Below are 72,089 nucleotides of genomic sequence, written 5' to 3' on the forward strand. Positions count from 1 at the left end.
CCGTCATCGCCATCGCCAATTCCCGCGTGGGCAGCCGGATCATCTTCGGGTCCGATCTATACCCAGGCACGGGCACTGCAGCAACCGCCCGGACGGGGCGGCCGCCAGCTCAGTCGACCCGTGCCGACCCTTCCAGCACCGGGCCGGCCTCCGTCAGCCGCAACGGCCGCACCTCCGGCCGCCACACGGACCTTCCGCAGGTTGTCCCTGGCCGAGCAGCAGGAGCATCGACGTCAGGGTCTTTGCTTTAACTGCGATGAGCCCTACACGCCGACACATGTCTGCCCCCGCCTCTTCTACTTGGAGACGGTCGACTACACCGAGGGGGACGAGACGAACGACGCACCAGACCCGGCCGCAGATTCTACGGCGACGGCCTGCGTCGTCTCTCTCCACGCCCTCGCCGGCATCCGCCATGAGCGGACCATGTTGCTGCCCGTGACGATCCATGGCGAGCAGCTGGTCGCCCTGCTGGATACGGGCTCCACTCTTCTTATTCTTTTCTTATTTTCCTTTTGCCTTTTCCTTTTATTCCTTCTTATTTTCCTTCTTCTTCTTCTTCTTTTTATTCTTCTTCTTCTCCTCCTCCTCCACTAGCTCTTCTTCTTCTTCTTCTTCTCCTTTTTTCTTCTTCTACTTATTCTTCTTCTTCTACTTTTTCTTATTTTCTTCTACTAAACAGGAAACTACCTACTAAATCTACTAATTCACTAACAGAAACTACCTACTAAATCTACTAATTTATTCTTCTTCTTCTTCTTATTTTATTTTTTCTTTTTTCCTCTTATTCTTCTTCTCCTTCTTCTTGTTTTCTTCTTCTCTTCTTCTTCTTCTTCTTGTTCTTCTTCTTGTTCTTCTTATTTTCTTTTTTCCTCTTATTCTTCTCTTCCTCTCCTATTTTTCTTCTTCTTCTTCTTCTTGGTTCTTCTCCTTCCCTTCCTTTTCCTTCTTCTTCTTTTCCTTCTTCTTCTTATTTTTTTCTTCTCCTTTCTCCTTCTTCTTCATCTCCTTTCTCCTTCTTCTTCTTCTTCTAAACCTAAACTAACTAAACCTAAACTAAAACTAAAACTAAAACTAAAACTAAACTAAAACTGAAACTAACCTAACTAAATCTGAAACTAACCTAACTAAAACTGAAACTAACTAAACTAAAACTGAAACTAACCTAACTAAACCTAAACTAAAACTAAAACTAAAAGTAAGAACTAATTAAACAAAAACTATTAGAAAAAAGAAGAAACTTACGAGGGGGAGGAGGGCCGCAGGGGGAGGAGGCCGGCGGTGGAGGAGGGCGCAGGGCGGCGGTGGGGTGGGGTGGGGAGGTGGGGTGGGGGTGGCGGCGGCGGCGGGGGCGCAGGGAGGAGGAGGAGGGCCGCAGGGGGGGGCACAGGGCGGCGGTGGGGTGGGGAGGTGGGGTGGGGGTGGCGGCGGCGCTAGGGGCGCAGGGAGGAGGAGGAGGGCCGCAGGGGGGGCGCACGGCGGCGGTGGGGTGGGAGAGAGAGAGTGCGTGGGAGAGAGGAGAGAGGTGGGGCGCGCGGCGACCGTTAACTTTTGGGGGGTCCATCCCCTTTGCCGTCTGCCACTGATCCCCTTTGCCGTCTGCCACGGACGGCAAAGCTACTCAGGCAGACGGAAAAGGGGTGGGTGGGGCCGGGGTGGGATGGGGAGAGAGGGGGGGTGGGGTGGGATAGCTTTGCCGTCTGCCATCCCTACCTTTGCCGTCTGTTGACAGACGCCAAAGAGGTGGCTGATGGCAAATATTTATTTTGCCATCAGCCACCTCTTTGCCGTCTGTTTTTTGCCAACACACGGTAAAGAGGTTCTTCGCCGTCCGCTGGCTGATGGCAAAGATTTGGCAGACGGCAAATAAAGGAATTCCAGTAGTGTATCCTGTTCATGAATCTTCAACTGATGATACCCGGATCGAAGATCGATCTTTGAGAATATGCGAGCTCCAACTAACTGATCAAACAGATCATTGATCATCGGCAAGGGGTACTTGTTCTTGATGGTCACATCGTTCAATGCACGATAATCGACAACCATTCTCAAGGACTTGTCCTTCTTTTCAACCAAGAGCACTGGGGCTCCCCAAGGTGAAGAACTTGGGTGAATATACCCTTTGTCCAATAACTCCTTAATTTGCTTCTTGCTTTCTATCAAGTCATTTGCGGGCATCCGATAAGGTCTCTTGGATATCGGGGCTGTTCCGGGTAATAGCTCAATCAAGAACTCAATCTCTCTATCGGGTGGCATGCCCGGCAATTCCTTCGGAAATACATCTGGGTACTCCTGTACAATCGGTACTTCCTCCTGGACTACTCCCGTGAGAGAGTTTACTCGCTTACTCCGTGTCGGGCGCTGAGACACGTACTTAATCCGCTTCTGCTCGGGGGTGGTGAGCAAAATAGACTTAAGGGCACAATCGATATTCCCTTCATACTTGGCCAACCAATCCATGCCTAGGATTACATCTAATCCCTGGGACTCTAATACAATGAGGTCGGTGGGAAAATTATGGTTCCCGATGTTGAGACTCAAAGCATGGCATCCTATCTCGGCTGTCATCATGCCTCCTGGAGAACTGACATTAATAGGCTGGCCGAGGGTTCTAGTTGGCAAACTATACTTTTCCACAACTACCCTTGATATGAATGAATGTGTTGCACCAGAATCAAAAAGTACCAATACTGGACGTGAATTTAGCAAAAACTTACCAACCACAGTATCGGGATGATCATAGACCTCTTCAACATCAAGGTGGTTCACCTGTGCTCGAGGAAAAGGATCGGGCTTCTTTGCTGCAGAGTTGCCGTTAACGTTTCCATTTCCCTGCTTGTTCTGGGGACAATCAGTGGCATAGTGTCCCGTCTTCTGACACTTGAAGCAAGTGATGTGGGTCAGATCCTTCTGAGCTGGAGCTGAATGCTGCTGAGTGCCAGTACCGCCATTCTTGAAGTTGATGTTGTTGCGGTGGTTCCCATTTCCACCATGGTTGTGGCCTGTTGTGCACCGGGTGGTTATGCTGAACGTGTCCTCCAAACTTACCGGATCCAGTCCCGGTATTCCCTGAATAGGGGGTGTAGCGAGGCTTCTGCTGAGTGCCGGAGTTGAACTTTCCAACCCCATACTTTCGCTTGCGGTTCTCCATCTACTCGTGTTTCCCTTCCAAGATGAGAGCCTTATCAACCAGCTCCTGGTAGTTGTTGAAGGTGGCTACCGTCAACTGAATGCTTAGCTCATCATTGACTCCTTCCAAGAACTTTTCCTGCTTGGCCGCATCATCGACCACATCTCCAGGTGCATAACGGGCGAGCATGCTGAATTCATCAACGTACTGGGCCACCGAGCGATTCCCCTAGCGTAAGTTGCGAAACTCACGCTTCTTCAGACTCACTGCACCAGCTGAGACATGCGCGGTGCGGAAGGCTTGCTTGAATTGCTCCCAAGTGACTCCAGCAATGGGATAAGTGGTGGTGTAGTTCTCCCACCAAGCAGTTGCAGGGCCTTCAAGTTAATGCGCGACAAAACGCACCTTCTCAGCTTCAGTACAACCAGCAGTGATAAGCTCACGCTCTATCTTGCGGAGCCAATCATCTGCCACAATGGGCTGAATGCTGCTGGAGAAAGTTGGAGGGTTCAACCTCAGAAAACGGGTGAGATTGTCAGCCTGGGGTGGGTGACGGTTGTTGTTATTGTTCTGGTTCTGGATGATCAGCTGCATCAGGGTGTTCTGTTGCTGGATCAACTGGGTGAGTTCCGGCGGAAAGTTGGACACAGGGGCGCATCTCGGAGGCATCTGATGTTTGTGGAGGGGTGAGATTAGCATAGAACAATGGTCTAAGAGGAATTACACTACCCATATGAATGCAACACACAAGTATCACACCACACATTTTATTCAATACCATCACAAAGGTTCACACGGGGATACAAAATTCAATAATCCTAAACATCGGCCTAAACGTATAACGATAAAGTAAATTTGGTGGTCCAGTCTAAGTGTCCTCCTCAGAAAAGCATGGTGACGGGTCCTTCGCTGGAGCTTTCTTCATAGTCCTCGTCGTTGCTGATCAAGGGGGCTACGTCTCCTTCGGGATGAAGGTTCTCGCCCATGTCCAGTTCCTCCTCCAGGTATGCAACTCGAGTCTTCAGCTTCTCGATCCGCTCCAGAAAGTCCTTCACCTCCAGTTCATGTTCATAGTGGGCTTCCCGGGCTGCTTCTTCTAGTTCAAGCTCGCGGATGACAGCCGCTTGATCTTCCTGGCGTCCTTGATCACGTGATGCTCCAGCGTCCCGCTGTACTTCTCCAAGGTCTGAGCATAAGACAAGAGAGCGTCCTTGGTCTTGCTTGAGATGATTTCTCCGTCTTCGTTTCTCCGGGATACGGTGAATAGGTCTGGAGAAATAGGGCAGCCTTTGTATTCTTCCTTGATACGTTCGAGGGCACAATGGATCGACATGTCCCTTCCGAGAATCCAGTTGGGTGCGATGAACTTGAAATCCATCGGCTCAGTGCGTGGCTGGAATGTCCTTCCGGGAATGTGCACCTCGATCCTGTAGCGTGAATCCTCCGGGTAAGACGAAGTTGGCTTCCCTGTGATAGTCGGCAGAGCAATCCTCAAATCCTTGGTGATCTGCACCAGCTCCTTTCCGAACAGCATAGTGGCGTCGGGCTGGCAAAACTCCGTGAACTTAACAGGGATGAAGGTGGCCATCTAAACATTGGAAAATCGGAGAGAAGTCAGAAATGATCAGAAGAGGAAATAGAAGATTTATAGACATGAGAGAAAAATAGTTTTCTTCCTAAGGCTTTTCCATTCCTAGAGGTTACGTCCTAAGTTCAGCGTGTGCTCTGAATACCATTTCTATAGCGACCCGACTCAAGACGAGTCAAGCCTCTGGTGTTTCCATACCATCCCAAGATCATGGTGGTACACACACAATACATAATGTATATATTCCAGAGTTCAATCACACAGCTTTATTAATCGAAATCTCATAAAGAGTACTTTATTACAATAAAGGATTACAATAAAGTGGCTGAAGGCCAACTCATGAGATTATCTAACGAAGACTAAGCGGAAGCATCAGGTAGACGAGTCCATCCAACACCAAGGGCATGTCGCTGAGCGTAGATCGTAGCCTCACTCCTGGTCGGAAAAGTACTCTGCAACATGATACGTTGCAGCCGTGTAGGTCAGGATATTGAATATGCCGGCAAGTCATCAAAGAGAGGGGTAAAATAATAATCAACTATCTCTACATGCATATTTGGTCGGTGGGGCTAAGTTTTGCATAAAGCCAGTTTTATCCTACAACAAGAGGGGTTGAAAGCAAAATATTACTATAATGTTTGTTGTTAACGAGATGGTTCCGCCAACCAATTCTCGTACCCGAGTAGTTGTTAACACCCACATCATTATTAAGTTGTGTCGAGAGTTCAGGGGAAATTCAATGCCTTCGGCTCAAGTTGTCCATGACCGTGGACACGGCTAATCGATTAGGTTGGGCACTCTGCAGAGTTTGGCGCATGTTCCCCACAAGATTTGATCGCCTCCGGGTTTTGTCCTCGCACTTTAGGGTGTTTGAAGACCGGATGATCAAAACATGGTCTTTCAACAGGTCCCTCTGAATCCCTGTCGGTGCCCATCCATTCCTACCGTTCATCTACATCTGCTAGCACCGCCTGTCCAGAGTCACCGCGTTGTCCAACCAAGCCAGAGCCCATAATGACTTGTGGCTGTGCAGGTAAGCCTTGAGTCTTGAAGTCTCCGTCCGTCTCTTCGAGCCTGGGTGAAGCTTTCCGCAGGATGACATGGCCTCTCCAGCATCCCGGGCATCCACTGGGTTCTCCAGGGAGCCGATCAACCGTCCTTCACCCAGAGTTGCATTGCGTCCGAGGTCTTGAAAATCTTGTCTTAGTCCGGTCTTGGTTATTATATCAACCTCGCATCACTCGTGGTAAACACTCAACCGATAACCCGTCTACTCAAGCATAGCATTAAGAAATTGTCGTCCCGGGGCCAAGTATCGGGGTGTTGTGTTCCTACCACATGATACTACAACTTATGCTAAAGTTTCCAAGTACCTAGGCAGCATGCAAATGGGCAAAGAAAGGTGATCTACCATGCATCGAAAACATAGGTAAAATAGCATGATCAAAATGACTTTCCTGGACGATAGTTGTCTTGCTCGAGCGCTTCTAAGTAACACGCTTCGCAATCAGGATGATCTACCGATACAAACACAAAGCACACCATAAGCACTTCAATCATGCCACAAGTAAAAATAACATCACATGCAAGGATTTGCTAAAGACTACGCAAAAGAATTCAACGCCCGCCGGTATGGCAGAAACTTGTTTCTGTTGAAAACACCAGTAAAAATACTTTCAAAATTCTGAAACTTCTACCACAGTAAGATTTTATCACTAGGAAGCAGTAGCAAAAAGAATCAACTCAAAATCATTTTTCAAACTCCTGGAAAAGGCAGAACAAGGTTTGAACTAAATTTGATCTAACTTATATTTGAACATTTCAAACATTGACAAATTATATGTTTTTAAAACCTACAGGAAATTTGTGAGCTACTGGAAAAAGAATCAATGCCATTGGACTTAGGGATAAAAAGTTGTGGCTAAAACAAAACAGAAAGTTTCTGTATTTGAAATCAGGCAGAAAATTATAAAACTACTAGTGCTAAAAAGAGGGGTACACGTGGCCTGAGGCTATTTGCTACGGAGGCTGTTTGTTGGAACGCTACGGGCAAACGGCCTAAGGCTAGCAAAAACTACTGGTTAAAACTTAAGTGGGAATAAAAACCGTGGGTTTTCTAAGATAAACCGAACAGGTACTGGTGATCTAATCTAGACCATCCTCTTAGATCCAACGGTTAACAAAAGGGGACATGAAATATCAGAGAGGAGAGGGACTACCTTGGCTGGCCGTGGGTTGCTCCGGCAAGAAGGGGCTGGCCGGCGAGGGACGGGGGGCTCCGGGGGCGGTGGAGATGGGCGGCGGCGGTGGGGAAGTCCTCCTCCTCGGGGGAGGCGGCGCTGGACCGAAGGGGCGCTGGGGTGGCTCCTCCAGGGGCGGCCGAGGGTGGCAGTAGCTCCGGCGGCCGGTGAGAGGTGGTGCAGCGGAAAGGGGATGGGGCGGCGGCGGCTCGGGGTAGGAACGGGGTCGGCTCGGGTGGGGGCTTTATATAGGCCATGGGGGCGGGGTAGCTAAGGAAGGGAGAGGGAGAGTTAAGGAAGAAAATCGCGAGCTGGGAGAGGCTCGGTCTCGGGTGGAGTAGAGAAGGAAGGAGAGGAGGAAGAAGGGTGACGGGGAGGGGCTCGGCCAGGGTGGGGTCCACGGGCAGTGGGAGGGTGGCAGGGAAAAAGGAGCATGTGGCCGGCTCGTAGGGGATTTCAGATCCCGTGGCTGGGGGGGGGGGGTGGGGGGGTCTCCGGCCCATTGGCTAAGATGCGCTCGGCGGTGGAGGTTTGTAAAGAAAAAAAATAACCCTTTCCTATTTTAAACCTTTTCCGAAACAGAAATGTAAAAGCTAATAAATCAAAATATTTATATATCGTATTATATACCAAAAAAATCAGAAAAAAAATCTCTACCCGAATAACATTTTTTTAAAGCCAAAATAAAAACTTTAAAAAAATGTATTTTTTCAGAAATTCCCAAATTTTCTTTATTTATTTTTGCAATTATTTTTTTGCAAAAGAACTTTGGGTTTTCTTGGCTCCAACATTTCAAAAATTCCCGTACCTTTGAGGGTCATTTTCCTCCGCTCTCTCTCTTGCGTGCAAGTGAGTTTTCTCCGGGCTTTGCTCGTGCGAGGAAAAATAGAAATGCAAATCAAAGACGAAAGAAAATTCACGTGCTAAAATTTAATTCAATCACTTATGCATAGATGCTTAGCGACAATGTAAAACATTCCTAATTAGGAAATTTTGGATGTTACAAGAAGAATAAGAAGAAGAAGAAGGAGGAGGAGGAGAAGGAGAAGGAGGACGAGGAGAAGAAGAATAAACGAAGAAGAGAATAAGAAGGAGAAGAAGAAGGAGAAGAAGAAGGAGAAGAAGGAGGAGAGAACAAGAAGGAGAAGAAGAAGGAGAAGGAGAAGAAGGAGGGCTCCTTCTCCTTCTTCTCCTCCTTCTCCTTCTTCTTCTTCTATTCTTCTTCTCTTCTTCTTCTTACTTCTTTTCATTTTTTCGCTTTCTTCACCTCTTGTCCTCTTCTTGGAGCTAAATTAGCTAAGTATGTCTTTTTGGAGCTAAATGGGCTAATTATGTCATTGTTGGGGGAAATAAGGTAAGGATAATATGAAAGAGTAGAAGAAATATGAGGAGAAGAAGAAGAATAAAAGAAGAAGAAGGAGAAGAAGAAGGAGAAAAAGGAGAAGGAGAAGGAGAAGAAGGAGGGCTCCTTCTTCTCCTCCTTCTCCTTCTTATTCTCCTTTTTCTTCTTCTTCTTCCTTCTTTTCATTTTTCCTATTTCTTCTCCTCTTCTCCTATTCTTGGAGCTAATTTAGCTAAGTATGTCTTTTTGGAGCTAAATGGGCTAATTATGTCATTTAGAGGAAAACAAGCTAAGTATATAATATTCATGAGCTAACCAAGGTTCTTATGCCATTTTGAGCTTATTATGTCATTTTGGAGCTAAATTAGCTAAGTTATGAGCTAACCAAGGTTCTTATGATGTTTTGACCGAACTAATCTAATTATGTCATTTTGGAGGATAATTAGCTAAGTATGTCTTTGTTGGGGAAAATAAGCTACGTAGAAGAAGAAAGAGAAGAAGAAACAATAGAAGAAGAAGGAGAAGAAAAAGAAAACGGAGAAGTAGGAGGAGGAGGAGGAGAAGGAGAAGGAGAAGGAGGAGGCGGAGAAGAAGAAGAAAAGAAGAAGAGAAGAAGAAGGAGAAGAAGTACCTCCTTCTCCTTGTTCTTCTTCTCTTATTCTTCTTCTTCTTCCTTGTTTTCATTTTTCCTCTTTCTTCTCCTCTTGTCCTCTTCTTGGAGCTAAATTAAGTATGTCTTTTTGGTGCTAAATGGGCTAATTATGTCATTGTTGGAGGAAATAAGTTAAGGATAATATGAAAGAGGAGAAGAAAGAGGAGGATAAGAAGCAGAAGAAAAGAAGAAGAAGGAGAAGAAGGATCCTTCTCCTTCTTCTTCTCCTTCTTCTTCTCTTCTTATTCTATTCTTCTTCTTCTTCCTTCTTTTCATTTTCCCTATTTCTTCTCCTCTTCTCCACTTCTTGGAGCTCAATTAGCTAAGTATGTCTTTTTGGAGCTAAATGGGCTAATTATGTAATTTTAGAGGAAAACAAGCTAAGTATATAATATTCATGAGGTAACCATGGTTCTTATGCCATTTTGAGCTTATTATGTCATTTTGGAACTAAATTAGCTAAGTTATGAGCTAACCAAGGTTCTTATGATGTTTTTACCTAATTAAGCTAATTATGTCATTTTGGAGGCTAATTAGCAAAGTATGTCTTTGTTGGGGGAAATAAGATACGTAGAAGAAGACAGAGAAGAAGAAAGAAGAGAAGAAGAAGGAGAATAAAAAAAGAAGAAGAAGAAGGAAGAAGAGGAGGAGGAAGAGGAGGAGAAGGAGGAGGAGGAGGAGAAGAAGAAGATAAGAATACGGAGAAGAAGAAGGATACGAAGGAGGAGAGAAGAACAAGGAGCAGAAGGAGAAGGAGAAGAAGGAGGGCTTCGTCTCCTTCTTCTCCTCCTTCTGCTTCTTCTTTTCTTCTACTTCTCTTATTCTTCCTCTTCCTTCTTTTCATTTTTCCTCTTTCTTCTCCTCTTGTCCTATTCTTGGAGCTAAATTAGCTAAGTATGTATTTTTGGTGCTAAATGGGCTAATTATGTCATTGTTGGGGAAAATAAGGTAAGGAGAATATGAAAGAGGAGAATAAAGAGGAGTAGAAGAAGAATAAGAAAAGAAGAAGAAGGAGAAGAAGAAGGAGAAGAAGGAGGAGGAGAAGAAGTAGGACTCCTTCTCCTTCTTCTCCTCCTTATCCTTCTTCTTCTCCTTCTTCTTCTCTTCTTATTCTCTTCTTCTTCTTCTTCTTCTTCCTTCTTTTAATTTTTCCTATTTATTCGCCTCTTCTCCTCTTCTTGGAGCTAAATTAGCTAAGTATGTCTTTTTGGAGCTAAATGGGCTAATTCTGTCATTTTGGAAATTAGCTAAGTATGCCTTTTTGGAGCTAAACTAGCTAAGTATGTCATTTTGGAGCTAAATTAGCTAAGTATGTCTTTTTTGAGCTAAACTAGCAAATTATGTCATAAATGAACTAGAGAAAACTTACCGTCGTGGTCATTAAGGAGGAGAAGCACCACAGTTGCTCGCAGCGGCTTCTTTCGGAGACAGTTGTCGTGGAGAAGGGTCGTGCGATGCCGCTTGGGAGTTATTGTGGAGAAAAGATATTTTGCAATGTCTTAGTTAGCATGATGACACTCAATTGTTAAAACTAGTTTATAATGAACATTGAAATGAAACTCACCGTGGCAATCACAGAGAAGGCGGGCATCAGCGGAGGGCTTGACCGGTCTTCTCGCACATAGAATGCACATTTGGTTGTGAGGAGTCAGTCGTATTAGTTAGTAATGAAACAAACATTACACACATGATTTGGCTAATGTGAAAAAGAAACTTACCACAATAAGATCGTACATGGCTAGGTGACCCGCCTCATTTCGGGCGCTCTCCTCCTCAATCAACCGAGCCGTGGTCCGGTCCCTCTCCTCAAGAGCAGCCTCAAGAGCAGCCTGGCTTGCCAATCTCTTTTTCTCAAGAGAAGCCTGGTTTGCCGCTCTCTCTTTCTGAAGAGCAACCTGCAACACCATTCCTCGTTACCACAGTAATGATCGATGGCCACACACACAATGAAATGGATGAAAGTTTTCTGAGTCCATACAACTAACCTCGATGGCAAGATTGACTCGCTGTGGACGAGGCTTATCTCAGGACAGGAGCTCGACTGGCGCGCCTTGATCTCCGAGAGAGTGAGTGGAGAATGTATTATCCCATCTCCAATGGCTATCGAGCGATGGGGCCTCCCGCCACCAGATATCATCACCAGCTCTGGATCCAAAGGTTCCTGGCTCGGGTTAAAGTCCTCCCCTTTCCAAGCCTTCCCCATGTCCCTGTATTTCATGAGCTTGTGGTGGGATGAGATGCTAGTGAAGTTCTTTGGATCATCGAGGTCAGACTCAGAGAATGCCTTCGCCTTCTTGTAGGAGGCAGTATGGGCCATGCCATAAAGGTCGTATAACTTTGGAATCTCCGTCTTATTGTGCTGCGCCTAAAAGAGAGGAACAAAGTATTGGTAAGGGGCTCAAGCTACAATGAAGAATGAATTGAATGAATCATGAAGCAAACACATACCCAGTTTCATCCGAACTGAAGTAAGTTGGCGCTGCCTTGATGGTGTGGCACACCAACCATTTGGCTACGCTGATCCTTCGCATTGTCGTGGATGGCTCGCCAGTTGCCTGTGCACCACTCGTCCACCAACGCCTCCCAACAATCCATCTTACCCGCACACCATCTCGGGGGCACCTGTAAGTTATTAGAAAGAATTTTGAGCACTACACCTATGAATCAAGTCAAGAAAACTACATACAAGGCTTTAAGAATAGGTAATTACCTTCAAGTACTGCTCCTTCTTCAGATACTTTCCATTGCACTCCATCTTCTGCTTCTTAATACCACGCGTGGCGTAGTAGTCTCGAATAGCCTGCGGCCAAGCCTCGTGGCATAGGTTTTGTAATAAGAGCCTACACTCGGCCTCGAGAACCTTGGCCGCCTCCTCGTCATATCCCTCCTCACACCTATAGAAGGTCTGCAATCAAACGAGACAACACCGATTAGTACAATAATTAGCTATATTGTTAATTATAGATTGTGTAAAAGGATAATTTACCCAAAAGATGTTGATCACCATCCCAGCCCTCGTGTGGCACAAGACACCATCTATAATCTCCTCCGCCGGGGCCTGCGCAGCCTGGTAGTGTTCCCACGTAAATCCTAGTGTAGGAACGAGACCCTCACCTGGCAACATGACAAACCCCGAGAAATTTGTCCGGCAAAGCACACCAAGGACGGTGTTCGACTCGCGGACTCCAACAGGGTGTTTCCATCCCTGATGACCCACAAGTATAGGGGATCAATCATAGTCCTTTGCATAAGTAAGAGTGTCGAACCCAACGAGGAGCAGAAGGCTCTCATAAAAGGTTTTCAGCAAGGTAATAACTGCAAGCACTGAAAGTAGCGGTAACAAGTGATGGTGTAGTGAGGTGAAACGTAGCAAGCGAAACGTAACAAGTAACAAGTAGTAGCAATGGTGCAGCAAGTGGCCCAATCCCTTTTGTAGAAAGGGACAAGCCTGAACAAAGTCTTATAGGAGGAAAAACGCTCCCGAGGACACACGGGAATTTCTCTCATGCTAGTTTCATCATGTTCGTATGATTCACGTTCGTTACTTTGATAGTTTGATATGTGGGTGGACCGGCGCTTGGGTACTGCCCTTGCTTAGAAAAGCATCCCACTTATGATTAAACCCTCTCGCAAGCATCCGCAACTACGAAAGAAGAACTAAGACAACGTCTAACCATAGCATTAAACTAGTGGATCCAAATCAGCCCCTTAGGAAGCAACGCATAGACTGGGGTTTAAGCTTCTGTCACTCCAGCAACCCATCATCCACTTACTACTCCCCAATGCCTTCCTCTAGGCCCAAATATGGTGAAGTGTTATGTATTCGACGTTCACATAACACCACTAGAGGAAAAACAACATACAACATATCAAAATACCGAACGAATATCAAATTCACATGACTATTATCAGCATGACTTATCCCATGTCCTCAGGAACAAAAGTAACTAATCACAAAGAATAATCATAATCATGATCAGAGGTGTAATGAATAGCATCAAGGATCTGAACATAAACTCTTCCACCAAGTAATCCAACTAGCATCAACTACAAAGAGTAATCAACACTACTAGTAACCTTACAAGTACCAATCGGAGTCGTGAGACGGAGATTGGTTACAAGAGATGAACTAGGGGTTGGAGAGGAGATGGTGCTAATGAAGATGTTGATGAAGATGCCTCCCCTCCGAGAGAGGAGTGTTGGTGATGATGATGTCGACGATTTCGCCCTCCGGGAGGGAAGTTTCCCCGGCAGGATCGTCCTGTCGGAGCTCTAGATTGGATCTGCTCAAGTTCCGCCTCGTGGCAGCGGCGAAACCACGAAAAAGCTCCCGATTGATTTTTTCTGGAACGAAACCCTTCATATAGAAAAAGAGGGGGGCTAGTGGGCCGTCAGGGAGCCCACAAGCTTGCCCTCCGCCACCAGGGGGTGGCAGTGGCAGGGCTTGTGGTGCCCTGGTAGCCCCCTATGGTACTTCTTTCGCCCAGTATTTTTTATATAATCCCAAAAAATTCCACGTAACTTTTCAGGGCATTTGGAGATGTGCAGAATAGTGGACTAAGATTTTCTCCTTTTCCAATCCAGAATTCCAACTGCCTGAATTCTCCCTCTTCAAATAAACCTTGGAAAATAAGAGAGAAAAGGCATAAATATGGTACCACAAAGTAATATAACAACTCATAAAGCAATAAATATCAACATGAAAGCATGATGCAAAATGGGCGTATCAACTCCCCCAAGCTTAGACCTCGCTTGTCCTCAAGCGAAAACCAAGTTCCATAAACATGACCACATGTTCAGGGATGAAGGTGTCGATAAAACATAATTCGAACATGAGGGCATCATGATCACACATAGGACAGCAATACATCATAAATATTCTTATGGGAAAGTAACAATTCCTTCACAAAGCAAAGCATGAAGCAAAAACCTTACCGAGAAGTAACCAAGAACAGTCCAAAGTCATTGAAGCAATTGTAATTTATCACAACATCAGAAATATTCAAGTAAGAGCTTGTAAGGCAAATCCACATACTCAATCATCTCTTTTGTTTTCCACAATTTTTACAACTCACGAGGTACTCATGGTGTCAAAGTTTCAGCTAGACACTGAGGAAGATAGGGGCTTATAGTTTTGCCTCCCAACGATTTACCTCAAGGGTAAAGTCAACAATAATAAAGAATAAGTACTCAACTCCAAGTTGATATATGAATATAGATCTTTCCCAAGCATGTGACGGTAGCCAAGACAAAGGCTAAAATAGGGAATTGGTGAAGATCACCATGACTCTTACAAGGGCAAAAAGTAAAGGTACAAGATAGGCCCTTCGCAGAGGGAAGCAGAGGTTGTCATGCACTTTTGAGGTTTAACTGCGTGTCCTCTTAGTGCAGAGGAACGTCACTTTATATTGCCTCCTGTGATAAAGAACTTTATTATGCAGTCTGTCGCTTTTATGTCTTCCTCATCACAGGTTCGTACAAAGCTTATTTTCCACACACTAATAGATCATACATATTAGAGAGCAATTTTTTATTGCTTGCACCGATGACAACTTACTTGAAGGATCTTATTCAATCCATAGGTAGGTATGGTGGACTCTCATGGAAAAACTAGGTTGGAGGTTTATGGATGCACAAGTAGTATCTCTACTTGGTGCGGGAGTTTTGGCTAATATGAGGTGGAAGCAATCGTCACATGCTAAGGGATCTCTAATCATATAACATTGTTTGGAACCAAGTAAACACAATTCATTATGTTGTCTTCCTTGTCCAACATCTACTCCTAGGCATGTAATAGTTTGGTGAGTACTCACAATTGTACAAAGTGTCTAAGATGATATATTTATATGTGAACCTCTCTTTCCTTATTACTTCTTATTAATTGCAACAATGACTGAGGTCTATGTTGATTTATTCTCAACAAGTTCCAATCACCATACGTGTCATATGTGAACTTATCACTTTCCATAAGATCGTCTCATGATCTTTCATGCTATCGTTCTTTTCATACTTTTGATCACGACACAAAGCAAAGCCCTTGACTAAGATACTCTTTATTATATAGCTTGTAAGCTCGAATACATCGGGGGAGAGACAAAAGCAAAAGACTCAAACTAAACACTAAAGACTTATTCCTCTAAGAGAAGAAATAAAAACTGAAAAAGAATGAACTAAAACAAAGGTAAAAGCAAAAGATATAAAGGTGATACGATACTAGGGAAACTCCCCCAAGCTTGGCAGAAGCCAAGGGGATTGCCCATACCAATGCTTAGTTGTCTTCCTTTGGTGGTGATGGTGGTGGAGTTGTTTCCTTTGATTCCAAGAGAGCTATCAATCTTTGATTTATACCTTTGAGATCCGTGACATGGTTTTCCAGCAAAAGAACTTCGTGAGAAAGGGAAATATTGCGAGCACGAGTTGTTTCGCAAAACCTCAAGAGTTCAATCAAGGATGGAGACAACACGTGGAGGAAGGGTTGGAGAAAATCTACTCCTTCAACGTCTTCAATGTTAAACGTAGGTTGAACTTCCTCCCTAGCTTGGGTTTTCTCCTTAGCTTGGTCCCTGGCTTCCGTGACTTCTACTCTTTTCAGATCAGCATCTACTTCTTCATGAACTTGGTGAAGATCATTATCCCCGACAGATTCCCGAGACATCTTTGCTCTAAATCTGTGGTAGACAACAAGCTCGAAACGAAAACACAGGAAAACTGTGCGATACGGAGATCAAAACCTTCGGGCGAATATAAATTGATTTTTTCTGGACCAGAAGAAGTGCTCCGCAAGAAAAGGAGTCCGAGAGGCACACGAGGTGCCCACAAGCCCTCTCTCCGCCACCAGGGGGTGGAGGTGGCCAAGCTTGTGGCCGCCTCGTGCGCTCTCTAGACTGCTTTTTATTTTTCTAATTTTCGAAAAAATCCAAAACGGAGGAAATTTCCTATTGGAAAAGCATCGGAGTCCAATTTCTTACCGAAACAGATACCTCTTCGTTTCCAGGGTCTGAAACAGGCTGATAAACATCCCTTATGTACTCCTCTAGAGTTATGACATTGATGATATTGGTCTCAACATTTAAGGGAGTACCGAAGATGTAATGCTTGATTCTTTGCCCATTTACCACTCTAGGAAAATTTCCTTCCATGTTATTGATTTTGATGGCACCGGAATGCTATACTTCCTCGATAACATAAGGACCTTCCCATTTAGAGAGAAGCTTGCCTACAAAGAATCTCAAACGAGAATTGTATAGCAGGACATAATCACCTACATTGAACTCTCGTTTCTCTATTCGTTTGTCGTGCCATCTATTAACCTTTTCCTTGAACAACTTGGCATTCTCATATGCCTGGGCCCTCCATTCATCTAACAATCTGATATCAAACAACCGCTTCTCACCGGCAAGTTTGAAATCAAAGTTGAGCTCTTTGATTGCCCAATAAGCTTTGTGTTCCAGCTCAAGAGGTAAATGACAGGACTTACCGTAAACCATTTTATACGGCGACATGCCCATGGGATTCTTATAAGCAGTCCTATAAGCCCATAGTGCATCGTCAAGTTTGTTAGACCAATTCTTTCGAGATCTATTGATGATCTTTTGTAGGATCAATTTGATCTCCCTATTACTCAACTCCACTTGACCACTATACTGAGGATGATAAGGACATGCAACTCTATGGTTGACATCATACTTAGCGAGCATCTTGCGGAAAACACCATGAATGAAGTGTGAACCGCCATCCGTCATCAAATATCTAGGGACTCCAAATCTTGGGAAAATGACTTCTTTAAGCATCTTAATAGAGGTGTGGTGATAAGCATTTTTAGTGGGGATAGCTTCTACCCACTTAGTGACGTAATCCACAGCAACTAAGATGTGAGTGTACCCAATGGAACTCGGGAAGGGTCCCATATAATCAAAGCCCCAGACATCAAATGGTTCAATGACAAGTGAATAGTTCATATGCATTTCCAGACGCTTACTGATATTCCCTATTCTTTGGCATTCGTCAAAAGACAAGACAAACTTACGGGCATCCTTGAAGAGAGTGGGCCAATAGAAACCTGATTGCAATACCTTATGGCAGTTCTATCTCCAGCGTGGTGTCCTCCATAGGCTTCGGAATGACACTTCTGCAAGATCTGTCCTTGTTCATGTTCAGGCACACAACGTCTAATAACACCATCTACTCCTTCCTTATAAAGCTGAGGATCATCCCAAAAGTAGTGTCTCAAATCAAAGAAGAATTTCTTCTTTTGCTGATAGGTGAAACTGGGTGGTATGTATTTGGCTACGATATAATTTGCATAATCGGCATACCACAGTGCACTATGTGAAGTGCAGATGACATTCAATTGCTCATCAGGAAAGCTGTCATCAATAGGAAGTGGGTCATCAAGGACAATCTCTAGCCTAGACAAGTTATCTGCTATAGGGTTATCAGCACCCTTTCGGTCAACGACGTGCAAATCAAATTCCTGTAGCAGGAGAACCCATTTGATCAGCTTAGGCTTAGCGTCCTTCTTATCCATAAGGTACTTAATAGCAGCATGATCAATGTGAATAGTGACTTTGGAATCAACTATGTAAGACCTGAACTTTTCACATGCAAACACGACTGCTAAAAATTCCTTCTCCGTAGTGGCATAGTTTCTTTGGGCACTGTCTAGAGTTTTACTAGCGTAGTGACTAACATTCAACTTCTTGTCAACTCTTTGTCCTAGAACAACACCAACAACATAATCACTAGCATCACACATGATTTCAAAGGGCAAGTTCCAGTCAGGTGGTTGAACAATAGGTCCAGTTATCAATGCCTTCTTAAGTATTTCAAAAGCTTCCTCACAATCCTCATCAAAAAAAAGGAACATCCTTCTGCAAGAGCTAGGTAAGAGGCTTAGAAATCTTAGAGAAGTATTTAATGAACCTTCTATAGAAACCAGCATGACCTAGAAAACTTTGTATACCTCTGATATCTGTGGGGCAAGGCATTTTCTCAATTGCATCAACCTTAGCATTATCAACTTCAATGCCTCTTTCAGAGATTTTGTGTCCTAAGACGATGCCTTCATTAACCATAAAGTGACACTTCTCCCAATTCAAGACGAGGTTGGTATCTTCGCATGTCTGTAAGACTCGATCAAGGTTGCTGAGGCAATCATCAAAAGAAGACCCGTAAATGGAGAAGTCATCCATGAAAACCTCGACAATCTTTTCACAAAAGTCAGAGAATATAGCTATCGTACATCTTTGAAAGGTGGCAGGTGCATTGCATAAGCCAAAAGGCATACGTCTATAAGCAAAGGTACCGAAGGGGCAGGTGAAAGTGGTTTTCTCCTGATCAGATTGTGCAACAGGTATTTGCGAGAAACCTGAATAACCGTCTAGAAAGCAGAAGTGTGTGTGTTTTGATAGCCTTTCTAGCATTTGGACGATAAACGGCAAAGGATAATGATCTTTCCTGGTTGCCTTGTTCAGTTTCCGGAAGTCTATCACCATCCTATAGCCAGTAATAATCCTTTGTGAGATTAGTTCATCCTTATCATTAGGAACGACGGTGATACCTCCCTTCTTAGGTACGCAATGTACTAGACTTACCCAATCACTATGAGCAACAGGATAAATGATTCCTGCTTCCAGAAGCTTTAATATTTCTTTTCTAAGGACCTCTTTCATCTTAGGATTTAATCTCCTTTGATGATCAGCAACTGGTTTAAAGTCAGGATCGGTTTTAATCTTGTGCTGAGATATAGTGGGACTAATACCCTTAAGATCATCAAGAGTATATCCAATAGCAGCACGGTGCTTCCTCAGAGTTCTTAGTAACTTCTTCTCTTCGTGCTCTGAGAGGAGAGCACTAATAATAACGGGATATATCTCCTTCTCATCAAGATAGGCATACTTAAGTGTATCAGGCAATTAAGCTCGAACACAGGATCACCCTTTGGTGGGGGAGGATCCCGAAGCAGTTCAACAGGCAGATTATTCTTGAGAATAGGATATTGTTCTAAGACAATTTTATCTATCTCATCTCTCTCCTCCATATGCATATCATTTTCATGCTCGATCAGATATTGCTCTAAAGGATCCGTAGGAGGTACGGCAATAGAGGAAAGAGCAATAATTTCATCCCTTCCAGACGACTCTTTTTCATGGGGTTGTCTTCCAAACTTGGAGAAGATAAATTCATGAGACACACCCTCGAAACTAACTGTGACAGTCTTCTTAATGCAATCAATGTGAGCATTGACAGTGTTGAGAAAGGGTCTACCAAATATGATGGGACAAAAGTTATCTTGTGCAGTACCAAGGACTAGGAAATCAGTAGGATACTTCGTCTTTCCACATAGGACTTCTACGTCTCTCACAATTCCCAAAGGGCAGATAATGTCTCTATTAGCTAGCGTAATAGTGACATCAATGGGTTCTAACTCAGCTGGTGCAGTCTCATCTTTGATTTCATCATATAGAGAACGGGGTATTGCACTAACACTAGCTCCCATATCACATAAACCATGGTAACAGTGATCTCCTATCTTGACAGAAACAACGGGAAGGCCAATTACAGGTCCGTGTTTGTCTTTCGCGTGAGGTTTAGCAATTCTAGCGGAGTCCTCACAGAATTTGATAACATGCCCATCTATGTCTTCGGCTAAGAGATCTTTGATAATAGCAACCCTAGGTTCAACTCTAATCTCCTCAGGGGGTGCAAGTGGTCTAATGTAACCCTTACGTATCACAGTTAGAGCTTTAGAATAATCCTTTATCCTAGCAGAGTATGGTGGTTTCTCAGTGTAAGCACAAGGAACAAGAGGATCACTAAAAGCAATGACTTTCTCCTCAACTAGATTGGTTTTGACTATGTTGCTTTGTACACGGGGATGATACTTAAACTACTTCTCTTTGGGAAGATCAACATGAGCAGCAAAAGATTCACATAGAGAAGCTACTATCTCAGAGTCAAGTCCATACTTAGCGCTAAAATCTCTAAAAGTGTTTGTCTCAACAAAAGATTTAACGCAATCAAACTGGAAATTCATACCTGACTCCTTACCTTCCTCCAGCACCCAATCCTCGGAGTTACGTTTGATTCTCTCCAATAAATTCCACTTGTGATCAATATCCTTCTTCATAAAATAACCGGTACAAGAAGTGTCAAGCATGGTACGATCTTCATGAGAAAGCCGAGCATAAAAGTTTTGAGTGATTATTTCTCTCGAGAGCTCATGATTGGGGCACGAATATAGCATTGATTTAAGCCTCCCCCAAGCTTGAGCTATGCTTTCCCTGTCACAAGGCCAAAAGTTATAAATAAAGTTCCGACCGTGATGTACTAAATGCATAGGATAGAACTTTTGATGAAATTCCAATTTCAACCGATTGTAGCCCCATGATCCAGTATCATCACATAGCCTATACCATGTCAACGCCTTATCCTTCAAAGATAATGGAAAGACTTTCTTCTTTACCTCATCCTCGGGAAAACCTGCAAGATTAAATAAAACACAAACTTCATCTACATAGATTAGATGCAAGTCTGGATGTGAAGATCAATCTCCTGTAAAAGGATTAGCCAGCAGTTTCTCAAGCATACCCGAAGGAATTTCATAAAAGATATTTTTAGTAGGTACCTCAGGTCGAGGAACAACTCCTCGTGCTTCCGTTCGTGGTGAAGATACCCCGAACAAACTCATCAAAGGAACGGTTTCCATAGTGACAAGTGACAATAAATTTCAGCACAGTATAAAAATGTTTCCTTACCAATTTCCACTTACCAAAGGCGCTTCACTGCCCGGCAACGGCGCCAGAAAAGAGTCGTGATGACCCAAAAGTATAGGGTATCAATCATAGTCCTTTCGATAAGTAAGAGTGTCGAACCCAACAAGGAGCTGAAGGCTCTGATAAACGGTTTTCAGCAAGGTAATAACTGCAAGCACTGAAAGTAGCGGTAACAAGTGATAGTGTAGTGAGGTGAAACATAGCAAGCGAAAAGTAACAAGTAACAAGTAGTAGCAATGGTGCAACAAGTGGCCCAATCTCTTTTTTAGCAAGGGAAAAGCATGAACAAAGTCTTATAGAAGGAAAAACGCTCCCGAGGACACAAGGGAATTTCTCTCGTGCTAGTTTCATCATGTTCGTATGATTCACGTTCGTCACTTTGATAGTTTGATATGTTGGTGGACCGGCGCTTTGGTACTGCCCTTACTTGGAAAAGCATCCCACTTACGATTAACCCCTCTCGCAAGCATCCGCAACTACGAAAGAAGAATTAAGACAACGTCTAACCATAACATTAAACTAGTGGATCCAAATCAGCCCCTTACGAAGCAACGCATAGACTCGGGTTTAAGCTTCTGTCACTCTAGCAACCCATCATCTACTTACTACTCCCCAATGCCTTCCTCTAGGCCCAAATATGGTGAAGTGTTATGTAGTCGACGTTCACATAACACCACTAGAGGAAAAACAACATACAGCATATCAAAATACCGAACGAATATCAAATTCACATGACTATTATCAGCATGACTTATCCCATGTCCTCAGGAACAAAAGTAACTACTCACAAAGCATAATCATAATCATGATCAGAGGAGTAATGAATAGCATCAAGGATCTGAACATAAACTCTTCCACCAAGTAATCCAACTAGCATCAACTACAAAGAGTAATCAACACTACTAGTAACCTTACAAGTAACAATCGGAGTCGTGAGACGGAGATTGGTTACAAGAGATGAACTAGGGGTTGGAGAGGAGATGGTGCTGATGAAGATGTTGATGAAGATGCCTACCCTCCGACGAGAGGAGTGTTGGTGATGACGATGGCGACGATTTCCCCCTCTGGGAGGGAAGTTTCCCCGGCAGGATCGTCCTGCCGGAGCTCTAGATTGGATCTGCTCAAATTCCACCTCGTGGCAGTGGCAAAACCACGAAAAGGCTCCTGATTGATTTTTTCTGGAACGAAACCCTTCATATAGCAAAAGAGGGGGCCTAGTGGGCCGTCAGGGATTCCACAAGCTTGCCTTCCCCCACCAGGGGGGTGGCGGTGGCAGGGCTTGTGGTGCCCTGGTAGCCCCCCTCTGGTACTTCTTTCGCCCAGTATTTTTTATATAATCCCAAAAATTCCACGTAACTTTTCAGGGCATTTGGAGATGTGCATAATAGTGGACTAAGATTTGCTCCTTTTCCAGTCCTGAATTCCAGCTGCCTGAATTCTCCCTCTTCAAATAAACCTTGCAAAATAAGAGAGAAAAGGCATAAATACGGTACCACAAAGTAATATAACAGCCCATAAAGCAATAAATATCAACATGAAAGCATGATGCAAAATGGACGTATCAATCCCCTGCAGTATGATAAGGTCAACGCATTAGATATTTGAAGAAACTTGAAGACAAAAGCTAAAAAAAGAGTAAATGTAATTACCTATCCCATTCAATCTTAATCACCGGCCTGTGCTCTCGGGTAGCCGGCACGACCGGGAGACGTGTACTACCACACTTGTACACGGTGGCCCCGTCCCCCTGCACGCCGCCCTCACTATCCGTAGACTCATCCCCGCCATCAACAGAATAGCCACCCGGACCCTCGGTCCAATCCGGCACCTCGGTCTGATCCGGCCAAGCACCGCATCCGGACGTATCCACGTCGGCCGAAGCCTGTGTGGCAGGAGTGTCGTGGGATGTAGCCTTAGGAACCGAAGTCTCGTGTGCCGAATGCATCTCGACCCGAGGCTGATCCTAGACCGGAGTCTCATGCGCCGAATGCCCGTCCACCCGAGGCTCATAGACCGGAGTCGCCGTAGCCTCCTCCACAAACGGGTGCACCATAGTAGTCCTGTGCTCGGGTGAATGAGATAGTGGTGGTGGCGAGGATGACGCAACAGTCCGCCTACATCTTCCACAACCACCACCTCTCCTTGTACCCTTCCCCTTCTTCCCTACCCGACCAGCACCTCTTCTAGTGGGAAATGCCGCCGACGAAGAAGCACCTGCGGGTTGTGTTGTCAGACTGTCTGCCAAGGCTCTACGGAGAGATAGAAGTGGAATGGAAGTACCACCCCTCGTGTGGGCCGCCGAAGAAGAACCCGTCGAGCGATCTGGACGTGTTCCCACCATCTTTCAACACCTGCTGACCTGTCATGATAAAGATTAATAGAAATTAGTACAACATAAAAAAATTGAATAACTGACATGAATAATAATATGTACATATATAATTTAAGTTGGGAATCTTAGAAACTAATAATCATCATCAATAAATGCATCATCATCATCACTATCACGCATGTCTTCATGAATGACGTGCTCATCGGGTTCAATGTGGAAGGCCTTTCTGTAATCGGTCAAGCATTGACAGGTCATCTGCATCAGTAACCTCTTCTAGTTCCAGCTCTGCTGGTTCCGGCATAGGGGTGAAGTCGGGTTCATTGTCATTGTCTACTTCCATGTTTTGGGCTGAAGCACGGCGGTTCTTGAAATGGTTCTTGGAAAGACGTGTTTCTTAGAAGAATTCTCCATCATATGTGTCTGGGTTAATGTGAGGTTCATAATCCTGTTCATTTGGGGGAGGTGGTCTAACACGTGTCGGCACTTCATAAACAACATACCAACCTTCCAGATTCTTATTAGTTTGGCATGCCCACGGTAGATAGAAAGCTTGGGTTGCCTGTTGAGCCGTAATATGGACATCGGGAACATCTAAATGGGTGTTTGGATTGATTTCGACTAGTCCTATATGTTCATGAGTCCTTCTAGTCTCCTTCGGTTGGAACCAATAACATTTGAAGAGTACGACGTTCGGCGGGTTTTCACCATAGAACTGAAGTTCATAAATTGCTTCAACTCTTCCATAATACTCGATACCACCTTCGACGATAGTAGAGACACAACAATTTGTAGATTTCTGGTCGGGCATAGATAGCTATTTGCCAAAGGTACGAAAGAGATACCCGTTGATGTTGTATTTCTCAAATGAACGAACCTTATAGTCAAAACAATTAGCGGCTTGTCTCAATTCAGCGTCCATAGACTCTGAATTAGCCTACAAGTTTAATACGAAACGATTGTTGCATTAGCCGCAAGTTAGACCAAGAAATGAAATGGTCCATTGTTGTTAATTACCGTTTGTTTGACCCAAGAGATGAAACCGAGATAGCCGCCTCCATGCTTTGCCAGAAGCTCATACTCTTCGACGAAATCATTTTGGATCACCGCTCCATCCGAGAATTTGGCGACGTATTGATACGTCCATTTTGCATCATGCTTTTATGTTGATATTTATTGCTTCTTGGGCTGTTATTTCACTTCGCGGTACAATACTTATGCCTTTTCTCTCTTATTTTGCAAGGTTTACATGAAGAGGAAGAATGCCGGCAGCTGGAATTCTGGCCTGAAAAAGGAGCAAGTTTGAGATACCTATTCTGCGCAACTCCAAACACCGTAAAAATCAACGAGGATTTTTTGGGGAATTATAAAAAATACTAGGCCGAAGAAGTGCAAGAGGGGCGCCAGCAGGTGGCCACAAGCCTGCTAGGCGCGGCCACCCCCCTGGCCGCGCCTAGGGGGCTTGTGGGCACACAGCTGGCCCTCTGCCCCCCCTATTATGCTATATGAAGGGTTTCGTCAGGAAAAAAATCAAGAGGAGGCGTTTTCGTGGATTCGCCACCGCCATGAGGCGGAACTTGAGCAGAACCAATCTAGAGCTCGAGCAGGACGATCCTGCCGGGGAAACTTCCCTCCCGGAGGGGGAAATCATCGCCATCGTGATCACCAACACTCCTCTCATCGGAGGGGACTCATCACCATCAACATCTTCATCAGCACCATCTCATCTCCAAACCTAGTTCATCACTTGTAACCAATCTCCGTCTCGCGACTCCGATTGGTACTTGTAAGGTTGCTAGTAGTGTTAATTACTCTTTGTAGTTGATGCTAGTTGGATTACTTGGTGGAAGAGTTTATGTTCAGATCCTCGATGCTACTCATTACCTCTCTGGTCATGAATATGATTATGCGTTGTGAGTAGTTACTTTTGTTCCTGAGGACATGGGATAAGTCATGCTAATAGTAGTCATGTGAATTTGGTATTCGTTCGATATTTTGATGTGTTGTATGTTGTTTTTCCTCTAGTGGTGTTATGTGAACGTCGACTACATAACACTTCACCATTATTTGGGCCTAGAGGAAGGCATTGAGAAGTAGTAAGTAGATGATGGGTTGCTAGAGTGATAGAAGCTTAAACCCTAGTTTATGCGTTATTTCGTAAGGGGCTGATTTGGATCCACTAGTTTAATGATATGGTTAGACTTTGTCTTAATTCGTCTTTCGTAGTGGCGGATGCTTGCGAGAGGGGTTAATCATAAGTGGGATGCTTGTCCAAGTAAGGGAAGTACCCAAGCACCGGTCCACCCACATATCAAACTATCAAAGTAACGAACGTGAATCATATGAACATGATGAAAACTAGCATGACAGAAATTCCCGTGTGTCCTCGGGAGCGTTTTTCCTCCTATAAGACTTTGTGCAGGCTTGTCCCTTGCTACAAAAGCGATTGGGCCACTTTGCTGCACCGTTGCTACTTTTGTTACCTGTTGGTTGCTACGAATCATCTCAGCACACAATCACTTGTTACCGATAATTTCAGTGCTTGCAGATTTTACCTTGCTGAAAACCACTTGTCAGATCCTTCTGCTCCTCGTTGGGTTCAACACTCTTACTTATCTAAAGGACTACAATTGATCCCCTATACTTGTGGGTCATCAAGACTCTTTTCTGGCGCCGTTGCCGAGGAGTGAAGCGCCTTTGGTAAGTGGAACTTGGTAAGGAAACATGCATATAGTGTGCTGAAATTTATTGTCACTTGTCACTATGGATACTAAACTTTTGAGGGGCTTGTTCTGGGTATATTCACCTCGAACGGAAGCACAAAGAGTTGCTCCTCAACTTGCTGCACCTACTGAAAATATTTGCTTTGAATTTCCTTCGGGTATGCTGGAGAAACTGCTGGCTAATCCTTTTACACGAGATGGAACATCACATCCAGACTTGCATCTAATATAGGTAGATGAAGTTTGTGGTTTATTTAAGCTTGCAGGTTTGCCCGAGGATGAGGTCAAGAAGAAGGTCTTTCCTTCATATTTGAAGGAAAAGGCATTGACATGGTATAGGCTATGTGATGATACTCGATCATGGGACTACAATCGGTTGAAATTGGAATTTCATCAAAAGTTTTATCCTATGCATTTAGTACATCGTGATCGGAATTATATTTATAATTTTTGGCCTCGTGACAGAGAAAGCATCGCTCAAGCTTGGGGAGGCTTAAATCAATGTTATATTCATGCCCCAACAATGAGTTCTCGAGAGAAATTATCATTCAAAACTTCTATGCTCGGCTTTCTCATGATGATCGCACCATGCTTGACACTTCTTGTACCGATTCTTTTATGAAGAGAGATATTGACTTCAAATGGAATTTATTGGATAGAATTAAATGCAACTCTGAAGATTGGGAACTTGAAGAAGGTAAGGAGTCAGGTATGAATTTCAAGTTTGATTGTGTTAAATCCTTTGTTGAAACAAATACTTTTTGTGACTTTAGCGCTAAGTATGGACTTGGCTCTGAGATAGTAGCTTCATTGTGTGAATCATTTCCTGCTCATATTGATCTCCCCAAAGAGAAGAGGTTTAAATATCATCCTCCTTTAGAAGTCAATGTATTTAAACCCACTCCAATTGAAGAGAAAGTCATTGCCTATAATGATCCTGTTGTTCCCAGTGCTTACATTGAGAAACCACCTTTCCCTCTTAGGATGAAGGATCATTCTAAAACTTCAAATGTGATACGTAGAGGCTACATTAGAACACCTACACCCCCTGAGCAAATTAGAGTTGAACCTAGCATTGCTATTATCAAATATCTTCTGTGTGACGATGTTGAGGGACATAATATTCACTTCTATGAAGATGCTGCTAGAATTCCTAAACCTCAGGCTATAGACAAACATAGGCCTGTTGTTGGCACGCCTGTTGTTTCTGTTAAGATAGGAGATCATTGTTATCATGGTTTATGTGACGTGGGTGCTAGTGTTAGTGCAATACCTCAATCCTTATAGGATGAAATCAAAGATGAGATTGCACCTATTGAGATAGAGCCTATTGATGTCACTATTCTGCTTGCCAATAGAGATACTATCTGACCTGTGGGAATTGTTAGGGATGTTGAAGTCTTGTGTGGTAAAATGAAGTATCCTGCTGATTTCCTTGTTCTTGCTACCACTCAAGATAACTTTTGTCCCATCATATTTGACAAACCTTTGCTCAATACCGTCAATGCTCATATTGACTGTGAGAAGCAAACTGTCACTGTTGGCTTTGAAGGAGTGTCACATGAGTTCAGTTTCTCCAAGTTTGGTAGACAACCTCATGAAAAGGAGTTGCCTAGTAAGGATGAGACTATTGCCTTAGCTTCTATTGTCATGCCTCCTACTGATCCCTTAGAGCAATAGTTGCTTGAGCATGAAAATGATATGCATATGGATGAAAGGGATGAAAGAGATAGAGTTGTCTTAGAACAATATCCTATCCTTAAGAATAATCTGCCTGTTGAACTGCTTGGGGATCCACCCCCACCAAAGGGTGATCCTGTGTTCGAGCTTAAACAGTTGCCTGATACTCTTAAGTATGCTAATATTTATGAGAAAGAGATATATCCTGTTATTATTAGTGCTAGCCTCTCAGAGTAGGAAGAAAAGAAGTTATTAAAAACTCTGAGGAAGCGTCGTGCTGCTATTGGATATACTCTTGATTATCTTAAGGGCATTAGTCCCACTCTATGCCAGCACAAGATCAAAACTGATCCTGACTCCAAGCCTGTTGCTGATCATCAACGGAGATTAAATCCTAAGATGAAAGAGGTAGTAAGAAAAGAAATACTAAAGCTCTTGGAAGCAGGTATTATCTATCATGTTGCTCATAGTGATTGGGTGAGTCCGGTGCATTGCGTCCCTAAGAAGGGAGGCATTACCGTTGTCCCTAATAATAAGGATGAATTGATCCCACAGAGGATTATTACTGGCTATAGGATGGTGATCGATTTTAGGAAATTGAATAAAGCCACTAGGAAAGATCATTACCCTTTGCCTTTTATCGACCAAATGCTAGAAAGACTGTCTAAACACACACACTTCTGCTTTCTAGACGGTTATTCTTATTTCTCCGAAATACCAGTTGCACAAGATGCTCAGGATAAAACCACTTTCACCTACCCTTTCGGTACCTTTGCTTATAGACGCATGCCTTTTGGCTTATGTAATGCACCTGCCACCTTTCCAAGATGTATGATGGCTATATTATCTGACTTTTGTGAAAAGATTGTCGAGGTTTTCATGGATGACTTCTCCGTTTACGGGTCTTCCTTTGATGATTGCCTCAACAACCTTGATCGAGTCTTTCAGAGATGTAAAGACACCAATCTTGTCTTGAATTGGGAGAAGTGTCACTTTATGGTTAATGAAGGCATCATCTTGGGACATAAAACTTCTGAAAGAGGTATTGAAGTCGATAAGGCTAAGGTTGATGCAATCGTGAAAATGCCATACCCCATAGATATCAAAGGTATAAGAAGTTTCCTTGGTCATGTTGGTTTCTATAGAAGGTTCATTAAAGACTTCTCTAAGATTTCTAGGCCTCTTACCAATCTCTTGCAAAAGGATATTCCTTTTGTTTTTGACGATGATTGTGAGGAATCCTTCGAAATACTTAAGAAGGCTTTGATAACTGCACCTATTGTTCAACCACCCGATTGGAACCTACCTTTTGAGATCATGTGCGATGCTAGCGATTATGTTGTTGGTGCTGTCCTAGGACAAAGAGTTGACAAGAAGTTGAATGTTATTCACTATGCTAGTAAAACTCTAGACAGAGCCCAAAGAAACTATGCCACTACAGAAAAGGAATTTTTAGCAGTCGTGTTTGCATGTGAAAAGTTCAGGTCTTACATAGTTGATTCCAAAGTCACTATTCACACTGATCATGCTGCTATTAAGTACCTCATGGAGAAGAAAAACACTAAACCTAGACTTATCAGATGGGTTCTCTTGCTACAAGAATTTGATTTGCACGTTGTTGACAGGAAGGGTGCTCATAACCCAGTAGCAGATAACTTGTCTAGGTTGGAAAACGTTCTTGATGACCCACAACCTATTGATGATAGCTTTCCCTATGAGCAATTGAATGCCATCAATGCTTCACGTAGTGCACCGTGGTATGCTGATTATGCAAACTATATCGTTGCCAAATATATACCACCTAGTTTCACATACCAGCAAAAGAAGAAATTCTTCTTTGACTTGAGACACTACTTTTGGGATGATCCTCACCTTTATAAGGAAGGAGTAGATAGTGTTATTAGACGTTGTGGACCTGAACATGAATAGGGATAGATCCTACAGAAGTGTCACTCCGAGGCCTACGGAGGACACCATGCGGGAGATAGAACTGCACACAAGGTATTGCAATCAGGTTTCTATTGGCCCACTCTCTTCAAGGATGCCCGTAAGTTTGTCTTTTCGTGTGACGAATGTCAAAGAGCAGGTAATATTAGTAAACGTCAGGAAATGCCTATGAACTATTCACTTGGCATTGAACCATTTGATGTTGGGGCTTTGATTATATGGGACCTTTTCCAAAATCCAATGGGTATACTCATATCCTAGTTGCTGTTGATTACGTCACTAAGTGGGTAGAAGCTATCCGCACTAGTAGTGCTGATCACAACACCTCTATGAGGATGCTTAAAGAAGTTATTTTCCCTAGATTTGGAGTCCCTAGATATCTAATGACCGACAGTGGTTCACATTTCATTCATGGTGCTTTCCATAAAACGCTTGCTAAGTACTATGTCAACCATAGAATTGCGTCTCCCTATCACCCTCAGTCCAGTGGTCAAGTAGAGCTAATAAATAGAGAGATAAAACTAATTCTGCAAAAGACTGTCAACATGTCTAGAAAGAATTGGTCTAAGAAGCTCGACGATGCACTGTGGGCTTATAAAAGTGCCTATAAGAATCCCATGGGCATGTCTCCGTACAAAATGGTGTACGGTAAAGCATGTTATTTACCTCTTGAGCTAGACCATAAAGCTTATTTGGCAATCAAAGAGCTCAACTTTGATTTCAAACTTGCTGGTGAGAAGAGGTTATTTGACATTAGCTCGCTTGATGAATGGAGAACTCAGGCATATGAGAATGCCAAGTTATACAAAGAAAAGGTTAAGAGGTGGCATGATAAGAGGATACAAAAGCGTGAGTTCAGTGTAGTTGATTATGTCTTGCTATATAATTATCATTTAAGATTCTTTGCACGCAACCTTCTCTCTAAATGGGAAGGTCCCAATATTGTTGAGGAAGTATATCGTTCCGGTGCTATCAAGATCAACAACACGAAAGGTAATTGTCCGAGAGTTGTAAATGGGTAGAGAATCAAGCATTATATCTCAGGTACTCCCATAAATGTTGAAAGCAATATTATCAATACCATAACTCCGGAAGAATACCTAAGGGACATTTATCAGCCTGTTTCAGACTCCGAAAATGAAGAGGTATGTGATTCGGTAAGAAAACAGACTCCAAAACTTTTCCAGTAGGAATTTTTCTTTGTTTTGGAATATTTGAAAAAATACAAAAATTCGAAGTAGTCCGGAAAGCGCGCGAGGAGGCGACAAGCCTGCCAGGCGCACGCCCACCCCCTGGCCGTGCCTGGGGGCTTGTGGCCACCTCGTGTGCCTCCCGGACTCCGTTTTCGTGCGGAGTACTCCTTCTAGTCTGGAAAAATCATTATATATTCCCCCGAAAGGTCTGACCCTTGTATGACGCAGATTTCCTTTGTTTTCGTTTCGAGCCTGTTTCTGTTGCAGATCTAGATCGCTATGACGTCCCCGAAAGCTCCGAAGGACAAGACCTTCAAGAAGGTCATCAATCCCTACCTCACGGGAGTGCTGCAACACCCTCAATCTATCGAGATGTGTGAGGGGATGTTGCACATCCATGATGTTGAGGGGCCCAAGAAGACCGGAAGCGTGGTGACGAGGCTCGAAGCAATGGAGCAACAGGTCTTCAAGTGCCAAGGGATGGTGGAGCGTGGACTCAACGCCAACCACATGATGATCACGGAGTTCACAAGCAAGCACAGGATGGATGCCAATGACATTGGGAAGCACCTCTCGAGGCTCTATGATAGGATTTATCACCTCCTGGCCCAGATCTATGACCTGCAGAACCAAAACTGTGAGTATGAGTATAGATTTAAATCAATACGGTTGGCTGCAGATTTGAGGATTCCGGAGACTCATTCATCTTTCCATGATGGAGCACCTATGCCTTGGAAGACGGAGGATCAAACCCATGTTGCAACAACTCCACCACCATCACCACCAAAGGAAGACAACTAAGCATGGGTATGGGCAATCCCCTTGGCTTGTGCCAAGCTTGGGGGAGTTGCCCCGGTATCGTATCACCATCACATCTTTTGCCTTTACCTTTGTTTTAGTTTGTTCCTTTTCAATTTTCTCTTTCTCTAGTAGAATAAAGGTCTTAGTGTTTTAGTCTTGAGTTTTGCCTTGTGTCTCCCCCAATGTATTCGAGCTCGTGAGCCATATAATAAAGAGTGTCTTAGTTGAGGGCTTTGCCTCTTGACTTGATCAAAAGAATGAGAATAGAACAAAAGCATGAAAGATCATGTAATGATCTTATGGGAAGTGATGGCTTCACATATAAAAAGAATGATGATTGAAACTTGTAGAGGGTAGACAAACGTAGACCTTGGTCATTGTTGCAATTAATATGAAGTAATAAAGAAGGAGAGGTTCACATATAAATATATCATCTTTGACACCATCTATGATTGTGAACACTCACTGAACTATTACATGCCTAGGAGTAGATGTTGGACAAGGAAGACAACATAATGAATTGTGTTTGCTTGGTTCCGAACAATGTTATATGATTAGAGATTCCTTAGCATGTGACGATTGCTTCCACATCACATTAGCCAAAACTCCCGCACCAAGTAGAGATACTACTTGTGCATCCATAAACCTTCAACCCAGTTTTGCCATGAGTGTCCACCATACCTACCTATGGATTGAATAAGATCCCTCAAGTAAGTTGTCTTTGGTGCAAGCAATAAAAATTGCTCCCTAAGATGTATGATCTATTAGTGTGTGGAAAATAAGCTTTGTACGAACCTGTGATGAGTATGACATAAAAGCGACAGACTGCATAATAAAGTTCTTTATCACAGGAGGCAATATAAAGTGACGTTCCTCCGCACTAAGAAGACACGCATCCAAACCTCAAAAGTGCATGACAACCTCTGCTTCCCTCTGCGAAGGCCTATATTATACCTTTACTTTTTTCTTGAAAGAGTCATGGTGATCTTCACCAATTCCTTATCTCGCCTTTATCTTGGCTAACGTCATATGCTCGGGAAAGATCTATATTCATATGTCAACTTGGAAGTAAGTATTCATGAATTATTATTGTTGACATTACCCTTGAGGTAAATGGTTGGGAGGCGAAACTATAAGCCCCTATCTTTCTCTGTGTCTAGCTAAAACTTTGATCTCATGAGTACCACGTGAGTTGTAGCAATTGTAGACAATGAAAAGATGATTGAGTATGTGGATTTGCTTTACAAGCTCTTATTTGACTCTTTCTGATGTTGTGATAAATTGCAATTGCTCCAATGACTAAAGGCTATTGGTTGTTACTTCTCGGTAAGGTTCTTGATCCATGCTTTATTTTGTGAAGGAATTATCACTTTAGCATGAGAGCTTATATGTTGGTACTGTTGTTCTGATCATGATCATGATACCTGCATGTTCGTATCTTGTTTTGTCGACACCTCTCTCCCTTAACATGTGGACATATTTATTGAGCTATGCTTTCGTTTGAGGACAAGCGAGGTCTATGCTTGGGGGAGTTGATACGTCCATTTTTCATCATGCTTTTATGTTGATATTTATCGCTTCTTGGGCTGTTATTTCACTTCACGGTACAATACTTATGCCTTTTCTCTCTTATTTTGCAAGGTTTACATGAAGAGGGAGAATGCCGGCAGCTGGAATACTGGCCTAAAAAAGGAGCAAGTTTGAGATACCTATTCTGCGCAACTCCAAACGCCCTAAAAATCAACGAGGATTTTTTCGGGAATTATAAAAAATACTGGGCCGAAGAAGTGCCAGAGGGGCGCCAGCAGGTGGCCACAAGCCTGCTAGGCGCGGCCACCCCCCTCGCCGCGCCTAGGGGGCTTGTGGGCACCCAGTTGGCCCTCTGGCCCCCCCTCTTCTGCTATATCAAGGGTTTCATCCGCAAAAATCAAGAGGAGGCTTTTTAGTGGATTCGCCACCGCCACGAGGCGGAACTTGAGCAGAACCAATCTAGAGCTCCAGTTGGACGATCCTGCCACGGAAACTTCCCTCCCGGAGGGGGAAATCATCGTCATCGTCATCACGAACACTCCTCTCATCGGAGTGGACTCATCACCATCAACATCTTCATCAGCACCATCTCATCTCCAAACCCTAGCTAATCACTTGTAACCAATCTCCGTCTCACGACTCCGATTGGTACTTGTAAGGTTGCTAGTAGTGTTAATTACTCTTTGTAGTTGATGCTAGTTGGATTACTTGGTGGAAGAGTTTATGTTCAGATCCTTGATGCTAGTCATTACCTCTCTGTTCATGAATTTGATTATGCTTTGTGAGTAGTTACTTTTGTTCCTGAGGACATGGGATAAGTCATGCTAATAGTAGTCATGTGAATTTGGTATTTGTTAGATATTTTGATGTGGTGTATGTTGTTTTTCCTCTAGTGATGTTATGTGAACGTCGACTACATAACACTTCACCATTATTTGGGCCTAGAGGAAGGCAATGGGAAGTAGTAAGTAGATGATGGGTTGCTAGAGTGACACAAGCTTAAACACTATTTTATGCGTTATTTCGTAAGGGGCTGATTTGGATCCACTAGTTTAATGCTATGGTTAGACTTTGTCTTAATTCTTCTTTCGTAGTTGCGGATGCTTGCGAGAGGGGTTAATCATAAATGGGATGCTTGTCCAAGTAAGGGAAGTACCTAAGCGCCGGTCCACCCACATATCAAACTATCAAAGTAACGAACGCGAATCATATGAACATGATGAAAACTAGCATGATAGAAATTCCCGTGTGTCCTCGGGAGCGCTTTTCCTGCTATAAGACTTTGTCCAGGCGTGTCCCTTGCTACAAAATGGATTGGGCCACATTGTTGCACCGTTGCTACTTGTGTTACTTGTTGCTTGCTACGAATCATCTCACCACACAATCGCTTGTTACCAATAATTTCAGTGCTTGCAGATTTTACCTTGCTGAAAACCACTTGTCAGATCCTTCTGCTCCTCGTTGGGTTCAACACTCTTACTTATCGAAAGGACTACGATTGATCCCCTATACTTGTGGGTCATCATGTATCGGCTATATGAACTATCCAGGAATAAGAGCAGTTCAAAGGAATTAGAAGTTACAGAAAAATGTGCCGAGAACTTACTCGATGTACGGCCGCACTTCTGTTAGGTTGTTGAAGATATACTACAAAATGTTCCACCATTCTTTGACATCCAACATTATTGGTTTCGAAGCACCGGCTGGTGCGAGCTTCCCTTTAAATAGGATGAGGTTGGATCCACCTTTTTTAGGGTCTGCATCATTGTACCGAGGCTTTGGATTATGCAAATGATGATTTTTGGCTTCGTAGTTTGCTGTAACAAAGTGTGCCACCTCCTGAGTAATGAATGCCTCAGCCATCGATGCTTCAATTCTACACTTATTTTTAAATTTAGCTCGAAGCATCTTCTGCATCCTCTCAGTTGCATAGCACCAACAATTTTGCACGGGCCCACCCAATTTTGCCTCGGTCGGTAGACGTAAAATCAAATGTTGCATTGGATTAAAGAAGCCCGGCGGAAAGATCTTCTCTAATTTTCACAGCAACTCCGGTGCAAACTCCTTCATGTCATCTACCAAGCCAGGCGACAATTCTTTCGCAGAAAGAACACGGAAGAAATAGCTCAGCTCCGCCAGTACTAGCCATTCATCCTCAGGAATAAAGCCACGTAACATCACGGGCATTACCCGCTCAAGCCATATGTGCCAATCATGACTCTTGAGACCAAAGATTCGCTGCATACCCATTGGGGAACATCAAGTCCATTTTGACCCACAAGATAATTTCCCTCATAGCTGGCCTTCCAATATTGAACCAGGCCTTTGGCTTCGACCACTTCTGATTTCCTTTGCCTTCTCGCATGTATTGTAACGGTCTATGACATAGTGTCTCTTGATCGACTCTAGCCTTAGTATTATCCTTTGTATTCCCATCTATGTCAAACAATGTACCAAAAATAGCCTCTCCGATATTCTTTTCAGTGTGCATCATGTCGATATTGTGTGGAAGAAGGAGGTCTTTGAAGTAAGGAAGATCCCACAAGCATGGCGTGTGAGTCCAGGCGTGTTTTGAATTATACCCCTTGAAATACCCTGGATGCTCTGGATCAGGCTCGAGGGTGTTTAACTGATCCAGGATCTGTTGGCCTGTCAACGCAGGTGGTGCCAAGGTTTTGAAAACTTTACCTTTGGTAAAGTTCCTCTTGTCTTTTCTCAACTGATGGTCAGGATCCAGGAACTGTCTATGCAAGTCAAAGCAATAATACTTCCGACCCTCCTGCAACCAATGAAACTAAAGAGCTGCCTTGCATGTGGGGCACGGGAACCTTCCATGCACACACCATCCAGAGAATAGCGCATGCGTCGGCAAGTCATGCATAGAGTACATGTACCACACATGCATTTTGAAGTTTTCTTTTCTAGCGGCATCGTATGTCTTGACCCCATTATCCCAAGCTTCTTGCAATTCATCCTTAAGCGGCTGCATGTACACATTCATATTGTTCCCCGAATAATTGGGCCCTGGAATTATCAACGTCAGAAATATGTTCTTTCTTTGCATAATCTGTCGGGGGGGGGATTGAGTGGGCTAAAAAATACAGGCCAACAACTGTATTGGGTTGTCGCCATGCTGAAGGGATTAAAACCATCCGTGGTGACGTAGACTCGAGGATTCCTTGGATCTGCCGCTCTATCCTGGTGCATTCTCTCGAACTATTTCCGCGCTTCCCCATCTGATGTGTGTACCGCCATCTTATTCCCATCCGCATCTAGTTAGGTTCTTTTGCCCAATTTGTGCCATGTCATTTGTCTCGCTGTCTCTTCGACCATGAAAAGACGTTGAAGCCTTGGTACGATTGGCATATACCGAAGAACATTAGCTGCAATTTTTGTCTGCCTCTTCTCACCCATACCGTTGTCTACCACAAGATTCCTGCAAGACATGCAAATGGGACAATAGTCCAAGTGTGCATACTCCTTCGTAAATAAGGCACATCCATTCTCACAGACATCTATCTTCTCATAGGGCATCTTAAGTACACGAAATATTTTGTCCGACTGGTACAGGTTTGCAGGCATGACATGGCCTTTGGGTAGAAAGCGTCCAAATAGTGTCCTCATCGCGTTGTAGCATTCTCTTCTCAAGTTGAACTGAGCCTTCAGAGCCATTACTTGTGCAATGGCATCCAGCTGACAAAGCTTAGTGTGCTCGTGGAGAGGATGTTTTGAAGACTCCAACATTTCATAGAAGGCCATTGCAGATTCCTCCATCTCATCTTCTGAACCCCGAGCATCATCAAAGTCTTGCACCATGTCTTGAATACCGGTACCATGCTCGTCGGTGTGACGATGAACCACCTCACCTCTAGTGCGTTGTATAGACTCATCATGAAATGTCCACACCGTATAGTTGGGCTTAAAACCCCTCCTGTGCAGGTGTTTAATCATTACAGCCTTTGTCCTCTTTTTATAGTTGTCGCATCCAGGACAAGGGCACCAGTTTGTTTCCTGGCCATTTGCAAATGCGGCTTTCACAAACTCCTTGGTTTTTAGAAACCATTCTTTTGTCATCTCTTTCTGACTAGGGTGACTGGTGTACATCCATGCACGATCACTCATCTTGCCTAGCTACTAAACACACAAGAAATATAATTATATATAATTCAGCATATATATTCATCAGTTAATCAAGTTCGCCAGTTTTATTACGTCCATGCAACCTACACGCTAATAGGTAAAGATAGGTCCTAATCCCACCCGAGTATATGTAGATTGGGTTTGTTTTCCCATGCGCTGCTCCGGATCCAACGCAAAATTTCGGCAGCACCTCCCCGTTGTTCTCCTGATACACGTCTCCGCAATAAACAGAGAGGATGTGTATCTGGAGAACAATAGGGAAGCACTAACAAAATTATGCATCGGATCCAGAACAAAGCATATGGGAAAACGAACCCAATCTACACATACTCGGACTGTCCATGGATAACGTTGGACAATTCGGAAGAATCGCGGTTATAAATATATGCAAATGCATGCATATTTATAACTGTAACCCTTTCGAACGGGAGACGCATACTGGTCACGCATACTGATAAATTATTTTAATTCCCTATATCTAGCAAGTTTCATCCAAAGACCAACCCATAGCAAATGAAGGGGCGAGGAGGAGACGACATTTGTACTCACCCACGAATGGAGGGGCAGAGCTCGTAGAACGCACGAGGAGGTCTTTGCACAACACACCTCACAGTGACGAGACAACTGTCCCATGTAAATCCACCCAATCAACACAAATTTTTTGTGTTCATTAATAAAATCGAAAAATATATGACCTAACACAAATATATGACCTATATAGATGTCATCTAGGGTTCCATAAAAAATATATTTCGTACCGGGGTGTCATCGAGATGTCGTGTCGGGGCGTCGTGTCGGGGTTTCGAGGCATCATGTCGGGTGTCGTGGTGTCAGGGTTTCATTTTCTTCTTCATCATCTTCTTTTTTTCCTCTTCTTCCTTTTGTTGTTCTTCTTCTTCTTCCTTCCTTTTCTTCTTCTTCTACTTATTCTTATTCTTCTTCTTCTTCTTCTTCCTTCTTTTCCTTTTTCCTCTTCTTCTTCTTCTTCTTCTTCTTCCTTCTTTTCCCTTTTCCTCTTCTTTATTCTTCTCCTGTCTCCTCTTTTTCTTCTTCTTCTTCTTTTTCTCCAATGATACGTCTCCAACGTATCTATAATTTTTGATGGTTCCATGCTATTATCTTGTCAACTTTGGATGTTTTGTATGCATTTTTATATCTTTTCTGGGACAAACTTATTAACTCAGTGCCAAGTGCCAGTTCCTGTTTTTTCCATGTTTTTGACCTTTTTCAGTGTAGAATATCAAACGGAGTCCAAACGGAATAAAACCCCCAAAAAGATTTTTTTTCTGGAACAGAACATACGTAGGGAGCTTGAGAACCAAGGCAAAGGGTCCCGGGGAAGGCCACAAGCCCCCTAGCCGCGGCCTGGGGGGCGCGCCTAGCAGGCTTGTGGGCCTCCCGTGGCTCCTTTGCCCTACTTCTTCCGCCTATAAATCCCTGAAAAATCTGAAACCACGGGAGAGAGCCACGAAATTACTTTTCCGCCGCCGCAAGCTTCTGTCTCCGCAAGATCCCATCTGCGGCACGTTCAGGTGCCCTGCCGGAGGGGGGATTCGGACACGGAGGGCTTCTTCATCAACACCATTGCCTCTCCGATGATGCGTGAGTAGTTCACCACAGACCTTCGGGTCCATAGCTAGTAGCTAGATGGCTTCTTCTCTCTCTTGGATCTTCAATACAAAGTTCTCCATGATCTTCATGGAGATCTATCCGATGTAATCCTCTTTTGCGGTGTGTTTGTGGAGATCCGATAAATTGTGGATTTATGATCAGATTACCTATGAATCTTATTTGAGTTTCTTCTGATCTCTTATATGCATGATTTCATATCCTTGTAATTCTCTTCGAGTTGTGGGTTTCGTTTGGCCAACTTGATCTACAGTTCTTGCAATGGGAGAAGTGCTTGGTTTTGGGTTCATACCGTGCGGTGACCTCACCCAGTGACATAAGGCGCGCATCGTGTTGTTGCCATCAAGGGTAAAAAGATGGGGTTTATATCTATTGCATGAATTTATCCATGTCCATCATGCCATCTTGCTTAAGCCATTACTCTGTTTGTTATGAACTCAATACACTAGATGCATGCTGGATAGCGGTCGATGTGTGGAGTAATAGTAGTAGATGCAGAAAGTATCGGCCTACTTGTCTCGGACGTGATGCCTATATGTATGATCATTGCCTTAGATATCGTCATGACTTTGCGCGGTTCTATCAATTGCTCGACAGTAATTCGTTCACCCACCGTAATATTTGCTATCATGAGAGAAGCCTCTAGTGAACACTATGGCCCCCGGGTCTACTTCACACCATATTTTCAGCCCTATACTTTTAGTTTGTTTCACTTTCCACCTTCAGATCTCACCTTGCAATCAATCATGAAGGGATTGACAACCCCTTTGTAGCGTTGGGTGCAAGTTTTCTGTTTTTGCGCAGGTACTTTGGAGACTTGGCTTGATACTCCTACTGGATTGATACCTTGGTTCTCAAACTGAGGGAAATACTTATTGCTACTGTGCTGCATCACCCTTTCCTCTTCAAGGGAAAAACCAACGCAAGCTCAGGAGGTAGCATCCTCCTCCGCCTACTCCTCCTCCTCTTCTTCTTCTTATTCTTCTTCCCTTATCTACTAACCTAATTAACAGTAGGTAATTAACAAGTAAGCTAACTAACCTAATTAACAGTATTTAATTACCACTAAACACTAACCTAATTACCACTAACAAATAACAACTAACCTAATTAACAGTAGGTAACCACTAACAACTAACCTAACTAACCTAATTAACATTAGGTAATTAACAACTAACCCAACTAACCTAATTAACAAATTAAAATAAAAAGGAAAAAATAGTGACTCACCGGAGGGGGCGGCCAGGCGATGAGGACGGCGCAGGGAGGACGGCCGTAGAGGAGGAGAGCGTGCAAGGAGGAGGCGGTGCGCTGGGAGGAAGGGGTAGTAGTGGAGGAGGGGCGGCGCGGTGGTGAAGGAGGGGGTCGTGGGGAGGAGGAGGGTGCGGTGGTGGAGGAGGGGCGATGGTGGAGAAGGGGCGAGCTCCGGCGGCGGTAGTGGAGGAGGAGGTCCCGGGAAGGAGGAGAGCGCGGTGGTGGAGGAGGGGGAGTTGGTGGAGGAGGGGCGTAGGGAGGAGGAGGGCGCAGTGGTGGAGAAGGGGCGATCTTTGGCAGCGGTTTGCGCGTGGGGAGGAGGGGAGGGCAGCGAGCTCTGACAGAGGTGGGGGTTTCGAGGGTGAGAGAGAGAGAACCGGTAGGTGAGAGAGGTGGTTTGCGGGGTGGGGGTGACGACCGTTAGGGGGGAGAGAGGGGTGGGGGTGGGGGCGACGGCCGTTAGGGCGCCATCTTCTTTGCCATCTGCCCCCCGACGGCAAAGAGGTACAAGGCAGACGACAAAGAGAGAGGACGTTATGTGGAGAGAGAGGGTGCAGGGTGGGCCACCCCGTGATCTTTGCCGTCTGCGTGAAGGTTCTCTGCCATCAGCTGGCACATGACAAAGAGGAGACTGATGGCAAAGAGTATCTTTGCCATCAGTCTTCTCTCTGTCGTCTGGTTTTTGGTAGTTGATGGCAAAGAGGGTATTTGCCATCAGCCAGCAGATGGCAAAGAGGATCTTTGCCATCAGCCAGCAGACGGCAAAGAAGCAGCAGATGGCAAATTCTCATATTCCAGTAGTGATAACCTGCGAAAACAAGTTAGACATCCTCTAATTTGTTGTTGCTTGTTTTATGTGGCTGCTATGGGTATCTAGTATGATCGAATCTTACTTACGCAAAAATACAACGGTGATATACAAGTTGCTATTTAACCTTCTCCAAGGACCGCCTTTGTCAAATCCGATTCAACTAAAATTGGAGAAACACACACCCGCTAGTCATCTTTATGCAACAAGTTGCATGCTAGTCGATGAAACCGGTCTCTCGTAAGCATACGAGTAATGTTGGTCTGGACCGCTTAATCTAACAATACCACCGAATCAAGAAAGGAATAAGGAGGGCAGCAATCTGAATATCAACACCCACAAACTCCTTTGTGTTCTACTCGACATGTCATCTACGCATAGACCTAGCTCTGATACCACTGTTGAGGAATGTTGCATTGGAAACAAAAAGAATTCTACGCACACACAAGATCTATCCATGGTGATGACCATCTACGAGAGGAGAGATTGTATCTACATACCCTTGTAGATTGCTAAGGGGAAGCATTACATAATGTGGTTGATGTAGTGGTATGTCTTCGCGATCCAATCATGATCTGTCCCACAAACTCCCGATCGAGTGCCGAATGGACGACACCTCCGCGTTCAGCATACGTACAACTCGATGACGTCTCCGCCTCCTTGATCCAGCCAGCAAGGGTGGATTAGGAGATGAGTTCTCTGGCAAGACGACGGTGTGGTGGCGGCGGTGGTGGTGCTATCCCGGCTGGGCTACGCCTAGCGCTACCGAAACCGCGAACGGAGGAGAAAACGATCTAGGGAGAGAGAGGAGTGCCAAGGGCTTCATGTGTGCTCTTGGGGTGCCCCTCCTCTCTATATATAGGTGGAGGGGCATGGGGAACATCCCCTCCAAGCCCTAGGGCACAGCCAAGGGGGGAGGAGGTGGAATTCTAGTCCCCTTCCCTTTCATACAAAGGTGGACTTTCCACCTTTCCCAACTAAATGGGCCTTGAGGGACATCTGCGCTTGGCTCAATAAGGCCACGACATCTCCCCTCAGCCAATGCAAACCATTGGGACGTGATTGAATCCTTGGTGGACTTTCGGACTCCTCCGGAAGTTTCCAGAACCTTCTAGAAGCTTCCCTATACAATACCGAAAAAACACGAAACTTTTCCGATAGCCAAAATATGACTTCCCATATATAAATCTTTTCCTCCGAACCATTCCAGGGCTCCTTCTTATGTCCAGGATCTCATCCGGGACTCGGAACAACTTTTGGTTACTACCACAATAACTCATTAATACCAAATCGTCACCAAACCTTAAGTGTGCAGACCTTGCGGGTTGGAGAACTATGCAGACATGACTGGGACACTCTCCGACCAATAACCAATAGCACGACCTGGATGTCCATATTGGCTCCTACATATTCTACAAAGATATTTATCGGTCGAACCACGATGTCAAGGGTTCAATCAATCCCATATAGTATTCCCTTTGTCTATCGGTATATTACTTGCCCGTGATTCGATCATTGGTATCTCTATACCTAGTTCAATCTCGTTACCGGCAAGTCGCTTTACTCGTTCCGTAATACATGATCTCATGACTAACTCCTTAGTCACATTGCTTGCAAGCTTCTTGTGATGTCGTATTACCGAGTGGGGCCTAGAGATACCTCTCCGTTATATGGAGTGACAAATCTCCGTCTCGATTCACGACAACCCAACAGACACCCTCAAAGATACCTGTAGAGCACATTTATAGTCGCCCAGTTACGTTGTGACGTTTGATACACACAAGGCATTCCTCCGGTGTGCGGGAGTTGCATGATCTCATTGTCATAGGAACAGATACTTGACATCCAGAAAACAATAGCAATAAACTGACACGATCATATGCTACGTTCATAGTTTGGGTCTTGTCCATCACATCATTCTCCTAATGATGTGATCCCATCATAAAATGACATCTCATGTATATGGCGAGGAAACCTTGACCATCTTTGATCAATGAGCTAGTGCTTGAGAGGCTCACTAGGGACAGTGTGTTGTCTATGTATCCACACATGTATTTCAGTTTCCAATTAATACAATTCTAGCATGGATAATAAACGATTATCATGAACAAGAAAATATAATAATAACCAATTTATTATTTCCTCTATGGCATATTTCCAACAGCCGATGTGGGCCCATGGGGCAGGTGGACCCCTCGAACCCTTTTGGCACCCCGGTACACTACCGATAATGCTCGAAGATTTTCCAGTAGGCAAAATAGGACTTCCCATATATAAATCTTTACCTATGGACCATTTTGGAACTCCTCGTGATGTCTGAGATCTCATCAGGGACTCCGAACAACATTCAGTCACCAATGACATGTCCTAATACTATTTTAGCATGAGTCGAGCGTTAAGCATGCGGGCCCCCGGGTCTACTTCACATCATATTTTCAGCCCTACACTTTTAGTTTGTTGAACTATCCACCTTCAGATCTCACCTTGCAATCAATCGTGAAGGGATTGACAACCCCTTTTGTAGCGTTGGGTGCAAGTTTGCTGTTTTTGCACAGGTACTTTGGAGACTTGGCTTGATACTCCTACTGGATTGATACCTTGGTTCTCAAACTGAGGGAAATACTTACTGCTATTGTGCTGCATCACCCTTTCCTCTTCAAGAGGAAAACCAACGCAAGCTCAAGAGGTAGCGAGAAGAATTTCTGGCACCGTTGCCCAAGAGGAGGATCAAGTCAAGAATAGTCTCCCATCAACATGCCAATTTCTGGCGCCTTTGCTGGGGAGCATCAAGTAAAGAATAGTCTTCCTCCAACGTGTCAATTTCTGGCACCAGGGACTGTACTAAGTGAAGCTTATCCAAGTAACTTTCGCAAACTCATCTCTTGCATTTCCTTTTTTGCCTCTCGTTTTCCTCTCCCCCACTTCTGAAAAACAAAAATTACAAAAAAAAAATATTTTCCTTCTTCGTTCGCCCTTTTCTTTCGTTTGGTTTCTGTTCGCTTGTGTGCTTGTCTTGCTTGCTGAAGTCACCATGACTGAAAACACCAAACTTTGTGACTTCTCGAATACTACTAATAATGATTTAATTAGTACTCCAATTGCTCCCGCCACTAGTCCGGAATCATATGAAATCAATGCTGCTTTGCTGAATCTTGTTATGAAAGAGCAATTTTCCGGCCTTCCTAGTGAAGATGTCGCATCCCATCTTAATACCTTCATTGAGTTATGCGATATGAAAAATAAGAAATATGTGGATAATGATGTGATTAAATTTAAGCTATTTCCGTTCTCATTGCGAGATCGAGCAAAAACTTGGTTTTCATCTTTGCCCAAAAATAGTATTGATTCTTGGAACAAGTGCAAAAATGCTTATATTACCAAGTATTTTCCACCGGCTAATATTATCTCTCTCCGTAATGATATCATGAATTTTAAGCAACTAGATCATGAATATCTTGCACAATCCTTGGAGAGAATGAAATTGATGATTAGAAATTGTCCCGCTCATGGCTTGAGTCTTTGGATGATTATACAAATCTTCTATGCTGGTTTGAATTTTGCTTCTAGAAATATCCTTGATTCTGCCTCCGGTGGAACTATCATAGAAATCACATTAGAATAAGCCACAAAACTCCTAGACAATATCATGACAAACTATTCTTAATGGCACACTCAAAGGTCACCTACTAGTAAAAAAGTGCACGCTATAGAAGAAGTTAACTCTTTGAGTGCTAAGATGGATGAGTTAATGAAATTGTTTGCTAGTAAAGGTGCTCCTTTAGATCCAAATGATATGCCCTTGTCTTCCTTGATTGAGAGTAGCAATGAGAGCTTGGATGTTAATTTTGTTGGTAGGAATAATTTTGGCAACAACAATGCTTTTAGAGGAAACTATATTCCTAGGCCTTTTCCTAGCAATCCCTCTAATAACTTTGGCAATTCCTATAACAATGTTCATGGAAATTACAATAAATTACCTTCTGATCTAGAGAGTAATATTAAAGAGTTTATCAACTCGCAAAAGATTTTCAATGCGTCCATAGAAGAAAAACTGCTCAAAATTGATGATTTGGCTAGGAGCGTTGATAGAATGTTTCTTGATATTGATGCTTTGAAATTGAGATGTGCTCCTCCCAAGATCAATATGGATGAAACTTTGAAAGCTATGCGTGTTTTCATGAATGAGAGTAAAGAAAGAACCGCCCAAATTCGTGCTAGACATGAATGGCTTAAAAAGGCGTGTTCTCGTGATGAGAATCACGAAGATCTTAAAGTGCTTGGTGTGACTCCCATTGAATCCTTGTTTTCCAGTGTCAAACCTAATGAAGATGGGGCTGGATATGAATCCACTTTGGTTGAAAAACGCCCCAATGATTCGTAGTCTATCTATCTTGATGCTAAAAGCATTGAAAGTGGAGTCGAGGATATCAAAAATTTGAGTAGTAATGAAACTACTACTTTGGATTTTAAGGAATTCAATTATGATAGTTGCTCTTTGATTGAATGTATTTCCTTGATGCAATCCATGCTAAACTCTCCACACGCTTATAGCCAAAACAAAGCCTTTACCAATCATATCGTCGATGCTATGATGAAATATCTTGAAGAGAAACTTGAGTTGGAAGTTTCTATCCCTACAAAACTTAATTATGAGTGGGAACCTACTATCAAAATCAAGATCAAAAATTATGAATGCAATGCCTTGTGTGATTTGGGTGCTAGTGTTTCCACGATTCCAAAGTCTTTATGTGATGTTCTAGGCTTCAATGAGATTGATGAGTGCTCTCTTAATTTTTATCCTGCGGATTCTACTGTTAAGAAACCTATGGGAAGGATCAATGATGTTCTTATTATTGCAAATAGGAACTATGTACCCGTGGATTTCATTGTGTTTGATATTGATTGCAATCTGACGTGTACTATCATTCTTGGTAGACCTTTCCTAAGGACTATTGGTGCTGTCATCGATATGAAGGAAGGGAATATTAGATTTCAATTTCCATTAAAGAAGGTCATGGAACATTTTCCTAGAAAGAAAATAAGATTGCCTTATGAATCCACGATGAGGGCTACTTATGGTTTGAGCACCAAAGACGGCGATACGTGATTCTATCGCCTTATGCCTAGCTAAGGGCGTTAAACAATAACGCTTGTTGGGAGGCAACCCAATGAATTTATCTTTGCTTTTTTGCTTCCTGTTTTGTTGCGTCCACACCATCATAATTCTGTTATGATTGTGTTTTTTTGTGTTTCCTTTTGTGTTTGTGCCAAGTAAAACCTTTATGACTAGTTTTGGTGATGGTCGTTTAATCTTGCTGAAAAAGATAGAAACTTTTTGCTCACGAAATTATTTTTCATTTTTATCCAGAAAGAGATTTTGAGTTGATTCTTTTTGCTTCTGGTTAATATGCCAATTTCCCAAATTTTCATAATGTTTCAGAATTTTTGAGGTACCAGAAGTATACGAAGTATACAGATTGCTACAGACTGGTCTGTTTTTGACAGATTCTGTTGTTGTTGTGTTGATTGCTTATTTTGATGAAACTATGGATAGTATCGGGGGGTACTAGCCATGAAAAAGTGATAATACAGTATTCTAACACCAATATAAATAGAAATCAAGTTTGCTACAGTACCTAAAGAGGTGGTAGTTTGTTTTCTTGGGCTAATGATATCACGAGTTTCTGTTTAAGTTTTGTGTTGTGAAGTTTTCAAGTTTTGGGTGATGTTCTCATGGACAATGGGATGAAGAGTGGAAAGAACTCAATCTTGGGGATGCCCAAGGTATCCCAAGCCAAATTCATGGACACCAAAAAGCCTAAGCTTGGGGATGTCCCGGGAAGGCATCCCCTCTTTCGTCTTCAATCCATCGGTAACATTACTTGGAGCTATATTTTTATTCACCACATGATATGTGTTTTGCTTGGAGCGTCGTGTATTATAGGAGTCTTTTATTTTTCTTGTGTCACAATCATCCTTGCTGCACACCTTTCCAGAGAGACATGCACTCATCATGAATTTGCTAGAATACTCATTGAGCTTCGCTTATATCTTTTGAGTTAGGCAATTTAGCTCACATGTGCTTCACTTATATCTTTTGAGCTAGATAACTTTGCTCTAAGTGCTTCACTTATACCTTTTAGAGCATGATTGTGTCATATTTTGGAGAAATAAGAACTCTCGATCTTCACTTATATCTTTTTGAGAGTGCTCTCTCTGAGTAACTTGGTAATTGGCTTGTGCTATAAAAGTGGTCCTAAAGATGATAGGCATCCAAAGAGGATATAATAAAACTTCCATATTCATGTGCATTGATTAGCAAAGAGAAGTTTGATTCCTCTCAATTAATTTTGAGACATGGATATGGTAATATTAGAGTTAGGTTAGTAGGGTGTTGTGAATCTAGAAATACTTGTGTTGAAGTTAGTGATTCCCGTAGCATGCACGTATGGTGAACCGCTATGTTAGGAAGTCGGAGCATAATTGATTTATTGATTGTCACCCTTTGTGTTGCGGTCGGGATCGTGCGATGGTTAACACCTACCAACCCTTCCCCTAGGAGTATTGCTTAGCACTTTGTTTTGATTACTAATAAAAACTTTTGCAATAAGTGTATGAGTTCTTCATGACTAATGTGAGTCCATGGTATAGATGCACTTTCACCTTCCACCATTGCTAGCCTCTCTAGTGCCGCGCAACTTTCGCCGATAAACAAAACCACCATAGACCTTCCTCAAAACAGCCACCACACCTACCTATCATGGCCTTTTCATAGTCATTCCGAGATATTTTGCCATGCAACTCCCACCGTTCCGTCTCATGACTTGTGCCATCACTTTCATATTTCCATTGCATGATCGTAAGATAGCTAGCGAGATGTTTCAACATCATACGCTAAGCTAGATCGTTGCACATCCCGGTACACTACCGGAGGCATTTCCTATAGAGTCATCATTGTCCTAAGCATTGAGCTGTGAGTAAATAAAAGTGTGATGATCATCATTATTAGAGTATTGTCCCATGTGAGGAAATAAAAAAAAGAGGCCAAAGTTGCCCACAAGAAAATGGAAAGAGGCCAAAGAGCCCAAACAAAAAAGAGAGAGAGAAAAAGAGAGAAGGGACAATGCTACTATCTTTTTCCACACTTGTGCTTCACAATAGCACCATGTTCCATCTCAACAGGTGCAATCTCGTCTTTAATTTCATCATATAAGGATCGAGGTATTGCACTAACACTAGCACCCACATCACATTAACCATGATAACAACGATCTCCTCTCTTAACATAAACAACAGGCGTGCCAACAACAGGCCTATGTTTATCTCTAGCATGTGGTTTAGCAATTCTAGCAGCATCTTCACAGAAGTGCATATCACGGCCATCAACATTGTCGGACAGGAGATCTTTGATAATAGCAATGCTAGGTTCAACTCTAATTTGCTCAGGGGGTGTAGGTGTTCTAATGTAGCCCCCACGTATCATAGTTGAAGCTTTAGAATGATCCTTTATCCTAATAGGGAAAGCTGGTTTCTCAATGTAAGCACTTGGAACAACAGGATCATTATAGGCAATGACTCTCTGTTCAACTTGATTGGGTTTAACTACATTGACTTCTAAGGGAGGATGATATTTAAACCACTTCTCTTTGGGGAGATCAATATGAGCAGCAAATAATTCACACAATGAAGCTACTATCTCAGAGTCAAGTCCATACTTAGCGCTAAAATCACAAAAGGTATTTGTTTCAACAAAGGATTTAACGCAATCAAACTTGAAATTCATACCTGACTCCTTACCTTCATCAAGCTCCCAATCTTCAGAGTTGCGTTTAATTCTTTCCAATAAATTCCATTTGAAGTCAATATCTCTCTTCATAAAAGAACCGGTACAAGAAGTGTCAAGCATGGTGCGATCATCATGAGAAAGCCGAGCATAGAAGTTCTGAATGATAATTTCTCTCGAGAGCTCATGGTTGGGGCATGAATATAACATTTATTTAAGCCTCCCCCAAGCTTGAGCGATGATTTCTCGGTCAAGAGGCCAAAAATTATAAATATAATTCCGATCACGATGTACTAGATGCATAGGATAAAACTTTTGATGAAATTCCAATAACAACCGGTTGTAGTTCCATGATCTAGTATCATCACATAGCCTATAGCATCTCAATGCCTTATCCCTCAAAGATAAGGGAAAGACCTTCTTCTTGACCTCATCCTCGGGTATACCTGCAAGCTTAAATAAACCACAAACTTCATCTACATAGATTAGATGCAAGTCTCGGTGTGATGTTCCATCTCCTGTAAAAGGATTAGCAAGCAGTTTCTCAAGCATACCCGAACGAAATTCATAGCAAATACTTTCAGTAGGTGCAGCAGGTTGAGGAGCAACTCTTTGTGCTTATGTTCGAGGTGAAGATACCCTGAACAAGCCCCTCAAAGGATTAGTTTCCATAGTGACAAGTGACAATAAATTTCAGCACACTATATAAATGTTTCCTTACCAATTTACACTTACCAAAGGCGCTTAACTCCACGGCAACGGTGCCAGAAAAGAGTCTTGATGACCCACAAGTATAGGGGACCTATCGTAGTCCTTTCGATAAGTAAGAGTGTCAAACCCAATGAGGAGCAGAAGGATCTGAAAAGTAGTTTTCAGCAAGGTAATATCTGCAAGCACTGAAATTATCGGTAACAAGTAGTTGTGTGGCAAGATGATTCGTAGCAAGTAGCAAGTAACAACGGTAACGAAGGTGTAGCAAAGTGGCCCAATCCCTTTTGTAGCAAGGGACAAGCCTGAACAAGGTCTTATAGGAGGTAAAACGCTCCCGAGGACACATGGGAATTTCTGTCATGCTAGTTTTCATCATGTTCACATGATTCGCGTTCGCTACTTTGATAGTTTGATATGTGGGTGGACCGGCGCTTGGGTACTTCCCTTACTTGGACAATCATCCCACTTATAATTAACCCCTCTCGCAAGCATCCGAAACTACGAAAAAGAATTAAGACAAAGTCTAACCATAGCATTAAACTAGTGGATCCAAATCAGCCCCTTACGAAGCAACGCATAAACTAGGGTTTAAGCTTTTGTCACTCTAGCAACCCATCATCTACTTACTACTTCCCAATGCCTTCCTCTAGGCCCAACTAATGGTGAAGTGTTATGTAGTCGACGTTCACATAACATCACTAGAGGAAAAACAACATACAACACATCAAATTATCGAACGAATACCAAATTCACATAACTACTTATAGCATGACTTATCCCATGTCCTAAGGAACAAAAGTAACTACTCACAAAGAATAATCATATTCATGACCAGAGAGGTAATGAGTAGCATCAAAGATCTGAACATATAATCTTCCACCAAGTAATCCAACTAGCATCAACTACAAAGAGTAATTAACACTACTAGCAACCTTACAAGTACCAATCGGAGTCGCGAGACGGAGATTGGTTACAAGAGATGAACTAGGGTTTGGAGATGAGATGGTGATGATGAAGATGTTGATGGTGATGAGTCCCCTCTGATGAGAGGAGTGTTGGTGATGACGATGGCGATGATTTCCCCCTCCGAGAGGGAAGTTTCCTCGACAGGATCGTCCTGCCGGAGCTCTAGATTGGTTCTGCTCAAGTTCTTCCTCATGGCGGCGGCGAATCCTCCCGAAAGCCTCCTCTTAATTTTTTTCTGGAACAAAACTATTCATGTAGAAAAGGAGGGGGGCAGAGGGCCAGCTAGGAGCCCACAAGCCCCCTAGGTGCGGCTAGGGGGGAGGCCGCGCCTAGCAGGCTTCTGGCCTCCTGCTGGCTCCCCTCTGGTACTTCTTCGGCCCAGTATATTTTTATAAATTCCAAAATAAATCCTCGTTAATTTTCACGGCTTTTGGAGTTGCGCAGAATAGGTATCTCAAACTTGCTCCTTTTTCAGGCCAGAATTCCAGCTGCCGGCATTCTCCCTCTTCATGTAAACCTTGCAAAATAAGAGAGAAAAGGCATAAGTATTGTATCATGAAGTGTAATAACAGCCCAAAAAGCGATAAATATCAACATGAAAGCATGATACAAAATGGACGTATCAACTCCCCCAAGCTTAGACCTCACTTGTCCTCAAACGAAACTGAGATCAATACATATGCCCACATGTTTAGAGAGAGAGAGGTGTCGACAAAACAAAATACGGACATGCACGCATCATGATCATACTCAGAACAGCAATATCATCATATGAACTCTTATGCTAAAGTGACAATTCCTTCACAAAGTAAAGTATGGATCAAGAACCTTACCGAGAATTAACAACCGATAGCCTTGAGTCATTGAAACAATTGCAATTTATCATAACATCAGAAAGTGTCAAGTAAGAGCTTGTAAAGCAAATCCACATACTCAACCATCCTTTTGTCTTCTACAATTGCTACAACTCACGTGATACTCATGAGATGAAAGTTTCAGTCGGACACAGAGAAAGATAGGGGCTTATAGTTTCGCCTCCCAACCATTTACCTCAAGGTTAATGTCAACAATAATAATTCATGAACACTTACCTCCAAGTTGACATATGAATATATATTTTTCCCTAGCATATGACGTTAGCCAAGATAAAGGCGAAATAAGGAATTGGTGTAGATCACCATGACTCTTTCAAGGACAAAAAGTAAAGGTACAAGATAGGCCCTTCGCAGAGGGAAGCAGAGGTTGTCATGCGCTTTTGAAGTTGGGGTGTGTGTCCTCTTAGTGTGAAGGAACGTCACTTTATATTGCCTCCTGTGATAAAGAACTTTATTATGCAGTCTGTCGTTTTTATGTCTTCCGCATCACAGGTTCATACAAAGCTTATTTTCCACACACTAATAGATCATACATATTAGAGAGCAATTTTTATTGCTTGCACCAATGACAACTTACTTGAGGGATCTTATTCAATCCATAGGTAGGTATGGTGGACTCTCATGGCAAAACTGGGTTGAAGGTTTATGGATGCACAAGTAGTATCTCTACTTGGTGCGGAAATTTTGGCTAATATGAGGTGGAAGCAATCGTCACATGCTAAGGGATATCTAGTCATATAACATTATTCGGAACCAAGCAAACACAATTCATTATGTTGTCTTCCTTGTCCAACTTCTACTTGTAAGCATGTAATAGTTTAGTGAGTGTTCAAAATCATAGATGGTGTCAAAGACGATATATTTATATGTGAACCTCTCCTTCTTTATCACTTCCTATTAATTGCAACAATGACCAAGGTCTACGTTTGTCTACCCTCAACAAGTTTCAATCAACATTCTTTATTATGTGAAGCCATTACTTCCCATAAGATCATTACATGATCTTTCATGCTTTTATTCTTTTCTCACTCTCTTGATCATGGCATGAGGCAAGGCCCTTAACTAAGACACTCTTTATTATATGGCTCATGAGCTCGAATACATCGGGGATGACACAAAGCAAAACTCAAGCCTAAAACACTAAGGACTTTAATCTACTAGAGAAAAATAAAACCGAAAAGGAACGAACTAAGAAAAGGTAAAGGCAAAAGATGTGATGGTGATACGATACCAGGGCAACTCCCCCAAGCTTGGCACAAGCCAAGCGGATTGCCCATACCCATGCTTAGTTGTCTTCCTTTGGAGGTGATGGTGATGGAATGGTTTTGTCCTTTGATTCCAAGAGTGAGATAAGTATTGTGAACACGAGTTGTTTCACAAAACCTCAAGAGTTCAATCAAGGATGGAGACAATAGGTGGAGGTAGGGTTGGAGGAAATCCACTTCTTCAACTTCTTCCTTGTTGAACACAGATTGTACTTCGTCCCACGCCTGATTCTTCTCCTTAGTTTTGCCCTTGGCTTCCGTGACTTCCACTCTTTTCAGATCAGCATCTACTTCTTCATAGACTTGAGGGAAATTGTTCTCCCCGACAGATTCCTGAGATGGCATCATTGTTGTAAATCTACGGCAAAAAACAGGCTCGAAACGAAAATAGAGGAAATTTGCGTGATACGAGGGTCAGACCTTTCGGGAGAATATATAATGAATTTTTCCAGACGAGAAGGAGTACTTTGCAAGAAAACGGAGTCCGGGAGGCACACGAGGTGGCCACAAGCCCCCAGGCGCGGCCAGGGGGTGGCCCGCGCCTGGCAGGCTTGTCGCCTCCTCATGCGCTTTCCGGACTACTTCAATTTTTTCTATTTTTCAAAAATTCCAAAACGGAGGAAAAATCCTACTGGAAAAGTTTTGGAGTCGGTTTACTTATCGAATCACATACCTCTTCGTTTTTGGAGTCTAAAACAGGCTGATAAATATCCCTTATGTACTCCTCCGGAGTTATGGTATTGATAATATTGCTTTCAACATTTATGGGAGTACCTGAGATATAATGCTTGATTCTTTGCCCATTTACCACTCTCGGAAAATTACCTTCGTGTTGTTGATCTTGATGGCACTGGAACAATATACTTCCTCATCAATATAGGGACCTTCCCATTTAGAGAGAAGCTTTCCTGCAAAAAATCTTAAACGAGAATTATATAGCAATACATAATCACCTACATTGAACTCACGCTTTTGTATCCTTTTATCATGCCACCTCTTAACCTTTTCTTTGAACAACTTGGCATTTTCATATGCCTGAGTTCTCCATTAATCAAGTGAGGTAATATCAAATAACCTCTTCTCACCAGCAAGTTTGGAATCAAAGTTGAGCTCTTTGATTGCCCAATAAGCCTTATGCTCTAGCTCAAGAGGTAAATGACATGCTTTGCCGTAAACCATTTTGTATGGAGACATGCCCATGGGATTCTTATAGGCAGTTCTATAAGCCCACAATGCATCATCGAGCTTCTTAGACCAATTCTTTCTAGACCTGTTGACAGTCTTTTGCCGAATTAGTTTAATCTCTCTATTACTTAGCTCTACTTGACCACTGGACTGAGGGTGATAGGGATATGCAATTCTATGATTGACATCGTACTTAGCAAGCATTTTACGGAAAGCACCATGAATGAAATGTGAACCACCATCGGTCATTAGATATGTAGGGACTCCAAATCTAGGGAAAATAACTTCTTTAAGCATCTTGATAGAGGTGTTGTGATCAATACTACTAGTTGCGATAGCTTCTACCCACTTAGTGACGTAATCAACAGCAACTAGGATATGAGTATACCCGTTGGATTTTGGAAAAGGTCCCATATAATCAAAGCCCCAAACATCAAATGGTTCAATGACAAGTGAATAGTTCATAGGCATTTCCTGACGGTTAACGATATTACCTATTCTTTGACATTCGTCACAAGACAAGACAAACTTACGGGCATCCTTGAAGAGAGTGGGCCAATAGAAACCTGATTGCAATACCTTGTGTGCAGTTCTATCTCCCGCATGGTGTCCTCCGTAGGCCTCGGAGTGACACTTCTGTAGGATCTGTCCATGTTCATGTTCAGGTACACAACGTCTAATAACACCATCTACTCCTTCCTTATAAAGGTGAGGATCATCCCAAAAGTAATGTCTCAAATCAAAGAAGAATTTCTTCTTTTACTGGTATGTGAAACAAGGTGGTATATATTTGGCAACGATATAATTTGCATAATCAGCATACCACGGTGCACTATGTGAAGTATTGATGACATTCAGTTGCTCATCACGAAATCTATCATCAATAGGTTGTGGGTCATCAAGAACATTCTCCAACCTAGACAAGTTATCTGCTACGGGGTTATCAGCACCCTTCCTGTCGACAGCATGCAAATCAAATTCTTGTAGCAAGAGAACTCATCTGATGAGTCTAGGTTTAGCGTCTTTCTTCTCCATGAGGTACTTAATAGCAGCGTGGTGAGTGTGAATAGTGACTTTGGAATCAACTATGTAGGACCTGAACTTTTCACATCCAAACATGATTGCTAAAAATTATTTTTCCATAGTAGCATAGTTTCTTTGGGCACTGTCTAGAGTTTTACTAGCATAGTGAATAAAATTCAACTTCTTGTCAACTCTTTGTCCTAGAACAGCACCAACAACATAATCACTGGCATCACACATGATTTCAAAAGGTAAGTTCCAATCAGGTGGTTGAACAATAGGTGCAGTTATCAAGGCCTTCTTAAGTATTTCGAAGGCTTCCTCACAATCATCGTCAAAAACAAAAGGAATATCCTTTTGCAAGAGATTGGTAATAGGCCTAGAAATCTTAGAGAAGTCTTTAATGAACCTTCTATAGAAACCAGCATGACCAAGGAAACTTCTTATACCTTTGATATCTGTGGGGCATGGCATTTTCTCGATTGCATCAACCTTAGCCTCATCGACTTCAATACCTCTTTCAGAAATTTTATGTCCTAAGACAATGCCTTCATTAACCATAAAGTGGCACTTCTCCCAATTCAAGACAAGATTGGTATCCTTACATCTCTGCAAGACTCGATCAAGGTTGCTGAGGTAATCATCAAACTAAGACCCATAAACGGAGAAGTCATCCATGAAAACCTCAACAATATTTTCACAAAAGTCAGAGAATATAGCCATCATACATCTTTGGAAGGTGGCAGGTGCGTTACATAAGCCAAAAGGCATAGGTCTATAAGCAAAGGTACCGAAAGGGCAGGTGAAAGTGGTTTTCTCCTGATCAGATTGTGCAACTGGTATTTGGGAGAAAATAGAATAACCACCTAGAAAGCAGAAGTGTGTGTGTTTAGACAGTCTTTCTAGCATTTGGTCGATAAAAGGCAAAGGGTAATGATCTTTCCTAGTGGCTTTATTCAATTTCCTAAAATCGATCACCATCCTATAGCTAGTAATAATCCTCTGGGGGATCAATTCATCCTTATCATTAGGGACAACAATAATACCTCCCTTCTTAGGGATGCAATTGATACATCTCCGTCGTATCTATAATTTTTGATTGTTTCATGCCAATATTCTACAACTTTCATATACTTTTGGCAACTTTTTATACTATTTTTGGGACTAACATATTGATCTAGTGCGCAGTGCCAGTTCCTGTTTGTTGCATGTTTTTTGTTTCGCAGAATATCCATACCAAATGAAGTCCAAATGTAATAAAAACTTACGGGGACTTTTTTGGAATATTTATGATTTTTGGGAAGAAGAATCAACGCGAGGCGATGCACGGAGTGCCCACAAGCCCTGTCGCCGCGGCCAGGGGGTGGGCCCGCGGTAGTCACGCTTGTGGCCACTCCTTAATGGAGCCCTTCTTTCGCGGCAAGAAAGATAATATCCGGTGGAAAATCGTGTTAAAATTTCAGCCCAATCTGAGTTACGGATCTCCGGGAATTTAAGAAACGGTGAAATGCAAAATCTGGGAGCGCAGAAACAGAAGGACATAGAGAGAGAGATCCAATCTCGGAGGGGCTCTCGCCCCTCCGCCGCCATGGAGACCATGGACCAAGGGGGAACCCTTCTCCCATCTAGGGAGGAGGTCAAGGAAGAAGAAGAAGGAGGGGGGGCTCTCCCTCTCTCTCCCGGCAGCGCCGGAACGCCGCCCGGGACATCATCGTGGGACGGCGATCTACACCAACACCTCCGTCATGTTCACCAACATCTCCATCATCTTCCCCCATCTATATTCAGCGGTTCACTCTCCCGCAACCCTCTGTACCCTCTACTTGACCATGGTGCTTTATGCTACATATTATTATCCAATGATGTGTTGCTATCCTATGATGTCTGAGTAGATTATCGTTGTCCTATCGGTGATTAATGAATTGCTATGATTGGTTTAATTTTCTTGTGGTTATGTTGATGTCCTTTGGTGCCCATCATATGATCGCGCGCGTGGATCACACCATAGGGTTAGTTGTATGTTGATAGGACTATGTATTGGCAGGCTAGAGTGACATAAGCTTCAAACCTAGCATAGAAATTGATGCATATGGGATTGAAGGGGGACCAATATATCTTATTGCTATGGTTGGGTTTTACCTTAATGAACGTTAGTAGTTGCGGACGCTTGCTAATTGTTCCAATCATAAGTGCATAGAATTCCAAGTAAGGGATGACATGCTAGCAGAGGTCTCTCCCACATGATACTTGCTATCGATCTAGTAACATAGTCAATTGCTTAGGGACAATTCCGCAACTCCTACCACCACTTTTCCACACTCGTTAGACACTCGTAGTTGTTTCTTTATCTAACCAGCCCCTAGTTTTATTTACGTGTTCTTTACTTTCTTGCAAGCCTATCCTATCACTCCTACAAAGTACTTCTAGTTTCATACTTGTTCTAGGTAAAGCGAACTAAAGTGTGCGTAGAGTTGTATCAGTGGTCGATAGAACTTGAGGGAATATTTGTCCGACCTTTAGCTCCTCGTTGGGTTCGACACTCTTACTTATCGAGAAAGGCTACAATTGATCCCCTATACTTGTGGGTTATCAGCAATGTACCGAACTCACCCAATCACTATGAGCAACAGGATAGATAATACCTGCTTCCAAGAGCTTTAGTATTTCTTTTCTTACTACCTCTTTCATCTTAGGATTTAATCTCCGTTGATGATCAGCAACTGGTTTGGAATCAGGATCGGTTTTAATCTTGTGCTGGCATAGAGTGGGACTAATGCCCTTAAGATCATCAAGAGTATATCCAATAGCAGCACGGTGCTTCCTCGGAGTTTTTAGTAACTTCTTTTCTTCATGCTCTAAGAGGCTAACACTAATAATAACAAGATATATCTCTTTTTAATCGAGATAAGCATACTTAAGAGTATCAGGTAACTGTTTAAGGTCGAACACAGGATCACCCTTTGGTGGGGGTGGATCTCCAAGCAGTTCAACAGGCAAATTATTCTTAAGGATAGGATATTCTTCAAAGATAACTCTATCTATCTCATCCCTTTCATCCATATGCATATCATTTTCATACTCAAGCAAGTATTGATCTAAAGGATCAGTAGGAGGCACGGCAATAGAAGCTAGGGCAATAGTTTCATTCTGACTAGGCAACTCTCTTTCATGAGGTTGTCTACCAAACTTGGAGAAATTGAACTCATGTGACACACCTTCAAAGCCAACAGTGACAGTTTGCTTCTCACAGTCAATATGAGTATTGACAATATTGAGAAAAGGTCTTCCAAATATGATGGGACAAAAGCTATCTTGTGTGGTAGAAAGAATGAGGAAATCAGCAGGATACTTTGTTTTACCACACAAGACTTCAACATCCCTAACAATTCCCACATGGCAGATAGTATCTCCATTGGCAAGCTGAATAGTGACATCAATAGGTTCCATCTCAACACGTGCAATCTCATCTTTCATTTTATCATATAAGGATTGAGGTATTGCACTAACACTAGCAGCCACATCACATAAACCATGATAACAATGATCTCCTATCTTAACAGAAACAACAGGCGTGCCAACAACAGGCCTATGTTTGTCTCTAGCATGTGGTTTAGCAATTCTAGCAGCATCTTCACAGAATTGAATATCATGGCCATCAACATTGTCGGACAGGAGATTTTTGATAATAGCAATGCTAGGTTCAACTCTAATTTCCTCAAGGGGTGTAGGTGTTCTAATGTAGCCCCTACGTATCACAGTTGAACCTTTAGAATGATCCTTTATCCTAACATGGAAAGGTGGTTTCTCAGTTTAAGCACTCAGAACAACAGGATCATTATAGGCAATGAATCTCTCTTCAATTGGATTGGGTTTAACTACATTGACTTCTAAGGGAGGATGATATTTAAACCACTTCTCTTTGGGGAGATCAATATGAGCAGCAAATGAATCACACAATGAAGCTACTATCTCAGAGTCAAGTCCATACTTAGCGCTAAAATCACCAAAGTTATTTGTTTCAACAAAGGATTTAACGCAATCAAACTTGAAATTCATACCTGACTCCTAACCTTCATCAAGCTCCCAATCTTCAGCGTTGCGTTTAATTCTTTCTAATAAATTCCATTTGAAGTCAATATATCTCTTCATAAAATAACGGGTACAAGAAGTGTCAAGCATGGTGCGATCATCATGAGAAAGTCGAGCATAGAAGTTCTGAATGATAATTTGTCTCGAGAGCTCATGGTTGGGGCATGAATATAACATTGATTTAAGCCTCCCCCAAGTTTGAGCGATGCTTTCTGTGTCACGAGGCCAAAAATTATAAATATAATTCCGATCATGATGTACTAGATGCATAGGATAACACTTTTGATGAAATTCCAATATCAACCGGTTGTAGTTCCATGATCCAGTATCATCACATAGCCTATACCATGTCAACGCCTTATCCCTCAAAGATAAGGGAAAGACCTTCTTCTTGACCTCATCCTCGGGCAAACCTGCAAACTTAAATAAACCAAAACTTCATCTACATAGATTAGATGCAAGTCTCGGTGTGATGTTCCATCTCTTGTAAAAGGATTAGCTAGCAGTTTCTCAAGCATACCCGAAGGAAATTCATAGCAAATATTTTCAGTAGGTGCAGCAGGTTGAGGAGAAACTCTTTGTGCTTCCGTTCGGGGTGAAGATACCCCGAACAAGCCCCTCAAAGGATTAGTTTCCATAGTGACAAGTGACAATAAATTTCAGCACACTATATAAATGTTTCCTTACCAATTTCCACTTACCAAAGGCGCTTCACTCCCCAGCAACGGCGCCAGAAAAGAGTCTTGATGACCCACAAGTATAGGGGATCTATCGTAGTCCTTTTGATAAGTAAGAGTGTCACACCCAACGAGGAGCAGAAGGATCTGACAAGTGGTTTTCAGCAAGGTAATATCTGCAAGCATTGAAATTATCGGTAACAAGTAGTTGTGTGGCAAGATGATTCATAGCAAGTAGCAAGTAACAACGGTCACAAAGGTGCAGAAAAGTGGCCCAATCCCTTTTGTAGCAAGGGACAAGCCTGGACAAAGTTTTATAGGAGGTAAAACGCTCCTGAGGACACATGGGAATTTTTGTCAAGCTAGTTTTCATCATGTTCATATGATTCGCGTTCGCTACTTTGATAGTTTGATATGTGGGTGGATCGGCTCTTGGGTACTGCTCTTATTTGGACAAGCATCCCACTTTTGATTAACCCCTCTCGCAAGCATTCGCAACTACGAAATAAGAATTAATACAAAGTCTAACCATATAATTAAACTAGTCAATCCAAATCAGCCCCTTACGAAGCAACGCATAAACTAGGGTTTAAGCTTCTGTCACTCTAGCAACCCATAATCTACTTACTACTTCCCAATGCCTTCCCCTAGGCCCAAATAATGGTGAAGTGTTAAGTAGTTGACGTTCACATAACACCACTAGAGGAAAAACAACATACAACACATCAAATTATCGAACGAATACCAAATTCACATGACTACTTATAGCATGACTTATCCCATGTCCTCAGGAACAAAAGTAACTACTCACAAAGCATAACCATATTCATGACCAGAGAGGTAATGAGTAGCATCAAAGATCTGAACATATAATCTTCCACCAAGTAATCCAACTAGCATCAACTACAAAGAGTAATTAACACTACTAGCAACCTTACAAGTACCAATCGGAGTCGCGAGACGGAGATTGGTTACAAGAGATGAACTAGGGTTTGGAGATGAGATGGTGCTGATGCAGATGTTGATGGTGATGAGTCCCCTATGATGAGAGGAGTGTTGGTGATGACGATGGCGATGATTTCCCCCTCCGGGAGGGAAGTTTCCCCGGCCAGATCGTCCTACCGGAGCTCTAGATTGGTTCTGCTCAAATTCCGCCTCGTGGCGGCGGCGAATCCTCCCGAAAGCCTCCTCTTAATTTTTTCTGGAACGAAACCCTTCTTGTAGCCAAAGAGGGGGCCAGATGGCCAGCTGGGAGCCCACAAGCCCCCTAGGCGCTGCAAGGGGGGAGGCCGCGCCAAGAAGGCTTGTGGCCTCCTGCTGGCTCCCCTCTGGTACTTCTTCAGCCCAGTATTTTTTATAAATTCCAAAATATATCCTCGTTGATTTTCACAGCTTTTGGAGTTGCGCAGAATAGGTATCTCAAACTTGCTCCTTTTTCAGGCCAGAATTCCACCTGCAGGGATTCTCCCTCTTCATGTAAACCTTGCAAAATAAGAGAGAAAAGGCATAAGTATTGTATCATGAAGTGTAATAACAGCCAAAAATGCGATAAATATCAACATGAAAGCATGATGCAAAATGGACGTATCACACTCTATTCCACCGATAGAGCTATATCCATGGCTCACGCTCATGTATTGCGTGAGAGTTGAAAAAGTTTGAAAAAGTAAGAGTGCGAAAACAATTACTTGGCCAACACCGGGGTTGTGCATGATTTAAATTCGTTGTGTGGGGATGATGGAGCATAGCCAGACTATATGATTTTGTAGGGATAACTTTCTTTGGCCTCGTTATTTGAAAAGTTCATGATTACCTTGCTAGTTTGCTTGAAAAATTATTCTTTTCATGTCAATAGCAAACTATTGTTTTGAATCTTACGGATCTGAACATTCATGTCACATGAAAGAAGTTACAAAGAACAAATATGCTAAGTAGCATTCCACATCCAAAATTCAGTCTTTATCACTTCCCTACTCGAGGACGAGCAGGAGTTAAGCTTGGGGATGCTTGATACGTCTCGAACGTATCTATAATTTTTGATGGTTCCATGCTATTATCTTGTCAACTTTGGATGCTTCGTATGTATTTTTATATCTTTTGGGACTAAATTATTAACTCAGTGCCAAGTGCCAGTTCTTGTTTTTTCCGTGTTTTTGACCTTTTTCAGAGGAGAATATCAAACGGAGTCCAAACGGAATAAAACCTCCGAAAATATTTTTTTTTCCGGAACAGAAGATACGCAGGGAGCTTGAGAACCAAGGCAAAGGGTCCAGGGGGAGGCCACAAGCCCCATAGCCGCGGCCTGGGGGGCGATCCTAGCAGGCTTGTGGGCCCCCCATGGCTCCTTTGCCCTACTTCTTCCGCCTATAAATCCCCGAAAAATCTGAAACCATGGGAGAGAGCCACGAAAATACTTTTCTGCCGATGCAAGCTTCTGTCTCCGCAAGATCCCATCTGGGGCACGTTCTGTTGCCCTGCTGGAGGGGGGATTCGGACACGGAGGGCTTCTTCATCAACACCATTAACTCTCCGATGATGCGTGAGTAGTTCACCACAGACCTTCGGGTCCATAGCTAGTAGCTAGATGGCTTCTTCTCTCTCCTGGATTTTCAATACAAAGTTCTCCATGATCTTCATGGAGATCTATCCGATGTAATCCTCTTTTGCGGTGTGTTTCTCGAGATCTGATGAATTGTGGATTTATGATCAGATTATCTGTGAATCTTATTTGAGTTTCTTCTGATCTCTTATATGCATGATTTCATATCCTATGAATTCCCTTCGACTTGTGGGTTTCGTTTGGCAACTTGATCTACAGATCTTGCAATGGGAGAAGTGCTTTGTTTTGGGTTTATACCGTGCGGTGACCTCACCTAGTGACAGAAGGGGTAGCGAGGCACGCATCGTGTTGTTTCCGTCAAGGGTAAAAAGATGGAGTTTATATCTATTGCATGAATTTATCCTTCTACATCATGTCATCTTGCTTAAGGCGTTACTCTGTTTGTTATGAACTCAATACACTAGATGCATGCTGGATAGCGGTCGATGTGTGGAGTAATAGTAGTAGATGCAGAAAGTATCGGTCTACTTGTCTCGGACGTGATGCCTATATGTATGATCATTGCCTTGAATATCGTCATGACTTTGCGCGGTTCTATCAATTGCTCGACAGTAATTCGTTCACCCACCATAATATTTGCTATCATGAGAGAAGCCTCTAGTGAACACTATGGCCCCCGGGTCTACTTCACATCATATTTTCAGCCCTACACTTTTAGTTTGTTGCACTTTCCACCTTAAGATCTCACCTTGCAATCACTCGTGAAAGGATTGACAACCCCTTTGTGGCGTTGGGTGCAAGTTTTCTGTTTTTGCACAGGTACTTTGCAAACTTGGCTTGATACTCCTACTGGATTGATACCTTGGTTCTCAAACTAAGGGAAATACTTACTGCTACTGTGTTGCATCACCTTGTCCTCTTCAAGGGAAAACCAACGCAAGCACAAGAGGTAGCATCCTCCTCCTCCTCCACCTCCTCTTCTTCTTATTCTTCTTCCCTTATCTACTAACCTAATTAACAGTAGGTAATTAACAACTAACCTAACTAACCTAATTAACAGTAGGTAATTACCATGAAAAACTAACCTAATCACTAACAAATAACAACTAACCTAACTAACCTATATAACAGTAGGTAACCACTAACAACTAACCTAACTAACCTAATTAACATTAGGTAATTAACAACTAACCCAACTAACCTAACTAACAAATTAAACGAAAAAGAAAAAAATAGTGACTCAGCGGAGGGGGCGGCCACGCGATGAGGACGGCGCAGGGAGGACGGCCTTGGAGGAGGACGGTGCGCAAGGAGGAGGCGGTGCGCTGGGAGGAAGGGGTAGTAGTGGAGGAGGGGAGGCGCAGTGGTGAAGGAGGGGGTCGTGGGGAGGAGGAGGGTGCAGTGGTGGAGGAGGGGCGGTGGTGGAGAAGTGGCGAGCTCCAGCGGCGGTGGTGGAGGAGGAGGTCCCGGGGAGGAGGAGAACGCGGTGGTGGAGGAGGGGGGGTTGGTGGAGGAGGGGCGTAGGGAGGAGGAGGGCGCGGTGGTGGAGAACGGGTGATCTCTGGCAGCGGTTCGCGCGTGGGGAGGAGGGGAGGGCGGCGAGCTCCGACGGCGGTGGGGGTTTCGAGGGTGAGAGAGAGAACCAGTAGGTGAGAGAGGTGGTGTGCGGGGTGGGGGCGATGACCGTTAGTGGAGACAGGGGTGGGGGTGGGGCGACGGCCGTTAGGGCGCCATCTTCTTTGCCATATGCCCCTCGACGGCAAAGAGGTATAAGGCAGACGACAAAGAGAGAGGCCGTTATCGGGAGAGAGAGGGTGTGGGGTGGGCCGCCCCGTGATCTTTGCCGTCTGCGTGAATGTTCTCTGCCATCAGCTGGCACATGACAAAGAGCAGACTGATGGCAAAGAGTATCTTTGCCATCAGTCTGCTCTTTGTCGTCTGGTTTTTGGTAGTTGATGGCAAAGAGGGTATTTGCCATCATCCAGAAGATGGCAAAGAGGGTCTTTGCCATCAGCCAGCAGACGGCAAAGAAGCAACAGATGGCAAATTCTCAGATTCCAGTAGTGATAACCTGCAAAAACAAGTTAGACGTCCTCTAATTTGTTGTTGCTTGTTTTACGTGGCTGCTATAGGTATCTAGTATGATCGAATCTTACTTACGCAAAACCACAACGGTGATATACAAGTTTCTATTTAACCTTCTCCAAGGACCGCCTTTGTCAAATCCGATTCAACTAAAATTGGAGAAACACACACCCGCTAGTCATCTTTATGCAACAAGTTGCATGTTAGTCGATGAAACCAGTCTCTCGTAAGCGTACGAGTAATGTTGGTCCGGACCGCTTCATCTAACAATACCACCGAATCAAGAAAAGAATAAGGAGGGAAGCAATCTGAATATCAACACCCACAAACTCCTTTGTGTTCTACTCGACATGTCATCTACGCATAGACCTAGCTCTGATACCACTGTTGAGGAACGTTGCATGGGAAACAAAAATAATTCTACGCGCACACAAGATCTATCCATGGTGATGACCATCTACGAGACGAGATATTGTATCTACATACCCTTGTAGATTGCTAAGCGGAAGCATTAAAGAAATTGGTTGATGTAGTGGTATGTCTTCGCGACGCAATCACGATCCGTCCCACAAACTCCCGATCGAGTGCCGAATGGACGACACCTCCGCGTTCAGCATACGTACAACTCGATGATGTCTCCACCTCCTCGATCCAGCCAGCAAGGGTGGATTAGGAGATGAGTTCTCTGGCAAGACGACGGTGTGGTGGCGGCGGTGGTGGTGCTATCCCGGCTGGGCTACGCCTAGCGCTACCGAAACCGCGAACGAAGGAGAAAATGATGTAGGGAGAGAGAGGAGTGCCAAGGGCTTCATGTGTGCTCTTGGGGCACCCCTCCTCTCGATATATAGGTCGAGGGGCATGGGGAACATCCCCTCCAAGCCCTAGGGCACAGCGAAGGGGGGAGGAGGTGGAATTCTAGTCCCCTTCCTTCCCTTTCATACAAAGGTGGACTTTCCACCTTTCCTAACTAAATGGGCCTTGAGGGACTTCTGCGCTTGGCTCAATAAGGCCACGACATCTCCCCTCATGCAATGCAAACCATTGGGACGTGGTTGAATCCTTGGTGGACTTTCGGACTCCTCCGGAAGTTTCCAGAACCTTCTAGAAGCTTCCCGGTACAATACAAGAAAAACACAAAACTTTTCCGATAGCCAAAATATGACTTCCCATATATAAATATTTTCCTCCGGACCATTCCAGGGCTCCTCGTTATGTCCGAGTTCTCATCCGGGTCTCGGAACAACTTTCGGTTACTACCACAATAACTCATTAATACCAAATCGTCACCAAACCTTAAGTGTGCAGACCTTGCGGGTTCGAGAACTATGCAGACATGACCGGGACACTCTCCGACCAATAACCAATAGCACGACATGGATGTCCATATTGGCTCCTACATATTCTACAAAGATATTTATCGGTCGAACCACGATGTCAAGGATTCAATCAATCCCGTATACTATTCCCTTTGTCTATCGGTATGTTACTTGCCCGTGATTCGATCGTGGTATCTCTATACCTAGTTCAATCTTGTTACCAGCGAGTCTCTTTACTCGTTCCGTAATACATGATCTCATGTCTAACTCCTTAGTCACATTGCTTGCAAGCTTCTTGTGATGTCGTATTACCGAGTGGGGCCTAGGATATCTCTCCATTATATGGAGTGACAAATCTCCGTCTCGATTCACGCCAACCCAACACACACCCTCAGAGATACCTGTAGAGCACATTTATAGTCACCCAATTACGTTGTGACGTTTGATACACACAAAGCATTCCTCCGGTGTGCGGGAGTTGCATGATCTCATCGTCATAGGAAGAGATACTTGACATCCAGAAAACAATAGCAATAAACTGACACGACCATATGCTACGTTCATAGTTTGGGTCTTGTCCATCACATCATTCTCCTAATGATGTGATCCCATCATAAAACGACATCTCATGTATATGGCGAGGAAACATTGACCATCTTTGATCAATGAGCTAGTGCTTCAGAGGCTCACTAGGGACAGTGTGTTGTCTATGTATCCACACATGTATTTCAGTTTCCAATTAATACAAATCTAGCATGGATAATAAACGATTATCATGAACAAGAAAATATAATAATAACCAATTTATTATTGCATCTACGGCATATTTCCAACAGCCGATGTGGGCCCATGGGGCAGGTGGACCCCTCGAACCCTTTTGGCACCCCGGTACACTACCGATAATGCCCGAAGATTTCCACTAGGCAAAATAGGACTTCCCATATATAAATATTTACCTATGGACCATTTTGGAACTCCTCGTGATGTTTGAGATCGCATCAGGGACTCCGAACAACATTCGGTCACCAACGACATGTCCTAATACTATTTTAGCATCAGTCGAGCGTTATGCGTGCGGGCCCTACGGGTTCGAGAATCATGTGGGCATGACCTGGACACCTCTCTGAATAATAACCAATAGAAGGACCTGGATGCCCATACTGCTTTCCACATATTCCATGAAGATCATTATCGTTGGAACCACGATGTCAAGGATTCAGTCAATCCCGTATGCAGTTCCCTTTGTCCAGCGATATGTTACTTGCCCGAGACTCGATCATCGGTATCTCCATACCTAGTTCTATCTCGTTACTGGAAAGTACCTTTACACATTCCTTAATACAAGATCCCGTGACTAACTCCTTAGTCACATTGCTTGCAAACTTCTTGTGATGTTGTATTACCGAGTGGACCCAGAGATACCTCTCCGTCATACGGAGTGAAAAAACCCAGCCTCGATCCATGCCAACCCAAGAGACACCCTCGGAGATACCTGTAGAGCATCTTTATAATCACCCAATTACGTTGTGACGTTTGATACACACAAGGCATTCCTCCGGTGTTAGGGAGTTGCATGATCTCATGGCCATAGGAACAGATACATTGACATGCAGAAAGCAATAGCAATAAACTTAGTCATACAATCAAATGTTATGCTTACGGTTTGGGTCTTGTCCATCACATCATTCTCCCAATGATGTGATCCCGTTATCAAATGACAACTCATGTCTATGGCTAGGAAACCTTAATCATCTTTGATCAATGAGATAGTCTAGTAGAGGCTTACTAGGGACACTGTGTTGTCTATGTATCCACACATGTATATGAGTTTCCAATAAATTGAATTATAAGATGGATAATAAAAAATTATCATGAATAAGGAAATATGATAATAACCAATTTATTATTGCTTCTGGGGCATATTTCCAACATACTTAACCTAAACCACGGGTGCACGTGAGGTGGATTCCACCACAGCCAGGACGACATAAATTAGAGTGGATGGGGATGTAGCCAGAAACTTGAATGAGGGCATTTTCAATTAGGTGTGCAGGGACTCATGTGGTGAATATCTTGGAGCATCAGGGCATATGACGTAGGGGTATAACAGATCCGGCAACACTGGAGGCGTTGGCATGTCGTGAAGCACCGGCGCTAGTTACAGATCTTGCATTACCAAATGTGGTAGTAGTGTTGGATTGCCAAGGAGTAGTTCATGATATCAAGAGCAATGTCAGAGGCGTTTATGCTACCATCATCAAGGAAATTTTTGAAACAACTCAGAATTTTCATCAATGTATCTTCATCTTCGAAGGGGGAGTCAAATTTTGAGTCACATAGCCTCACTAAACATGCTTTTGGTCTGGATGTCGGGCGCCATATGTGGCTCATCAACCCACCACAATTACATCGTATGCCCCAAATCTTGTGTAGTAAATAAAGCAAAGTATGTTTAGACTAAAAAAGTTGTTAACCGGCCCATGACAGGAGTTATTTTATTTCCTAGAAGCATAATCACTAGCTAGTGATATGATGGTGCAACTCATCATTACCTTTTCAGATAATAGCTCATTCGTAAAGGACATTCACTCACCAACGGGGGGAACACTTGCTATGTTGATTGGGGAGGTAAAGCCTAGAGGAGATGATTTTGAATCGTGTAAATTTATTTTCGAGACTAGACGTAGAAACTTCGAAATGGCTAGTTTAGCCAAATTTTATTTACATCTTGATTTTGTTAGGCATCTGTGTCTTGATGTTCCACACGATCTTGTAACAATTCCTCGAACCTTTTCTCTTGAATAAAGTGGGATGAGGTTTTCTCAACAACAACAAAACCGCCACTAGAAACGCAATGAGACTGCTCTCCACGTGCCTATTCCACCGAGGACCACCTTACTTGTTTTATTACATCATTATTTTGTAAAAGTGAAAAATTGTTCTTGTTTTTATTTTTATTTTTCTCGTGCATTGCATTTGTTGTAAATATAGTTTTAGTTGTCGAGAATAGAACCGTAAAAACAAAATTAACCTCAATTCATGGAAATATAACAAATTTGATTGATTATTCAACAAATGCAAAACATAGCATACAACTATTAGCAAGTGTGTAGGGTCTGTTGGAAATATGCCCTAGAGGCAATAATAAATTAGTTATTATTATATTTCTTTGTTCATGATAATCGTTTATTATCCATGCTATAATTGTATTGATTGGAAACACGGTGCATGTGCGGATACATAGACAAAACACTGTCCCTAGTAAGCCTCTAGTTGACTAGCTCGTTGATCAAAGATGGTCAAGGTTTCCTGGCCATAGGCAAGTGTTGTTACTTGATAACAGGATCACATCATTAGGAGAATCATGTGATGGACTAGACCCAAACTAATAGACGTAGCATGTTGATCGTGTCATTTTGTTGCTACTGTTTTCTGCGTGTCAAGTATTTGTTCCTATGACCATGAGATCATATAACTCACTGACACCAGAGGAATGCTTTGTGTGTATCAAACGTCGCAACGTAACTGGGTGACTATAAAGATGCTCTACAGGTATCTCCGAAGGTGTTAGTTGAGTTAGTATGGATCGAGACTGGGATTTGTCACTCCGTGTGGTGGAGAGGTATCTCGGGGCCCACTCGGTAATACAACATCACACACAAGCCTTGCAAGCAATGTGACTTAGTGTAAGTTGCGGGATCTTGTATTACGGAACGAGTAAAGAGACTTGCCGGTAAACGATATTGAAATAGGTATGCGGATACTGACGATCGAATCTCGGGCAAGTAACATACCGAAGGACAAAGGGAATGACATACGGAATTATATGAATCCTTGGCACTGAGGTTCAAACGATAAGATGTTCGTAGAATATGTAGGATCCAATATGGGCATCCAGGTCCCGCTATTGGATATTGACCGAGGAGTCTCTCGGGTCATGTCTACATAGTTCTCAAACCCGCAGGGTCTGCACACTTAAGGTTCGACGTTGTTTTATGCGTATTTGAGTTTTATGGTTGGTTACCGAATGTTGTTCGGAGTCCCGGATGAGATCACGGACGTCACGAGGGTTTCCGGAATGGTCCGGAAATGAAGATTGATATATAGGATGACCTCATTTGATTACCCGAAGGTTTTCGGAGTTACCGGGAATGTACCGGGAATGACGAATGGGTTCCGGGTGTTCTCCGGGGGGGCAACCCATCCCGGGGAAGCCCATAGGCCTTGGGGGTGGCGCACCAGCCCTTAGTGGGCTGGTGGGACAGCCCAAGAAGGCCCTATGCACCATAGGAAGAAAATCAAAGAGAAAGGGAAAAAAAGGAGGTGGTGGGAAAAGGAAGAAGGACTCCACCTTCCAAACCAAGTTGGATTCGGTTTGGAAGGGGAGACCTTCCCCCCTTTGTCTCGGCCGACCCCCTTGGGGCTCCTTGAGCCCCAAGGCAAGGCCCCCCCTCTCCCACCTATATATACGGAGGTTTTAGGGCTGATTTGAGACGACTTTTCCACGGCAGCCCGACCACATACCTCCACGGTTTTTCCTCTAGATCGCGTTTCTGCGGAGCTCGGGCGGAGCCCTGCTGAGATTAGATCACCACCAACCTCTGGAGCGCCGTCACGCTGCCGGAGAACTCATCTACCTCTCCGTCTCTCTTGCTGGATCAAGAAGGCCAAGATCATCGTCGAGCTGTACGTGTGCTGAACGCGGAGGTGCCGTCTGTTCGGCACTAGATCGTGGGACTGATCGCGGGACGGTTCGCGGGGCGGATCGAGGGACGTGAGGACGTTCCACTACATCAACCACGTTCACTAACGCTTCTGCTGTGCGGTCTACAAAGGTACGTAGATCGAACATCCCCTCTCGTAGATGTACATCACCATGATAGGTCTTCGTGCGCGTAGGAAAATTTTTGTTTCCCATGCGACGTTCCCCAACAGTGGCATCATGAGCTAGGTTCATGCGTAGATGTCTTCTCGAGTAGAACACAAAGGTTTTTGTGGGCGGTGATGTGCGTTTTGCTGCCCTCCTTAGTCTTTTCTTGATTCCGCGGTATTGTTGGATCGAAGCGGCTCAGACCGACATTACTCGTACGCTTACGAGAGACTGGTTTCATCGCTACGAGTAACTCTGTTGCTCAAAGATGACTGGCGGGTGTCAGTTTCTCCAACTTTAGTTGAATCGGAATTGACCGAGGAGGTCCTTGGATGAGGTTAAATAGCAATTCATATATCTCCGTTGTGGTGTTTGCGTAAGTAAGATGCGATCCTACTAGATACCCATGGTCACCACGTAAAACATGCAACAACAAAATTAGAGGACGTCTAACTTGTTTTTGCAGGGTATGCTTGTGATGTGATATGGCCAACGATGTGATGTGATATATTGGATGTATGAGATGATCTTGTTGTAATAGTTAATATCGACTTGCACGTCGATGGTACGGCAACCGGCAGGAGCCATAGGGTTGTCTTTAAACTAATGTTTGTGCTTGCAGATGTGTTTACTATATTGCTAGGACGTAGCTTTAGTAGTAATAGCATGAGTAGCACGACAACCCCGATGGCGACACGTTGATGGAGATCATGATGATGGAGATCATGGTGTGACGCCAGTGACAAGAAGATCATGCCGGTGCTTTGGTGATGGAGATCAAGAAGCGCATGATGATGGCCATATCATGTCACTTATGAATTGCATGTGATGTTAATCCTTTTTGCACCTTATCTTGCTTAGAACGACGGTAGCATTATGAGGTGATCTCTCACTAAAATTTCAAGACGAAATTGTGTTCTCCCCGACTGTGCACCGTTGCGACAGTTCTTCGTTTCGAGACACCACGTGATGATCGGGTGTGATAGACTCAACGTTCACATACAACGGGTGCAAAACAGTTGCACACGCAGAACACTCGGGTTAAGCTTGACGAGCCTAGCATGTGCAGACATGGCCTCGGAACACATGAGACCAAAAGTTCGAGCATGAATCGTCTAGTTGATATGATTAGCATAGAGATGCTTACCACTGAAACTATTCTCGACTCACGTGATGATCGGACTTGAGATAGTGAATTTGGATCATGTACCACTCAAATCACTAGAGAGATGTACTTTTTGAGTGGGAGTTCTTAAGTAATATGATTAATTGAACTAATTGTCATGAACATAGTCTAATGGTCTTTGCGAATTACGATGTAGCTTGCGCTATAGCTCTACTATTTTTATATCTTCCTAGAGAAAATTTAGTTGAAAATTGATAGTAGCAAACTTTGCAGACTGAGTCTGTAAAACCGAGGATTGTCCTCGTTGCTGCGCAGAAGGCTTATGTCTTTAATGCACCACTCGGTGTGCTGCACCTCGAGCGTCATCTGTGGATGCTATGAACATTCGACATACACGTTTCTGATGACTACACGATAGATCAGTGCAAAATACTTAATGGCTTAGAAGCAAGGCGCCGAAAACGTTTTGAAACGTCACGGAACATAAGTGATGTTCTAAAGAGATGAAATTGTGATTTCATGCTCATGCCCTTGTTAAGAGGTATGAGACCTCCGACAAGATTCTTTGTCCACAAAGTAAAGGAGAAAAGCTCAATCGTTGAGCGTGTGCTCAGATTGTCTGAGTGCGACAATCACTTGAATCAAGTGGGAGTTAATCTTCCAGATGAGATAGTGATAGTTCTCCAAAGTCACTGCCACCAAGTTGTGAGAGCTTCATGATGAACTATAACATATCAAGGATAGATACAATGATCTTTGAGTGATTCGCGATGTTTGACACTGCGAAAATAGAAATCA

This window comes from Hordeum vulgare, chromosome 6H, assembly GCF_904849725.1.
Source record: "Hordeum vulgare subsp. vulgare chromosome 6H, MorexV3_pseudomolecules_assembly, whole genome shotgun sequence".
Taxonomy (NCBI): Eukaryota; Viridiplantae; Streptophyta; class Magnoliopsida; order Poales; family Poaceae; genus Hordeum; species Hordeum vulgare.